This window comes from Euphorbia lathyris, chromosome 3 (genome assembly GCF_963576675.1).
Source record: "Euphorbia lathyris chromosome 3, ddEupLath1.1, whole genome shotgun sequence".
Taxonomy (NCBI): Eukaryota; Viridiplantae; Streptophyta; class Magnoliopsida; order Malpighiales; family Euphorbiaceae; genus Euphorbia; species Euphorbia lathyris.
The window spans coordinates 83,320,351-83,392,439 of record NC_088912.1 but is presented as its reverse complement, the minus strand read 5'-3'; the positions used below and the strand labels follow the sequence as shown (position 1 = coordinate 83,392,439).

Sequence of the window (72,089 nt, the reverse complement as noted above, 5' to 3'; positions counted from 1 at the left end):
TGTTGACCTTAATTTTGTGACGTGACTTCCACAACTTCTACTACCTCCTTCCCTCAATTAACGAAATCTTTATGCATCGTTTCAGTCATAAAAATATTATTTTATTTTCTATGACCAACTTTGATGTAATAATTAATGGATATCAACATTTAGCTCACCTAATATATATAAGGGTAATTAATTTATTAGTCCTTATATTTTGACAAAACACACTGTTTAGTTCCTGTATTTTCATAAACACATGGTAAGGTCCTTAACCTTTTTTTCAATGAACTGTTTAGTCATTCCTTCTATTTGTTAGATTTTTTTTACCGTTTATGACTTCGGAAATGACTAAATTACCTTTTACTATTTACCTTCAAACTTTAGAAGAGAAAATCCAATTTAAAAGAAGAAGCTATTTGTATGGAGAACAAGAAAAAAAAAGACCCAATGCTTACGAATTTGAACGATTAAGAAGAAAATAAAAAAGAAGAACACTGAAAGTTGATTTCAGATGCATTAGAGTTTAAAGGAAAGGAAAAGAAGAAAGCAAATCCAAATTGACTAACAAAATCTTCATGAGAGTCTAACGACAGGGACTAAACAGTTCACCAAGAAAAACGTTAGGGACTAAACAGTTCATCGTGAAAAAGGTTAGGGACTTTATCATGTGTTTTTTAAAATACAGGGACTAAACAGTGTGTTTTGTCAAAATATAGGGACTAATAAATTAATTACCCTATATATAACGCTTGATTGTCATTAATTAATTATATATCTATTCAAATATAAATAAATAATTAAAGGGTTTATTCTGAAGTTGACTTTCTATGTTTACAACATTATCTTCACCTTATTTTATTTTATTTTATTTTATTTTTATTTCAAGGAAATTACAGCAACAGAAAAAACCAGAAAAAAGAGAAAAAAACCAAGAAAGGAAACACTTATCCGGGAATCTCCGAGATGAACCTATAGGTGCTAATTTCTACATAGTCTTCTCTAAATAACCCTCTGATATCCATAGGAGCGTCCAATAGAACTTTAACTACTCGGAAAGCAAACGCTCTTTTTACAAGCCAATCTGCGCACTTATTTGCCTGACGGTAGTTCTGTTGAAAGCATCCTCACCTTATTACTATAAGGTAAAAAACATCCTCACGCCTTAATGTTTTGTTTCTTGATCCATTATTCTTCAATCGTTTTTATCTCGATACATTAAGTTTTCATCATTTATTTTTTTGTTTTATTAAATTTTGCTTATTAAATTAGTTTATTGTGAATATCTAATTCATTTAAAAAAAAATTATATTTCATCTGTATTTAAAATTATATTTTTTTTTATAATTTGCATATAGCCGCGTTACGTGTATCAAAAACTGTTTTTAACAGTAAAAAATACAAATTTTGAACATATATGAAATAAATATCATTTTATTAATCAAATATCATTTTATTAATTGAATTTTATGTTTAAAACTGACGTTTTTAGATCATCAAGTGCTTAATCTTAAAAAAAAAAAAATCAAAAGCTTACTTATCTAAATAAAAAAAATTAAAAGCTTAATAAACCAAAGATAAAATCAAAAGTCTTGTAATACATTTTACCTTACTATAATCAACTCAAAATATTAAGGCTTAACATATTATCAGCTCTCTGAACTTGACTAAAATAGTAGATTGACTCCCTGAATTTTGCAAGTATCTCACCAGCTCCCTAAACTTGCTTATTTCGTATCACCAGCTCTCTAAACTTGTCCATAAAAGTAGATTAGCTCCCTGAACTTTGCAAGTGTCTCACCAACTCTCTAAACTTGCATATTCTGTAACAACTAAATACAAAAATTTATCAAACCAAAATTCTAAAAATACATCTTCATCTGTTTGAGAGGTAATTTTTTCGCTTCTCCTACCTTTCAACCTATTATAAGAGTTACTATTGCATGTTTCAGAGATTGAATGGATGAGGATCGAGAGTTAGTATTATGATTTTTGTATTTAATTGTTATAGAATAAGCAAGTTTGGGGAGTTGGTGAGACACTTGCAAAGTTCAGTGAGCTAATCTACTTTTATGGACAAGTTTAGGGAGCTGATGATACGAAATAAGCAAGTTTAGGGAGCTGGTGAGACACTTGCAAAATTCAGGAAGTCAATCTACTATTTTGAACAAGTTGAGGGAGCTAGTGATGTATTATGCCCAAAAATTAATTTGACCTATTTTCCTTAAATTTCATAATTGCAACTCTCAACTCAAATGCATTCTTCCAACTGAGAAATTACTATTGAAACTTTCTTATTTTGTTTAGCTACTCTATGTGTGACCTAACATAAGAAATGGTCCAAATTTAATCTTAATATTTCTAAGCAATATCAATTTTAGCCATATGTTACTAAAAATTGAAAAGATTAGCTTGACTGTTATTTAACTGTCACATCAGACCTTCCAAACATCAATTACATTTGAGATATTTAATATGTCTCTAACACGGTTATAAAAAGCTTGTTAAAATACTAACAACTAAGTCTGTTAGATACAAGTTAATCACACAAAAATTCGTCAATGTATCTAAAATGTTTACTGTGTTACTAATATTATTATAAATAACCAACAAAAAATGTACGGAACTGTTTTAGTTTATCGATAAACTTGTTCGCAATGTCTAATATGTCAGTTACGTGACAGTCAAACCAATTTTTCAAATTTTCGATAACATATGACTAAAATTGATCTTACTTGAAAACGTTAAGGTTAAATTTGTATCATTTCATATGTTAGGGCTAAATCTATACTTCTTTAAAAACGTTAGGGTCAAATTTGATCTCTATCCCTTATTTTTAATTGATATGATTAATTAGTTTGAGATTTGCAAGGAATATTTCTACTTCCTAATTCAAATTTGATAGGTATATTAATTATATTTGAATTCAAAATCTTTAATTTAAGTGATTTAAAATCCTTAATCACTGGCAATGAGAAAATTTTAAAAACACTAGAAAATATTAAAAAAAAATATTCACAAGAGTTGAGACCTAAATCTAGCCAGCGAGAAACTCTCGTCTTTCTCATTCAGGTTTTAGAGTCTTCTTTTGACTTTCAGCTGAAAGATACACTCATTCTTTATTTTGTTTTACTTTTTATTTATTGACTATTTTTTTACTATAAAATCTTTAAACCTTTGTGGCTTAGATGAACATATATACGGTGCCATAGTTGAATAATATTTTGTGCATTAGCATTGAAACATCACGCAATAAGAGTTTGATTATGGAAAACAACACAAATATTATGTTTGTTGTCACGTTGTTTGAATAGTCAAACCTCTATAAGGATGATATATTTGACACATCCCTGATTAAAAGATTGCATGATATATTCAGACATCATTTTTGCAGTTGGCCTAAACTTAAAAGATTGTTCTAAGTTCAGATACATACAATACTTCAGTGATCACATGAACTATTCCATTCACCATCAATTTTACAACCATTTTCCAAGCACGTTCATTTGAGAGTTATTTCCAAACTTTACCACATGTCTAAAAGAATCATCTATCTTGCTGAAAACGAATTTATTTCCACACATGTGATTCGAGCATCATGCATTTAAGAACCATGCATCTTCTCTATTGTATTGTACATTTCAACATACAACATCAACAAAAGCTTTTATTGCTCATCAAGTTATACATAATCGCCTTATTATCCTAGGAAGGACACTCATACTAAAATTCTCAAGATTATGGAATTTGTATTTTTAAAACTCAATCGTGGCATGATTGAAGTTATTTCTTCTATTTCATCCACCTCGTCCTTTGAAGTTGCTTATGCCTCTCCCTTGTGTGGCTAGTTTCGCATCTGAACTTACTTTCAATGCATGTTCTTCATCATTTTTCTTTTGAAACTTTCGTTCATGCATAATTAAGGAGATTTACAACTCATCAACTATGAGGGAATCAATATTATTTGACGCTTCAATAAAACAAACACTGTAGTTAAATTTTTCTGTTAAAGAGCGTAAAATATTTTCCATCACTTTAATGCTTGACATGTTTCCTCCATAATTTCACATATTATTAGCAACTATCATCACTCATGAAAAATAATCAGAAATTGACTCTCCAACCTTCCATGGCTGGCTCTAGGGGGAGTTCCCTAGGCCTGTGCCTAGGGCCTCACATTTGGTGATGCCTCATATTTCTGTTTTACATAGAACAGTACCTTTTATGTACATTTTGTGAGGCCTTGTATCTCTTTTTTTACTTTTTGTTTTCCTTCTACTTTTTCCAACACACGTGTACTAATACTAATATTTACATTTGTTCTATAAATTTTTCATGCATTTGTACTTAAAAAAAACTAACATTTTGGAAATAATTTCATATTCTAGAACCTATTATAATATTATTATAGTAATTTATAAATTTATAAATTTATAAATTACGAGAAATTTGTTTTATTAATAATCTATTATTTGATCATATTTGACATCTAAACTATCTCAATTGGTGAAATTTCATTCAATTTTGATGAATCATTGACAAAATCGTTATCCTTCTGATATGTGGTGATATTTTAACATATGGATTTGACATGCCATATGTTTTAAAGTTTATTTGCCACAGATTTTCTTATGCGAAAATAATTAATTAGATTAAAACAACAAAAACAAATCTTTAAACTAAAATTTATCTAATTTTCAAAATATCATGACATGTATAGTTTTATTAAGTTTCCATTCAAATTAGGTGAAATTTCACCAATTGAGATAATTCAGTGGCCAAATGATAAAATTTTGGATAGATCAATGGTCAAATGACAATATGTTGAATAAATAGAGGGTCAAACAATGGTTTAAGCATGTAACCAATCTCTAATCAACAAAATAAATTCTTCTTTTTTTCCCATAGAATATTGCAATTAGGTCTAAGTCCAACCATTTAAGATTAATTTCCAGAGATTAGTACTTTATCAACTGCTTGTTTCTCTCCTGACTGATGATTATTATATGATTTGAATTGTAGTTAATAATATATTAGTTTTACTATTTACTATTCATTATTTCTAAAATAACATTAAATTTAGATGTGAAAAATAGTATAACATTTGCCTTGGGCCTCCAAAATGCTGGAGACGCCCCTGCAACCTTCATTTATAAAACTTTGAAATCTCGATGAAGTGTGTGAAGTTGTGAAAAAAATTTCTTCATAGATTCTCATATTTGTTTGGATGTGTCCTTTTGAAGGCGGACTTCAAGATTTTTTTTGTCAGTGTTCAAGGCAGGAAAAGTAAGTGTTTCAATGGCCATGGCAAAGAGTAAGCTAAAGAGCCTAACAAAGCAGAAGGGAATAAAGAACAGAAAGAAGGCAAACATCCCATGTGTGAAATATTTTAACTGCCAAATGAAAGGGAACTATGTAAAACACTACACCGCCCCTAAGGTACATTCTATAAACTCAAATGTGAGTGAGATAAATGTATCTAGTACTGTTCTTATAACCGAATTTGATCCTATATGGGTTGTTGATTCATGTGCAACAGACCGCGTGATGAAGAATAAAATGCCTTTGTTGAGCTTCGACGAGTTCTTATTGGAATAAGGTGGATCTATATAGGAGACAACTAAAAGGCTGAAGTCCAAGAGATTGGTATGTGCACATTAAATGTGCGAGGCAATCAAACTCTACTCTTACATGACATCCTCTTTGCTTCCAAGATTCAATGAAATCTTATTTTTCTTACCTCGTTGTTGAGCATATGATTGACTTTTCGTTTTAGCTATAACATTTTAAAATTGTGTTTGAATAATCAATCTTATAGTTTTGGATACATTTTAAACGATTTAACATTTTTGGATGTTATTTTGGATAATTCCAATGAATGTTTTCCCCTTAATTCTTCTTCCTCTTCTATGAATGAGGAGTATGTTAGTTTATGGCATGCTAGGTTAAACCATATTGGCCAAGACCGAGTGAGTCGGTTAGCCAAAGAGAGTTCATTAGGTAGTTTATAATAAGGTTGAACTTCCACATTGTGAATCATTTCTTAAAGGAAAAATGCATAGAAAACCATTTGGAATAGGTACAAAAGCAGAATTTCCCTTGTAATTAACTCATTCAGACGTATGTGGTCCTATGAACACGAGGACTAGGCATGGTGCCTACTACATCATTTTAATGGATCACTATACCATGTATGGTCATGTCTACTTAATGTCTCACAAGTATGAAGCTTTAAGCTGTTTCAGAATGTTTACGAACCTTGTTGAGAATTAGTTAGATAAAAAGATGAGTTCAAAGCTTTATATGATGAAAAGGGAATAGAACACCAGTTATCTATTCTATACACTCTGCAATAAAACGGTCTTGCTCGAAAAAAAAAATCAAACTCTTCTCGACATGGTTAGGTCTATGATGGTTGAAGCAAATCTACCCATCACCTATTAGGGAGATGCTTTGTTAACATCTATATATGTCCTAAACAGATTTCCCCCTAAATCTGTCACCTTAACTCCATATGAGTTATGGGCAGATCACAAACCCGATTAAGCATGCTTAAACCATGGGGTTGCACCACTTTTACCAACTATACCTCAAGCAAGTTTGGTAAACTTTGACCAAGAGCTACGTAATTTATATTCATAAGATACCTAGACGTATCAAAAGGATATGTTCTAGTGGGAGAAAATGATGAAGGCTATATGATGGAAATAGATTCATGAGACATTATCTTTTTAAAGAACGAGTTCCCAAAAGTAGGACAAATAAACTATGATCTGACTTTATATGAGGAACTTGATTCAAACGAACCTCTCCATTTGAGTGGGAGGAATTTTGAGGAAAGACTTGACCTAGTGGTTCAAGACCATGATCAAGTATAAAAACTTGGTCATGAACCTCAAAATGTTTCGAATGAGATAGATCCTAATTTAAGTGGGAGCATGATTTCTGACTCAGATGAGAATATGGAATGAAGTCTAAGAGAAATGGTTTTGGGTTACAATGAATATATAAGATATATTTATCAGGACTCAGAACTGCATCGTACTAAGCCAAAAAGTCAAACGTCGATGATTTGGTATCGAAGGCACGACTCTTTTAGTAACTCCAAACAATGACGCAGAGCCTAGAAAATAAGAATGGATTACAACGATGCAAAAGTAAATTGACTCTATGAGATCCAACCAAGTTTAAGAACTGGTTGGTTTACTAGAGGGAAGAAAAGCTATTGGGAGCAAGTGGGTTCTCAAAGTGAAGTGAAAGGCTGGCAACAATATCAAAAGCTATAAAGCTCGCCTTGTTGCTAAAGGATATACACAACAGGAAGGGATATACTTTGAGGAGATATTGTCACCTGTAGTAAGGTTTACATCTATCAGGTTAATCTTAGCTATAGTAGCAAGTTTAGACCTAGAGCTACATCAAATGGATGTGAAGACTGTTTTTCTCAATGGAGAAATGTATGAAGAAATCTATATCGAACAACATGTGGGGTTCATTGTACCAGGTTGTGAACAAATTTTTTGCAAGTTGAATAAATCAATTTATGACCGTAAACAGTCTTCTGGTATATTCAATTTCATAATCAGATGATCTCGAATGACTTTAAGTTGATTGAAGAAGACTATTGAGTCTATATTAAACGCTCGGGTAGAAAATTTGTCATTCTATCATTATATGTTGATGACATCTTGATAGCAGGAAATGACATTGGTTTTGTAAATTAGATCAAATCTTGGCTAAGTATGAGTTTTGAGATGAAAAATATGGGCGAAGCCATATTCTTGGAGTTAAGATTTCGAGAGACCGTTTGAAGAAAATGTTAGGTCTGTCTCAAGTGACTTATGTCAACAAAGTCATCGATCGATTCGGTATGCACAGTTGTAAGCCTATAGATAGCTCGATGACTAAGGACATCACCCTCAGTACCAACATATGTCCACAAACACAAGAAGAAAAAGAACAAATGAAAAATGTTCCTTATACTAGTGTCGTTGGTAGTCTAATGTATGTTATATTGTGTACAAGATCCAATATTTGTCATGTCATTGGGATGGTAAGTAGATATCAATCCAATCTAGGACAAACACATAAGGCAGTTGTTAAAAGGATATTAAGGTATCTTAAAGCGACTGCAAACTATTCTCCAATACTCCAATCGTAGTTAACAATGATAGCCAATCTGCTATTGCTTTCACTAAGGATCAGAGATTCCATAACAAGTCAAAACATATATAGATTACGTATCACTTTATCATGGACTTAATTGCATGCAAAGAAGTTAGTATGGAATATGTATCCACTCATGACATGGTTACAGATCCCCTTACCAAACATGTCAAGAGAGATGTTTATACGAAACATGTTATATCCCAAGGATTGCGTAGCATCTAGGCATACTTTTTTTTTCATGTATTTTGTGAACATGATTTATTAATAAAGGTTCCATGAATTTTTTCAAATGCACGAGTGCGAATATTTTTTGTCAATATTTGCTGTTAAATGTTACAATGCATGTCAGATAAAAAAGCACTCACACAAGCGTTCTTTCTTGTTTTGTCACATGGTGACAAATAGAAGGATGTGACTGTTTTTGAACCATTCGAAAGCATGTTCAATAACATAAGCTGCCGTGTAGAAGGTATGAAAGAAGTTTCATCATGGTGCAAGATGATGATATACACTACATGTGTATGAAACATATTAAGTGTAATCTAAAAGGCAAGTTTAAGACAACTTAAAGCCTTCTGTCTAAATAGTCGGAAGTAATCACTATAAGTAGTGAACTAAAGTTAGATGTTTTGGCACATCTGAACCTATGCTTTTGTATGGTGTTAAGATAAGACACACGCTCCTCTTTCGAAGAAAGAATATAATATTATAACACATGTTTCATACCATGTGTGCTTTAGCGATCGCATTTTCCTAGTGTGAGACTTACATCGTGAAATTATAATTTCTTAAAATTTATTATCCTTAAGATCCTTAACTTATTCTAGAAGTATATTCTAATGTGACTACCTTGGAATGGTCATCTTTAAGTTGATGTGATAATTCCAACCAGCAAGAACCTGATTTGATAAGCGAGTTAGACTATGATGGAAGGAATCATGTAGGAGGGAAAGATATTCATTTAGTTCACATCTTGAGAGTTTCTGTATTTCACTGTCTGGATACTTATGCATATGTGCATATTTGTGAAAAACAAAGAAACTGTGGAGATTAATATTATTACAGTGGATGTGATGTGGAATCTAGGATAAAGCATACACCAGTGACGATCCATGTTCAAATATAAAGATTATATATCTCCAACGAGTATATAGTTCTAAGTTTAATACATGCACATCGAGCAGCTATATGCTCCAACGAGTATATAACACTAGAGCTCTCGATAGTATGTTGGTCGCACGAACTATTTGCAATAGTGTAGATGAGACTGAGCTGAGGATTGAAATATGTTCCATTACGTGCGAGTGAGAGATGTTAGGAATATTTGTGTTATGGGCCAAATATTTATCAACCCGCAAGTGAAACGGGCCAAGCCTATCCAAAAATATGGAGGATTAGAGTTAACGTTTTATAAGCTAAACCTATGCTATATATAGATAGCCACCTAACCCTAATTAAGAGTTGATCAAAAGAAGAATACACAGTTATCCTCTGCAACACCCTCCTTCTGCGCCACCCTCTCTCTTCGTCTCAAAAGTCCGCTTTAGTCCGTGGATCCACCGTTTTCACCACCATACTAATATTTAATGGATTTAATCAAGCTTTTCCATGCATTTATAAGAAAAGAAAGATATGACCCATAAAAGATGTAACATGGAACAACATCATTAACGGGGACTTAGTTCACTAATTCAATAATGTAAAGCCACGTCTTTATAGATTGACAAACAATTATTTGCATCACACACTTTTCTTTCTTTTCTATTCCTATTCCTAGTTATGAAAATATTGTATTATTGCATCAAATCTAAAATCCAAGCAACTTCTAGTTGTAAAGGTACCCTTTTTTTTTTGAAAAAATAAAAATAACTTATAGTTTATGTCGTTTTTCAATTTAATGGACTTGTGAATTGAATTGTCAATAAAAACTTAATTTCTTTTTTCATTTGATTGGCATTTTATTCAATTCAAAACTAAAATTGGATCTCAATCAAACACAATAATTTGATATTGATAGTTAATTTTGCTATATATAATTCAGCTTAATTGATTAAGATTTTAAAACAGTGAAAATATCTTAATTGAAAATTTATTATAAATATAATTTGTTGTTGAAATTGTTTTAATGGTTTTCTTTAGACTAAATTGATTAAAATGTCAATTAACAAACTAATTTGAGGTAGGAAGCCAATCTATAACTTTATTGTGTAAATTATATCCATGGTTGCTGAATTTTATCTATTTTAACATTATGGTCACTGAACTTTACACTTCTTAACAGCGGTGGCCACTCAAAACGATCATTGACGGCCTTAAAATAAAAAATTTGAAGAGTTAATGATATTCTAAGGAACTTTAATTTTTGAAAATTTTCGTTTTAAGATCATTTAGGTGGTGTTTGGTTAGAAGATGGTGGATTTTTAGAGAGAGAAAACTCAATTAGGGGAAGTATTTAAACCCCATTAATTTGTAAGGATGGTTAACTTTTTATCAATCAAACAATATTTCTATTTGAGAGCAAGGTTATATACCTCTATCTTGAGATTAACTCATAGTTTAGCTAGAGAAGAAACTCTTTGTTGATTTACGATTAAAATCATCAAATTCGTCTTAAATCTGTATCAGTAACATAAAAGTCACATAATTTTATTCTTCCTAACATTATGACCACTTTAGTCAATTAACATCTCAAAATGACCATTGTCGACCTTAAGATGGAAATGTTCAAAAATTAAAGTTGTTGAAAACCACATTTACCATTGAATCACGTTTTTATTTTCGAAAACCACGATTTCTAGAGCTTTTCTCTCTCCAAAAACTTACTTCATCTCTTCTAATCAGATAATGTCAAAATGACATCAGAATGATTTTTAAAAAAATTAAAATTTCTTAAAGTATTATTAATTCTCGAAATTTTTAACAGTCATTTTAAGATTTTAATTGAAATTTAATTATTATAAATTAAAAAATATAAAATTGAATAATTTTTATATTATTTTGTTAAATAACCAGATTGTGAAAACTAAAATTAATAAAATTGAGGCAGAAGAATGGGCAGGTTGCCTTGAAAATTGATATCAGTAAGGCCTATGATAGAGTCGATTGGGAGTTCCTTAAGGCAGTTATGGGCAGAATGGGATTTCATGAAACCTGGATTGGCTGGATGATGTTATGCATTACAACAGTAAAATACAAAGTGGCTTTAAATGGGGAGTGCTCTGACCAAGTCGTACCTGGGAGAGGATTGAGGCAAGGGGATCCCCTTTCTCCCTACCTTTTTATCCTGTGTGCTGAAGTCTTATCTAATCTTATCAGAAAGGCTGAAGAAGAAGGCCTTATATCAGGGTGTAAGGTCTGCAGAAGGGCACCGGCTGTAACACACCTCTTCTTTGCTGATGACAGCTTCCTATTCTTCGGGGCAACTATAGAGGAGACTAGAAAGGTCATGAACATCTTGTCTGAATACGAAGTGGCTTCGGGACAGGCAGTTAACTTGAGTAAATCAGGGGTTTTCTTCAGTCTAAATGTGTCTGAGCCGTTGCGGCTACAGATCAAAGCGTTATTGGGGGTGTGTACTCCTCTCGACACAGGCAGATACCTGGGTTTACCTTCTCTCATTGGAAGATCTAAACGCAGAATTTTCGCTTTCCTGATAGATAGGCTCCGTAAGAAATTTGGTGTGTGGGGTCTTAAATTCTTGTCCCAGGCTGGGAAAGAGGTGCTTCTTAAGTCAGTGGCTCAAGCCTTACCAACCTTTTGTATGAGTACGTTCCTCTTACCTTTATCTATCTGTGATGAACTCCAGAAATTAATGAATTCTTTTTGGTGGGGTATGAAACCTGAGGGCAGAAGAAACATTCATTGGTTTGATTGTGGTAAATTGTGTAGACCTAAAGATTCAGGTGGGATGGGCTTTAAGGATCTACATGTGTTTAATCTAGCAATGTTAGGTAAACAGGGATGGAAATTACTAAAATTCCCAAATACTTTAGTGAGTCAAATGTTCAAAGCTAAATATTACCCTAGAGAGGACTTACTTCTCTCCAAATTAGGCAATAATCCTAGTATGGTTTGGAGAAGCATTTGGGAAGGCATTAGTATATTGAAAACAGGGGTTAGATGGAGAGTGGAGAATGGTAGATCAATCAGAGTATGGGAGGATGAGTGGGTTCCTAACCTAGAGGGTTTTTGCATAAATTTCTTTTTGGTCCCTGGAATGGAGAATTTGATGGTTGCGGACTTGTTACTTGAAAATGGGAGAGGGTGGGACTTGCAGAGACTAAATGGTTGCTTTAGCGAAGTGGAAGTGCAGGCTATTAGTGATATTATCCTGCCATACAATGTAGGGGAAGACATGAGGATCTGGCATTGGTCAAGGGATGGACACTACAATGTTCATTCAGGATACTTGTCAGGTATGGGACTAGCTGAAACTAGCAGAGCCCAGGAGGGTTGGAAGAGGTTGTGGAAGCTGATGATTCCCCCTAAGCTGAAACAGTTTATTTGGCGGCTGTGTTCAAAGTGCTTACCCACTAGAGCTCGGCTGGCCCAGAGAAGAGTCCCCATTTCAACTGAATGCCCAGTTTGTGTGGAGCAAGAAGAGACGGATAACCATTTATTTGCTAATTGTTGTTTCGCAGGTGACATTTGGCGTGTAGCAGGTATTCCGGTGCCAAGAGTGGATAACAGATACCTTGATGAGTGGCTTCTCCAAGCCTTGAGCAACTCAAATCCGGAAGATATTGTCAGAATCTGTTGTGCACTCAAAGCAATTTGGGACCACAGAAACAGGGTCCTGTGGCACATGAGATGGTGGCCGGCAGACACGGCTTGGCGCATCAGTTTGGAGATGGTTCAGGATTGGAAAGCCTATCAACAGAAGGCGCCAGCTTTGGGCAATCAACACACGCAAGCACCTCACATATTGACGGCCCGGTCAATGGTCGATCCGCCATTCCCACATGCACAGGGCTCACAGATGAGAGGTAATCACGCTTTGCCCAATCCTCAATATAGATGGACCAAGCCTAGCCCGGGCTTTATCAAATGCAATATAGATGGGGCCATTTTCAAAGAATTAGAGAGTAGTGGATTGGGAGCAGTGATTAGGGATGAAAATGGAGCTTTTCTTTTTTGTAGCAGCAGTCTTATCCCAAACATTAAGGAACCACGTGTCATTGAAGCTCTTGCAATCCGCACGAGTTTGTTATAGATTGCTAATTTGGGTTATTCATCTGTTATTTTTGAGTCTGATGCTAATGCTGTGGTAGATGCTATTCACTCTGACAAGCATGACATTTCTGAATTTGGTATGATTGTGGAAGATTGTCGAATCCTGCTAAGATCCACCCCTTCATTTAAATTAGCTTTTATTTCTCGTTTAGCGAACAATGCGGCTCATTTGGTAGCTAGGCTTGCATGTTCCAATGCTAACGATTTTGTTTCAACTATTGTGCCAGACTGGCTTGTGAACACTATTCATATGGATGCAAATCCATCATCTATTTAAGCTTCACTTTCAGGTTCAAAAAAATAAAATTGAGTGCCATAAATGTAATTTACACTGTAAAAATTACAATTTTAAATTTTTTAGCGATCGTATAAACACATGGGACTGTTATATTATTCGTAAAGTTGCTTCTAAAATAAAGATCATATTATTTTATTGATTTTTTATATTTAAATTGATTAAAATAAAAAAAAATCCATAAGTTTATTAAAACAATTCAAATAAATCCCAAACTTAAAGGGTGAAACTTACCCATACGAAGCAAAACAAAATGGAATAAAAAAATAAAATTATTAGTCATTTTTTTGGTAATTAATTTATTAGTCCTTATATTTTGATAAAACTATTTAGTTCATATGTTTTCAAAAACATACGGTAAGGTTTCTAACCTTTGTTTCGGTGAACTGTTTAGTCCTTTCATCTGTTTGTTAAATTTTTTACAATTTATGAATTCGGAAATGACTAAATTACCCTTTATTATTTACCTTCAAATTTCAGAAGAGGAAATCCAATTTAGAAGAAGAAGCTATTTGTACGGAGAACAAGAAAAAGAACACAGACCCAATGCTTACGAATTTGAACGATTAAGAAGAAAATCAAGAAAAAGAACACTCAAAGTTGATTTCAGATGCAGTAGCGTCTACAGAAAAGGAAAATAAAGAAAAAAGAAGAACACAAAGATGAGAAACAATGAAGATAATGACCTTATATATTTGATTTTGTGGTAAAGGGTAGTTAAATTATATTTTTATTTTAAATAGATTTTGACTCAAATCCAAATTGACTAACAGAATCTTTATGAGAGTCTAACAGCAGAGACTAAACAGTTCACCGAGAAAAATATTAGGGACTAAATAGTTCATCGAGAAAAATGTTATGGATTTTACCATATGTTTTTGAAAATACGGTGTGTTTTGTCAAAATACAGGGACTAATAAATTATTATTTTTTTTTTTCTGAGAAGAAAATGATTAGTCATCTTTGTTCTCTTCCTCTTTCAAGTTTGAAGGACAAAACACACATTATTCCTTTTCCTTCTTCTACCTATCTTAATCATGATACTTTGTTAAATTAACTACCTTTCTCTTCCTCCCTAATCTCCTCTTTCTCTCTCTACTTCTACCCCTTGATTTCTCTCTCTATCAAGTAATCCCCATTGGACCCGGTCTACTCTATCCATCCATTTCTCTTTTTTTCCATTTTCAGCTTTTTATTATCCCCCTTTTGTTGCTTTCTTCTCTATTTCTCTCTCTAGGGTTTTGATTCCTCTATACACCCTTTATCCCTTTTCCCCTCAATCATATTTCTTGAATATATTTCCCCTATTACAATGACTTCTGTCAGAAACAATTTCTTGCCTCCTGGCTTGGTTTCTAATCTTCAGGAAGTTTTGTCAAGCAGAAAGGGAGAAGAAAGGAACCAATCAAATGATAATAATGATAAATCAACCGAGCCTTCTACTTCTACTTCGGCGGAAAATGCTGCTGAGACTGAAGATGATTCAAAACCTATTGTTTTGATTACCAATGGTGATGGGATTGACTCGCCCGGCCTTGTTTATCTTGTTCAAGCTTTGGTCCGTGAAAATTTATACAATGTCCATGTCTGCGCGCCGGAATCGTGGGTTTCCTTGCCTTTCTTGTTTTATTTTGAATTGTCTAGAATTAATTATTTGGGCGTGTGGGTTCTTATTGATTTCTAGTTTTGAATCATTGTTGAATTCAAATTGCAAATTCGTGTTCTCTTCTGTTAGTAATTATATTTTCTTATAGTTTGGAATAAATTCAATATGAGGATATTTAGGTTCTCTGTAGCTCCATATATATCTTGCATTTTATCTTCCATGTAAAATTAAATTGGTCTTCTTTGATCATTTTTGGCATTTTTGTCCTGGTTTTTCATTGGATTTTATATAGGCAATTCTTCTGTTTTCTCTCTTTTCTAGTACCTCTACTGAAGTTGGCAACATCTTGTGATTCTTTAGCTTTTGAATCTGTTGGTTTAGGGACAAATCAGTATCTGGTCATTCAGTTACTCTACGAGAAACTGTTGCTGTGACTTCTACTGAAATTAAGGGGGCCACAGCTTTTGAAGTTACAGGTACAATTGAATTTTAAGTTATCCTTTTATGCTTGATATTCTTGAAGAAGGATACTTTATCTATTTCTTTAATTTTGTCGAAGTTGAGTGACTTGTAGGTATTTTGAGATGTATTAGTATATATGAAAATCTTGTTATTTTGAGAGACTTGTGCGGTTTTCTTAATGATATGATGATAAAATATTTAGATCATAACATTGAAATTGTTGGCTTCTTATGCATGCTTTAATTTCTACCGTTTAGTTTCAAATGCTTATAATTTGGTAATGTTATTTCTGACTCAGGGACTCCAGTGGATTGTGTCTCATTAGCATTGTCCGGAGCACTGTTTGCTTGGACAAAGCCTTTGCTGGTTAGCTTTAAAATGCTGTTATGCTTTAGATCACTAATAGCTTTTGGTATTAGTTTCTTATTGAGAAATTATTTCTGATTTGGTTTGCAGGTGATTAGTGGAATCAACAAAGGATCAAGCTGTGGTAATCACATGTAAGGACTTTGCTGAGCATTATTCACCAGCTTTTATCAGTTTGTTTACCCCAGTATTATGTTACTGAACTGAAGGACTTTCGCCAAATCATATTGTAACTATGAGATCTCATCACAAGCTCTGTATCTGAGTTAGGAACATTAACAGTAGAATCAGTACATATTCCATATGAGTTTTTATCTTTGCTCCCCAACAAAATCATTATATTCTACCCCCCCTATTGAAGGGTTGATTTATGTCTTGAAATTCCTCCAGGTTTTACTCAGGAGTTGTTGCTGGTGCTCGAGAGGCATTAATTTCCGGTGTCCCATCTTTATCAATATCTCTCAACTGGTTAGTTGATAATGTGGACTTTGTACCTCTTTTCTGTTTTTGTTTATAAGCAATACTTTTAGAGTTCAAAACCATTACAGGAAGAAGGATGAAAGCCAAGAAAGTGACTTTAAGGATGCGGTTGCTGTATGTCTACCTCTGATAAATGCTGCTATCAAAGATATCGAGACGGGGACTTTCCCAAAGAGTTGCTCTCTACATGTAGAGATTCCCACATCTCCATCTGCACACAAGGTGAGCAATTTTTTTTTGCTGAGAATTCAAAAGAGGGTCACAATACATGGATGATCATTTCCTAACTCTAAATCATTATTGAGGAAAGTTGCATAGAAAATTTTGTGCAGCTTTAACAGTCCAAATAATGAATGTTAGAAGTGCTTCTGCCACATGCCCATCGCCATTCAGCAAAGTTTGAGATGGAAGCTTTTTGTGAAATACTGAAATTTAATCTTCTAGTAAGAACAGAAAAAGAAACTTTGCTTCCTCTCCCCCCCTCTCCATGTGTCACACATAGATAACTGAGTGCGTGGCCACAAGATCATGTTTTTAGGAGAGACATATATGCTCTTGGAAGTTGGAAGTTTACATTGAGAACTTTCGTAGAGCAAATCTATGTTTTTTTTTTCGTTAGAAGATTAAGAGATTTTTATTCAATAGCTATATTTAAAAGATGCTCCTTTTTCTTTGACTATAATTGAACTTTTGAAGCATGTACTCGGAATAAATATATGGAAGTTTTGATTTAGAGACGCACTTTAATTGTTCTAAAAGTCCAAGTTATTATTCATAAATGTTTATTAGATTGCACTGTTGAATGCAATATCCAACTGGATCAATGGGCTTCACTAGCATTTCTGTTATAGTCATCCTTCTAATTCTTGTGTTAATTTTATACTTCTAAAATTTAGTTTTGGTAGCCATTTATTTACAATTATCAACTACATACTCCTGGCAATAATAGTGTTTGCATACTGGCTTTTTGACGGTTTATAGGTTGGATATGAAAATTGCTTTTTGCATTGTTGCATCATCATTATAAGGCTGTTGTTGAGGAAATAATGTCTCACCAGAATCAAAACAAAGAATTCAATAAATTAATTTAACTAGGACAAGGATCACTCTAAACATTGTCAAGGTTCTTGTAATGGCCTGATCAGTTTTTATTTTATTTTTCGGACAGTTTCTTTAGCTTATGCCTTGTAGCATAATTTGCCTCAGGTAATAGAGAGGTATAAATTTTATCCTGCTTATCATAAGATTTTTCCTCGAAACTGCAGACACCTTATCGTTAACTAAAATGCCTTAGACAGTGGTCAGTAAATCAAAGTAGATAAACTATTTACAACTTGGGTGGCCTGCTGACATTTGTATTCATATTTCATATTATTTCATTTTTAATGCCCTGTTTTTCCAAAGTCCATATGGACATCATCTCTTCTAGTTATTCCTGTGATCAGGACTAGGACTATCTGGCATAGATGAGGGTTTGTTAGTTGAAGATGTTTCATAAAAACTTAAGACATTCTGAATACGAGGCAGCAACTTTGACAAATTGGCCTTTAAGGTTTATCTGTTGAGGTCAGCAAACAGAAAGAAGATGATATTTCACTTTGTTGGAAGCACTTTTGGGCTTAAGGATAGATGAAAATGAAAATAATGGAGCTCAGAAATGCAATAGCTATTCTGAAGTTCTATATATTTATTTATAAATGTCCACACACAAAAAAAAAAGGGTAATTAATTTATTAGTCCCTATATTTTCAAAAACACACGGTAAAGTCCCTAACATTTTTCTCGGTGAACTGTTTAGTCCCTAACTTTTTTTCCGGTGAACTGTTTAGTCCCTGCCGTTAGACTCTCATGATGATTCTGTTAGTCAGTTTGGATTTGCGTTCTTCTTTTTCTTTATTTTCCTTTTCTTTAAACTTTAATGCATCTGAAATCAACTTTAAGTGTTCTTCTTCTTGATTTTCTTCTTAATCGTTCAAATTCGTAAGCATTGAGTCTGTTCTTTTTCTTGTTCTCCATACAAATAGCTTCTTCTGCTAAATTGGATTTCCTCTTATGAAGTTTGAAGGTAAATAGCAGAGGGTAATTTAGTCATTTCCGAAGTCATAAACAGTAAAAAATCTAACAAACAGACGAAAGGACTAAACAGTTCACTGAGAAAAAGGTTAGGGACCTTACCATGTGTTTTTGAAAATACAGGGACTAAACAGTGTGTTTTGTCAAAATATAGGGACTAATAAATTAATTACCCAAAAAAAATGGTATTCTGTTTGTGTCAAGTAAACTGTCTCCTCCATGGTGTTATCACAAGCAGCTCTTATTGTGTACTATAAAAGGGTTGTGTGCTGTTTCCTGACTTCCCATAGGGTATATCGTTTGTGTAATATGTTAACTTATCTTGTAAGAGTGATGATTTTGTTTGTCTTGCAATAGATGGAAATAAACAAAATCTGTTTCTTTTTTCCATAAAACAAAACAATTATTTGTGCTCAATTAGGTATGTTGCTGGAGCAGCAGAACTTTGTGCAATGCCTTTTACTCTGGATAAGTGGATGTTGCTATTCCTTCGTACTTTCCGGAAGTATCATATATCTATGTCTTCTTAAGGCATGTGTGGCTTTTTACTTGGCAGGGTTTCAAGCAGACTAAACAAAGTATGTGGAGATCCTCACCCTGCTGGTTAGCTGTTTCAGCCAACCGGAATCCTTCTGCTGGACCTGGAAACTTCATGTCTAATCAACAGAGCCTTGGCCTTCAGCTTGCGCAGCTCAGTCGAGATGCCTCTGCTGCTGTGAGTAGTATTGCTGAAAATCATATCATATATCATTATATTTTATCCTTTAGTATCTATTTCAGAAAGAATACTCATTCTCGTCTCTCTGAATTAGTGGTATTATTTCTTTTCCTTTTCATAGGGTGCAGCTCGTCGTATTACCACACAAAAGAAGAATGTGGAGATTGAGACAGTTGGGGCTGCTGGGAAGTCGGACAAAGTTCGAGTGAAAAAGTACTTCCGTTTTGAGGTAATGAACATCCCTTTACTAAATGTTTGTATATGAACAGCTCTAGATGGCCTTTCAAGTGATGTCCAGTGGCTTGTTATGTTAGAATTGTGAAATCCTGAGTTTCCTGTCTGTTCCAACATGCGGTTGAGATGTTTTTTTTGCTTCTGGTAATTGTTACTTAAGAAACAAATACTTGTAAATCAAGATCTGTGATGATATATAGCTACTATAGATTTTCGTTCAACACATCTCTAAGGTTTCCCAAGACATCTCTAAGGTTTCCTTTGCAGAATCGAGGGTTGGAGATGCTGTAATACACATGTTCTTAATCTCAATTGCATCTTGCATATGAGTTTGATTGTCCTTGTTTTTGTTTTCTTTACTGGTTTGTGTCCTGAAGTTCTGTGGTTGTATGACATTGATGAACTAAGTTAGCATTGTTATGAATATGATTGCAGTTCACGGACAAGGAGAAGGAAGATGCAGACGAGGATTTGGATTTTAGAGCAGTTGAAAACGGATTTGTAAGTTGAAACACAACAATGGCTCTTGTTTTCATGTCTGAATAGGTAGCCTGTTGGCTTGTTCTGGTATAGACTAGAAGCCAGCAGCATAGCTACATCTGCAATTTGGACACTTTCACTATTCGGTTTTTCCTTAACAGTTAGTAAAATACTCATGTCTTAAGAACTATGAAGCACCGATACTTCCCGGAGGTCACCGTACGCGTATCCGATACTCCGGGTGCGGGGATTCGCCGGGATACGTACGGGATTCGCCTGGGAAGTATCCCCTTTTTTCTTTTTCTTTTTAAATGAGGGGATACGCGGGGACACGCCGGGGACACTTCGGGGACACGTCAGGGATACTTTGGGGATACTTTAGGGGTTTTTTTTTAAAAAACTTTGAAAGTATAAGGGTTTTTTAAAAAAAAACCCCAGTAAATAGAAGGATTAAAATGAAATAATCCAAGATTACTGGTATTTGTGGTTTTATAATGACTTGAGAGTATTATTTGTTTTTTTATAATGACTTTATGAATATGATTTGTGATTTATATATTTATGTATCTTTTGAATTTTCATTATAAATGATATATATATTATTAATTATATATAAAATTTGCCGTATCCCCGCCGTACCCGTATCTCATATTTTTTAGAAATGCCGTTTGCCATACCCGTACGCGTACCCGCACCCGTATGCGTACCCGTATCGGTGCTTCATAGCTTAAGAACTACTTAAATGCCATGTTAGTCATAAGGTATTGAATCAAAATAGGTAACTTCTACAATGAACTATACAACTAAAATTGGAGATTACTCTGCTTAAATCTATATAGAAATGCCTAATTCATTTAATGATGTGTATTTTTCATGTGAAAACTAGGTTGCGGTAACTCCTCTATGGCTTTCTAATCATATTGAGGCAGACACACATGCTGCAGCCTCAGATTGGATTTCCGCGCTTCAGAAGGACGAATAGGACCTGCATAGACTGAAATTTTAACCGGTGATTTTGTATACACTTGCAGTTGTGTTGATTAGTTATCAGTTGATATATATATATATAACTTTTTCTTTCTTTTTCTTAAATTTTCCATTCTTAATTGATTTATCCTAAATATTTGGTGGTTTATACTTTTAAGGGAAATGTAATTTTAAAGTGGCAAGTAAGTTCCTAATTGGTGAACTTGGGTTGCTATGTAATTTGTTGGTTGGATTTGTATCTTCTCCTTATTTGTTAACACATGTATCAATCAATTTTATGGTAGTACTAATTCAGGTAATATTGCAAGTGCCTCCTTAATTGACTGCCTGCTATTTCTTACAATCTGTTTTATGGAATGTGCCCCCTACAGTGTTGGAGATAGATCTATTCAAATTCTCGTTACCAAATCTTTTTTTGAACCAACGCAAAGATTATTTGAGTCTATATCTAATAGTCACATTTTCTGATTTTAGGATAGGATGCGGACTTATGATTTTGCTTAGTTCAAAGACATGATCAATGATTTTGATAGTTTAAGGTCAAGGTAAATGGATGTAATGCCTAAATACTACACGGAATAAGCATCAAAAAATTCAGGGTAAATTACATATGTGGTGTACAACCTTTACCCGTAATCACACTTTGGTGTACAACCAAAATTTTGTCACACTAAACTGTACAATCTCTAAAGTGTACAGCAGGTAAAAATGACCGGTCAATGCTCAGTTAACGCGCCACCTCAGTTTTGACCGGTCAAAAAGTCAAAAAAATTCAACCATTTAATATAAAATTACTTCTATACCCATATCTCTCCATATCTTCATCTTCTTCCTTCTATTTCTCTCTCTTCAAATTTGTTTCTCTCTCTAACCTCTTTCTTTGAATTTCTTTATCTCTCTAACCTCTCTCACTAAAATCAATACCATCAAATCTTTGTAGGAAACTTCAAATTTCTTTCTCTCTCTAATCTCTCTCTTCAAATTTCTCTCTCTAACCTCTCTCTCTCTCCATAATAGCAGGTTCAGAACTGAACCAAAAACATAACTATCATACTATCGACATTTGGTACGGTCACTTCTTTCTCTTCTATATTATTTTTTTCTGCACAGAAAAACGGACTTGAATCTCTTACAAATGGTGAAAAAAAAAGAAAAAATGAAAAAAAAGAAAAAAAGAGAGAATATGGATTTGAAAATTTACTAGTGGTCTTAGTTAAGTTTAGCAATTTAGGCATTCTTTTAAAGCTCACGCTTATTTTGGATAAAGTTAATATACTGTATGCTCAATTTATTTTAGAATATTGTGTCACTGCAAGAAATTTTGGAAATATTTGTTGAATGAACTTGGAACTAATTTGCCTCCTATAAAGGCGAGACTAAAGATTTTTAAAGACGACAAAAACATTGAATAGAGGAAACAAAATTTACTCTCCAATTCGGTTTCGCATTCCTGATCTGTACAATTCAAAAGTGGATAGGAAAATAATGTGATAGTTATGTTTTTGGTTCAGTTCTGAACCTGCTATTATGGAGAGAGAGATTAGAGAGAGAAAGAAATTTGAAGTTTCCTACAAAAATTTGATAGTATTGATTTTAGTGAGAGAGGTTAGAGAGATAAAGAAATTCAAAGAGAGAGGTTAGAGAAAGAAACAAATTTGAAGAGAGAGAAAGAAATAGAAGGAAGAAGATATAAAGAGATAGGAGTATAAAAGTAATTTTATATTAAGTGGTTGAATTTTTGTGACTTTTTGACCGGTCAAAGCTGAGGTGACGCGTTGACTGAGCATTGACCGGTCATTTTTACCTGCTGTACACTTTAGTGGGAGGTCACTAAAAGATTGTACAGTTTAGTGTAACAAAATTTTGGTTGTATACCAAAGTGTGATTATGGGTAAAGGTTGTACACCACGTATGTAATTTACCCAAAAATTCATACAGATTATAAATTACACAGAAAAAATCTTATTAGGAAATTATTAGGTTTAGATTGTTTTGAGAACATAAGTAGTTCATCAAACACTATTTGAAAAAGAAAATGATTCTTTTGCTCATAAACGAAATGTTGTAAATGTTTATGAATTTTTTTTTGGCTCTCATTGGACTATTTTTTTTATCTCAACGGTGTTCAACTGCCCAATAATTGTCCTCGTAAATTTATGTTAAAAAAATTCAGTCTGGAACATAAAATTTAAATCTAAGCCTTAATATATCATTTGTCTTCCGAATTTGTCAATTTATCCCATAAGTTTGATTAACTTCTAAACATTCAAAGTGTCCTGATAGCTTATCAACTTATTTAAAATGTACCGATAGTCTTCTGAACTTTCTTAAAATATAATCAATTAATTACCCGGTTACAAAAAAAGAAAAAGAAGAAGTTGCATGCAGATTATGTGTTGCACGCACCTTAGAATGTTATAATACAATTCACATAATAGATTAATGGGATAATTACAAAACTAGGTCAAATGGAAAGCTCATTTACATATTTAACTCATTTACTCAATCTACTACATATCTAGACTGTTTTGTGTAACTTTCCCATAATACCCCCAATCTTTCATCTTCCTCTTCCTCTTCCTTACGGTTTCCTCTTCACCCAAAATGACTCCTCCTCCTTCCACAGAGATCTAACCTGCAAAATCCGTTGTTGTTTGACGGCGTTCTCCAGCAACTCCTACTCCGGTGAGAGAAAAGGGAAGCGAACGGCGATAGAGGAAAAACGAGAGGGCGATTTTAGGGCGAACGACGGTGAGAGAAGGTGAACGACGGTAGAAGAAGGTGAACAATGAGAGCAAAGAAGGGGAAAAATGCGAACAGACGGTAGAAGAAGGTGAACAGTGAGAGAAAAGATGAGAAAGAAGGCGAACAACAGAGAAAATGGAAGAAAGAGGGTGATTTTAGAGCGAACGACAACCTCGTTCCGTGAGGCCGAAGATTGGAAAACGCAGAGAAAAAGCCTAATTCTATAAATCTCACTGAATTATTGTTGGTGTATTCATCTATGTTCTGATTTTTTTGTTAAATAATGTTTGAATCTGTTGTTGTTTGCCATTTTTTGTTATATACCACTTAGCGAATTTTGTTAAAAACACATCCAGACTTCGCATATGCTAACTAAAATCATCAACTAAACCAAACATTCACTTCGCAGGCTTCGCATATGCTAACTAAAATCATCAACTAAACCAAACATTCGCTTCGCAGGCTTCGCATATGCTAACTAAAATCATCAACTAAACCAAACATTAGCTTCGCAGGCTTCGCATATTTAGCTTCGCAGGCTTCGCATATGCTAACTAAAATCATCAACTAAACCAAACATTAGCTTCGCAAGGTTCGCAGGCTTCGCATATTTAGCTTCGCAAGGTTCGCATATGCTAACCTCTGCGAAGTCAGACGGGAGGAAGACAGCCGCGCGTAAATATTGAGGGTATTATGGGAAAATCACACAAAATCAGTCTAGATATGTAGTAAGTTGAGTAAATGGGTTAAATATGTAAATGGGCTTTCCATTTGACCTATTTTGGTAATTTTTCCTAGATTAATACACATTTAAAATGAAGTTCTTACTTGCTCAACTGTTATTTAAAATTTGACTTCTCTAATATTAGAACCTCATACTCTGACCTTTGTCATTTTACTTTTCCACAAGATGCGTGGAACATAACTTTCACATGTAATTTACTTTTTTTGTAACCTAGTGGTTAATTGATTACATTTTACGCAAATTGAGAGATTATCTGGACATTTTATGTAAGTTGAGGAGGCTATCAAGATCTTCTAAAGTTCAAGGTAAAATCAAGTTTTTTTTGGATAAGATCCGCGCGGCAAATGATATATTAAACCTAAATCAAATAAAATTATATCTAACCAAATGATTTGATAAATTTACCAGATGAACAAGGTGCAACCGAGTCGAACCGAGCCGAACCCTAGGTAGGCTCGACATTGGCTCGTTAGTATCTCGAGCCGAGCCCTCTCGAATCGAGCTAGCCGAGCTTTGACCGAATCTGGCCGATCTTTGACCGAATCTGGTCGAGCTTTGACCGAACCGAGCTTCTAACGAGCTTTAACCAAATTCATCATACATGCATAGAATAAGTATCATAAAAATAGAAAAGCCTTATAACATACTCCATATGAGTTTAAAATATTTATAAAGAAAAACAATCATGTTATTGTCGAGATTTCAGAACAGTAAGCTTGGAGAAAAATTTCAAACAATGATATATATATTAAACTTTGTAATATATTTTATTCCTTATCAAAACCTAATTGTATCGCTAAAGATTCAAATGTCTAAGTTTTTTTTTGTGTTATTTTTTTTATGGGTTAAATCTTATTTGAGTTGTGAATTGTGATGAAAACTAATAATAGCTAATGATATATATATATATATATATATATATATATATATATATAAATAATGAAATATATATATTAATTAAAAATAATCGAGTCTGCTCGCGAGCTTTCGAGCCGAACCTGAGGAAGCTCGGACTCAGCTCGTTAGTGCTCGAGCCGATCCCGAACTCGAGTCGAGTCCTATCGAACCGAGCTTTGATCGAACTTTCACCGAGCCGAGCTCGAATAGTTTGCAAACTACCAAGGCTCGTTTGCACCCCTAGCCACCCCTATAACAATTTGTATCTTTATGGATTAGGATGCGAAATCACGGATCTCCAATCCATTTACAATCTTAACTATAAGGATCGAGAGAAAAATAGTAATTTGGGCTTTTTAGAGGCCAATGATGGGCTCTGAGAGGCCCAATTAACCTTTCCTCTTCTCTCCCAGTATCTCTGTTGTTTCCGACTTTCCGTTGAGTCTCTCAAATCTCCATTACCAGCCCCCTCAGTAGGGTTTTTCTAGTTCGAGAAGTGGCAAGTAACTGTCTCTTTTTGGTCTCAAGAAGAAATGGCCACCAAATCCCTAATTCGAACAGGAGCTTCATTGATGAATCGCATGGTATTGTCGAATCCGATTCTCCAGCGTAACACGAATTCTCAGATTTCATCTCATGGCCTCCAAATTACCCCTCAGATGTTCCCTTCTCTTTCGAAATTTCAGAATTCGATCTACTTACCCCAAAATGACGACCATTCTGTTAATAGACTTATAAATGAAGGGTTTTTGCATCCATGTGGTCTCCCTTCTCTCCGCTTCTTCTTGCCTGATGGTTCTCTCTCTCTCTCTCTCTCTCACCTATTAAAATTTTTGTTCTTGATAAACATCCTTGGAAATCGATATCAGAACACGAATCTCTTGTTAATTACTTTTAACATCTAGTGCTTTAGTATGAGAATATGATTGATTTTGCATTCTTTTTTTAGCAACTCCTGTTTGTCAATGTTACTGCTTATATCAGTTGCATTTTTCATTTTTCTTTCTGTTACTTTTGAGGTTTTTCAATCTATAGCTTCTTAATTTGGTTTATGCTTTTTATTAATAACAAATAGTATGTTGTCATGTACAACCGCAGTATAATTAGTCTTTTGGTTAACTCTCTTCTCTATTCAATTATATCCACACCACTTATGTTGGTATTTTTGTTTCTTTGCTACTTATACTTTGTAATTTCAAATGCACCCTTTATTTGGAGGCTTGGCACGCATGGGAATTTTATATATATATAGATATATTCAAATTTCAAAGCTGTCCATGTTGAGGCATCGCCTTCTGCTATGATATTTAGAGAGTATTGAAGCAGGAACATCTAGATGCACATTTCTTTTAATTTTTGAGTGGGACTCGTGAATTACCTTGACTGTATTAGATCCTATTCATAGCATACTAGGAGATACTGATGCAATGCCTTGAATACGTATGTGAGTCTTTGACATATGACGACTTGCGCACACGTGAGAGTATATATATGGTAATGTTATGATTTTGGATAGTGACTATAAGGAAAATTTGTCTTCTCCTGACATTATGACCAAATATAATCCACCTTTTTCTTAGTTGCTTCTGCAAAGTTGATGTAATTTCAATTTCAGCTTATCTCTCCTGTCATATATATGTTCCCTGTGGTGGATTTTTTTAATCCATCTGTTGCATGGTTCTTAATGGGTTTTAAATATTTCTTTGAATTTAATATTCTTCTAGCACAAGAAATGAATTTACTTTAGACTGTATCTGAAAACAAGTTGTGTAGATCGGATAGCCTTTGACATGCCTAACTTGTCTCGTAACAAGTATTTGTTCCTAAGTAAAACCATGAAATTTTGTTTGTCATTTCATTGATAGTGGAAATAAGGGGTGGACCTAGCTAGTGATGGAGTATTCTTACTGATTACTTTCTGATTTATGTAGTATAACTAGTCTGGTTGTGTTATTCAGGTGATTCATCAGATGAACCAATGATCTTGTTCCCTAAGAGGACATTCCAACCTAGTACCCTAAGGCGTAAAAGAAATCATGGGTACTTTGCACGGTATTTATCTCTCCCGCCCTTTTGCAGCTTCATCCTTATTTTCTGTGAGAAACAGAGAATTTACAATTGCTAATTTTTGAAACAGTTGGCAAAAGAATCAGTACTTCTGTTTGCTAGGGCTGTCATGAATGGTGCTCCTTGTTGTGCATCTCTAGTTATTGTTATCTTCCTAAAACTGATGCATAAAGAAGGGCTTACTTTTTCAATAGAAAAATGGCTAATGATAATGCTTTGCCATTGGCAAGGCTGTGTTTCATGGCCTCCCTGCCTTGGATCTGAATCTGATACATTGCCCGTTTCATCTATTCTTGAATCTGTGGTGTTGCCGTTTCTTTTGAAATGCATTTACAAACACACATGATCAAGATGATGCATATTTGTTTATTTATGCGTGTGTTAAATTAATTGCTGAACTCTGTATGTTATATGAGCAGGAAGGCAACAAAGGGTGGTAGGAAAGTCATTGCACGAAGAATAGCAAAAGGTCGGTCAAGGGTCACTGCATAAATTCTCTGCTGACACATTTCTGGAATAAATTTTTTGCATTTACAATGCCTTAGTAGACTGTAGTATAAATAGAATTTGGCCTTTGCTTCTTTTTGACGGTTCAGCCTATATCCCAAGTACCATGTAGGAAATTGCAGTGCAGTTTAGAATCAGCCTTAGTATGTTTACTTCATTATTTTACATTTCTACATGAAATCTGCTTGAATTTGATGAAGCTTGGAAGCTATTAAGATGTGCATGTGTATCTTGATGTTGTAAGCAAAAACAAACTTCATCTTTCCCTTTCCTTTTCCTGGTATTGTAGCAGTTTTATAGGTTGATATGATGTCTTGCAAGTTTGCACCTAGTGGTGTCTTTTAGGAGAATTCTTTATTATTGAGTGGCATTAGACTTTTCGGGTTTGATATAACATTCCATTATTTGTGGATTTGCTAAGGATAAAGTGATGTCCTTTTCTCTCTCTCTCTCTCTCTTTTCTTTCCTGGTTTCAGGATTAGTGCAGGATACAGCTACTTGTGATGTCAAAACTGTCACAAGACGGCCTGTATCATGTTATATGATCTATCTATTCAACATGATTATCTATGATATAAATGACAAAAAAATAATAATCGTGTCAAACGGGGTGTATCATCATCCTGTGGCCTTTACCCTTGACCATTACATCTTTATACATGGCCTAAATAGGTCACCTTTGGTTGTTTTTAGCCCTAGGGCATTAATCTATAATGACTTATGCTCATTGGGTTGTCTGTCCTTCCCTTTACCATAGTAAATATCCTGTCCATGCCTTAACAGGACATATATGCCTACTCGTTCTCTTAATATTAGGGTGTCAAAGCGGGTCATGACCGGATAACACGATTCACATTGAAGATAAGAACTTGTAGCTGTGATGCATTTTAATCTTGTTAATCCGTCATTGACGGTATTAACTCGGATCAAAGTTGTTGTGATTGTCTCCTATTTGATATGTTATCAAGATTATGAACATCTTTATAATTGGTTTAGTTGAGTAAATAATTCAGAATAAACTCATGGTTACAGTGTTGTATGAAAAGTAAGAATAGGCTGTTATATCATCAATCAGTGAAAGCAGAGTTGAAGTTTTGACATTAATTGAATACTTTGCTAACAAGCTATCTATCCTCTGTAAAGGAATAAAGGTTGACAAATCTCAAAAGTTGAAAAGTCTAATGTTAAAGAAAACATAAGCTAGCAATTGTGAATATTGGATGGACATTGCTAATCAATGCCTTAAAGAATAGGCAGTTGTCTTTTTTACATTTGTATAAGCTGTCTTATCCAGTGTCCAACTAGATAAATTATAGATCTTCTCTTTGTTCTGTAGAGCAAGAAATATTTTTATGCAAATGCTACTATTCAGTGCTATTGGAGTGGAGGGAGAGAATTTATGTCGCTGACACGATTTGATTTTACGGTTTCGTATGACAGTTCATGTTAGCCGACCTCCAATTTTTTCGAGATTAAGGTTTTGTTGTTGTTGTTTGCTACTATCCAGTGGTATATTCAAATTGTTTAATAAAGCTCTCTTTGTGCATTTAAGGGATTAGAAAATAGTTCTTGGCGATCGCCACAAAAGCACTCTACTTGTAGAGAGATTAGAAAGCACTCTACTTGTAGAGAGATTAGAAAGTAGAAGGCAAAAGTTTATAGACTTGTATGTACGGTTTTGAAATTCGGGGACCATAAAAAAAAGAAAAAACTAAAACCAAACTTGAGAGGTTTGAATGCAATTTATACTTAAGATTATTACAACTTAACAAATTTAATCTGTATGATCTCTAGCTACAACCCCCTAAAATACTTGAAAACTTCAAAATAAAATGAACAAAATTGTAGTAACCAGAAAAAATTGCATGCTTCATTTATATAAGTAATGTGTCTGGCTTATAAGTCACACTTGCGACTTATATTCAGTGTGCAGTAGATCTATCTATGCGCCCGGGTATCCGTTTCGGCCTGTGTCTCTTGGATCGGGTTTGGACAATGAAAATTGATCATAAGCCCAGTCCGATTCAGGTCTGTTAAAGCCCATCGTTTGTTTTTTAAACGGGTTTGGAATTGATAAAAAATAGCACGGGCCGGTCCAATCCGGCTGCCTATTAATTATTAATTTATATATTAAATATTTTTTTTTGGTAGAAAAAGGAAAGGAAAAACAAACAAAAACTATTAAATATTTAATTTTAAGTATAAATTTTATTTTTTATAATTAAAAATTATGTATATATTTTTAAGTGGGTTTCTATGGGTTGGGCTTAGATTTGATTTTTAAGTCCGAACCCGCTTAAATTAATAGTGGACTGGACTGAACTTGGATTGAGCATTTTTACATAAAAACCCGGTAGGTCCGGACCGAACCCGATCCATGGATAGGTCTAGTGTTAGGACGTCCCCTTTCAAAGGATCCTAAACATTTTTAACACACAACAAATACTCATTCAAATCAATTATAAAACACATTGCATCAATGGAATAAAAACAAAAACATTGCCTTACTACACCATTTGCTTCCTAAACTTTTTCAAAAAGGTTGATTCGTTCTCTAAATGATGATGACGTTAAGTCGACCAAATGTGTTAAAACGAGTAGTTGGGAGAAGTTAGGTCAAAGGAGTGACACGCCAAGTGAAAAAGATGACAAACCGTATGGAAGAGAAACAGAGTTCACACGACGTGTCAGGAATCAACACGTCATGTGACTGTGAGCGAAGGCTTTCTGATCCTAAAAATTAAATTCATACGGTGTGTGCATATTCTGACACGTCGTGTGAATTTCTAAATCAGCAAGACTCCTTTATTTTCAGCTGCCTCCTAATTACAATTGTACCACTGATTATTCACATTTATACTACCAGCTTAATTACAGTTCTACCATATAGTAAAGAAATAAAAACCAGATTGAAAAGTGAGACTTTTGACCCACTCTTCCATCTTCTTTCTTATTTTTCACCTAACTCTCTCTCCTCTTCATCTTCTTCTTATTTTTACTCTCTCTCTCTAAAAGCCCTAACCCCAAACCTTCAAACCTTTCAAGTTTTAAGATATCGATTCTTACTATTTTTTTTATGCACGATTCTAACATTTATTTTTCTATTTATGCTCTATGATTTTGATTTTGTACAAACCCTAACTTTTTCTTTCAATTTGTGTTCCTCTTTTTATTTTTGATGTACTAATTTTTATTGTTATGCATGATTCTAACCTTTAATTTTTAATTTGTGCTTGTTAATTTAGTTTTTGGTAACTCTAACTCTATTTTCAACTCTTGGTTTTTAATTTATGTTTTTTAGTTTAATTTCTTTGTAACCTGATCTCTATTTTTCAATTTATGCTATTTAAGTTTGGTTTTAGCATAACCCTAACCATCTTGTGTAGAATTAATAACTGCCCAATTCCTCTACTATTTCCACTCTTCTTTTCTCCTTTTCTGTCCAAATTTCATCACCTATCAAGCTTCAAAATTTATCTCGTTTGATGATCTACTTTGAGTAGGAAGAAGGAAGTTTGTCTTCCTTTCCTACTCCACCGGGTTAGATTTTATGTGTTTTATTTTATTATTTTATCTTTTTAGTCAGTTTCCATATATTTTGTCGGATTTCATCATCCGTCTGAATTGTATCTATTCTCTAATATTATTTCATTTATACATTTTTCAAATTTAGCAAGAGCGGAAACGGTTTATCTTATCCGTGGATTAATAAATCTACGTGGTTGCATCAAAAGAAATGACTCAAATCCGAACATTCGAAATGACCTAAATGCTGAAAATTGGATTGCATCTACTTTTCTGCAGATTTCGATTTACGATAAATATATGTTTCATTGTTGTTTTGTGTTTTTTTATATCTTTATGACATTTTTGCTCCTTGTAGTCGTTTTAGTCTCTTTGTAGATCTTGTAAGGTTTGATTCCTTACCATTGTTTTCTTGTTGTACTTATTGTGTTAATCTAATGAAGTTATAAGCATTTTCATAAAAAAAGCTTCAATGGGTAGAAAATCAGAAGCCTCTAAGGGAAAGGGTAAGTAAGTTGTTGAGGAAGAAGGTAATGTGGAACAAGAGGTAGATTTTATCCCTTCCTTAAGAACTAGATTTAGAACTCCCGTTGATTTGACTTGTGAAGATGAAGGGGCACATGTTTAAATATTTTTCTACTTTACCCCCTGCCCAGATGTATGTGTTTGATTTGGCTCTTTTAGGCACCTTAGGAGTAGACAAGGCTGTTCGAAGTATCCTTAGATTTCAAGGGTGGTTCGAATTGACCACCAAGAAAGATACTACTATGATAACATTACTCTAGAATTTCTGACACTCTAAAGTGGGATAAATCAATTAAAGGCTCAACTTATTCATTTAGATTAAAGGATCGTTCTTTCAATCACATGAGTGAAAAATGGATAACTGCTCATATGGGGGTAGTAAATGACAGTATGGCTAGAAATATACATACAAGTGGATAAGTATATATACAAAAGATTAGTTACAGCATGAGATTTCAACCAGAGTTGTTTGAATACAATTTTCTGTCTAATATAGCCGAAGGTAGTCTTACAATGAGAGAGACTAAGGTTAGATGGTATGCCACATCAAAACTAAAACCTTCGTATGGTGTTGTTTTGAGCATAGACATGTGCTTCCTTCAGATGGAAGGATTTGAACACCATAACACTTGTTTTTCATACCATGTGTGCTTTATGACCTAGAGATGGAAAATGACAATTTCACTTTTTTTTTTCTAGTGTGAGACTCTCTACGTGAAAACATGTTTTCTCTCGAAAAGTTATCCTCGATACCCTTAACTAGTTCAAAAAGTGCAATTCATTTTGGCTACTTTGGAAGGATGCTCTCAAGAGCTAGGTACTAATTCAGCTCGGACAGGGACCAACTAGGCAAGTAAAATGAATTATTGTGGAAAGAACGTAGTAAGAGGGATAGTCTTTATCAAGTTCACATCTTGTAGTCCTATATTTCACGAATTTGGATGGTTGTTCATATATGCATGTTTGTGAATATAGATGAACTGTTGAGATAATAATTATTACAGTGGATGTGATATTAAGTCTAGAATAAGGCATACTATTTCTTAATTACACACATAATTCGAGAGGTTGTATATCTCCAACGTGTGTACAACATTTGAGTTCTCGATTATATGTCGGTTGCACGAACTATTTGCGAGTATGAACAAGACAAAGTGATGGAATATGTTTTTGTTACGTTCGAGTGAGAGATGTAGGAATAAATGGATTAAATGGGCTCTGGCTCATTTACCGATCCATTTATGGTCCACCCGTAACTTGATATGTTAGGGTTAGAGTTTAGGTTTAGGCTAGCTATAAATAGATAGTTATAGAGGCTAAACCTAACACATGAGACAGAATATATTTCCTACACTAGTTTACCCTAAACTAAATATCAGAGACTGCAAAAAGACAATCCTTTTATTCCCCCCTCCCTTAGCAGCCGCCTCATTTTGTTCTCGGATAGCGCTCTTAGTTCGTGGAATAATGGAGATTGCTCATTCGGTGTAGTAACCTCTTAGATCGGTGATACAGAGCCAAAGTTGAGTACTTTCGCTGCTGTTCAACGAATCTGCACTATAAGAGGTAAGCCTAAATCTGTTGATTTATTTATATAGATCCTGGTTCATTACCCGTCCCTTAGGAGTTAGAAAAATCCATTATGGCTATCAGAGCCTTCAATAATTTAAATATTTTAGTTAAGTTATAGAATCACTTATTCCGGTATGTCAAAAGATTTAACTTAAAACTTTAAGTTGAACTTTATCAACTAATATTTTTAAATTCAATACTTATTTTAGTATTTATCAAATATTTATATCATTTAATACTTTCAGCATTTATAATATTCAAACACTTCAAATTCAGTACCTATTTTTTCAGCACTTAATTTTAAGTTTTATCAAACACTAACTAAGGCCCTGTTTGATAACAATAAAAATCACTTAAATTAATAGATTAAGTACTTATTTAGTTTAAGTGTGTTTGATAATAGTTTTTATTAACCACTTAAATTATTCAATTAAGCTACATATCAAACACTAACTAAGGCCCTGTTTGATAACAATAAAAATCACTTAAATTAATAGATTAAGTACTTATTTAGTTTAAGTGTGTTTGATAATAGTTTTTATTAACCACTTAAATTATTCAATTAAGATACATATCACTTATTTTGTTAAGTTAATTTAACTTAAAATTTTAAGTTAAACATTATCAACTAATATTTTAATATTCAACACTTATTTTTAATATTTATCAAACACTTATATAATTTAATAATTTCAGCACTTATAATATTCAACACTTAAAATTCAGTACTTATTTTTTCAGCACTTAATTTTCAGTTTTATCAAACGACACCCCCTTAGAATAAAAAGTAAGGGAGTCCCTCTTTATATATATATACTCAAATCCAAAGGATAGTTGACCATTACTTACCTTAATAAAAGAAAGATGAAAGAACATAATAAAAACACGCAATTTCTCCAAGAACTCTGCCTAGGTCGAACTACTGATAGAAGTATCCAAATCTGATCTCCTCAGGTCAGAAGTTGAGACTATGTGTTTGGAACCTACAGTTTGAATTCTGAAATGATTAGACGGTTAGATTTCCGGCAAAGCGAAAAACGGTGGAGCTTTTTTTAGGGAAGAGAAACATAAGAAAATATGAGGAAGAAGAAGAAGTTGTAGATGGGAAGATAAAATGATTCTAAATTTTGGAAAAAACTATATATATAATAAGACCTCTATAAATGAATATCCTTGGGACCTAGAAAATTATTATCTTACAGGATTATTAATTTATCGAAAATGAAGCTTTAATGGAATCGCATAAGGACGAAGAAATTATTCAAGGATTAATGATTATGGAAGATGATGACACTCAAGATCTAGATGATAGTAACGCTATACCACATGTTTCTCTAAAAGAAGCTTTTACTGCCGTACAAACTTTAAAAATTTACTTGCTTCAAAATGAGAAGAATGTGCCGAATGTAGTTTATGCCCTCTAAAAAGTTAAAGATGAAATTGAGTTCAGTTCGCATGAAAAAAAAAGAAACAATCGACTTATAGATACATATTTTACAAAAGCATTAAATTTGAAATAAAAATTGTTTAAGCTTTATTTTATGAATTATATACGTAATTTTCATACATATTTAATGAATTATTATTTTATATTTCAGTGGGCTTCAAGGATTTTTTTTTTAAAAATTATTATCTTATGCATTTTGCAAGGTTGTTTTTTTTTATAGAAATTGGGACGAGACAGACCTTGAGCGGGGAGAGCACCCATGGCTCAAGAACTGTCAAAAGGTCTCATTCCAAATGGATGAATAAACAAACTTGCAGGAAGACCAAATCGAGGAAGGAGCAATGGTAGCTTTAGGCAAACCAAAGACATCCATAAATCTAGACTTCATCAGAGAAATAGCAAGACTGTTGCCTTGCATTTAGCAAGGTTGTTATTTTATCCTATTGCAAATCGAGATCGTAGATATTAATTTATCGAAGTTTTACTATATATATATATATATATATATGGGAGGGATCAAGTGAGAACCCTCCCCTAGGTGAGAACCACCCAAAACTACGTAGTTTTGGGTGTCAAATTTAATAAAAAAAATGCTGGTGCTGCTAGGGTTCGAACCTTGGCCTTCTCACTTACACTCCACACTGCTTACCACTGAGCCATTTGCTTTCCATGTGTATTTTGCCGCGCGCTGATTAATATACCAATGCCTTTGTAGCTTCTATTGTTTAATATTTGATGCATGCACTTATTAATATTGATTAAATTCGCATAATAATTATTAATAGAAAAAAACAAATGTGTATAATAATTAATTATTAATAGAAAAAAAACCAAGAACATGCTCTAATTTCTTATTTATTTAATTCCTCTATATTTTTGTAATTTATGTTTTAAATTGTTAAGGACGATGTTCTAAATATTGTTACATATGTTCTAAACTTTATAATTTGTGTTCTAAAAATTAAGATAATGTTTTAAAAAAATAGTAAATATATGGGCTATTTTTTTGTTAAAAAAAAAAACTTACATTCTAAATAACATAACGTATGTTCTAAAAAACATAACATATGTTCTAAAGTTTATAGTTTGTGTTCTAAAAATTAAGTATAATTTTCTAAAAAAAGCAGTAGATATCTGTATCGTTTTTTCACTTGTTCTATAATATAATTTATAACTTATGTTCAAAAAAACATAACACGTGTTCTAAAAAACATAACGTATGTTCTAAAAAATATGTCGTACGTTCTAACTTCATAGTTCGTGTTTTAAAAGTTAAAATATATGTTATAACGTATGTTTTAAAAAATATATAGTTTGTGTTCTAAAAATTAAGTATAATGTTCTAAAAAATCAGTAGATATCTGGATCGTTTTTTCATTTGTTCTATAATATAATTTATAACTCATGTTCGAAAAAACATAACATGTGTTCTAAAAAACATAACGTATGTTCTAAAAAATATGTCGTACGTTCTAAACTTCATAGTTCGTGTTTTAAAAGTTAAAATATATATTCTAACGTATATTTAAAAAAATATATTTTCTTATATAACATAAATTACAAAAATATAAAGGAATTAAATAAATAAGAAATTGGAGCATGTTTTTGGATTTTTTTCTATTAATAATTCATTATTATGGACATTTTCTTTCTATTAATAATTCATTATTATGCAAATTTATTTTTTTTTCTATTAATAATTTATTACTATGCACATTTAATCAATATTAATAAGAGCATGCATCAAAATTAAACAATAGAAGCTACAAGGGCAATAATATATTTATCAGCACGCGACATAAATTATAAGGAAAACAATTGGTTTAGTGGTAAGTTGTGTGGAGTGTAAACATAGGGTCTCAGGTTTGACCCTCCTAAGCAGCAGCGTTTTTTTTTTAATTTTTTCTACCCAAAACTACGTAGTTTTGGGTGGTTCTCACCTAAGGTGAGTTCTCACCTAGGAAAGGGTTCTCACAAGAGCCCTCTCCTCTATATATATATATATATATATATATATATATATATATAATGTTATTTATTTATTATAATATGTAAAATATCATTTTTGCTCATCCAAAAACCTAATTATTTTAGAACTTATCTTAAACTTTTAACTACTCATAAAATCATGAATTTATCTTCCAAACTATCTCCATAATTTCCACTTAGTTCACCAATCATCAAACAACTATATTACATAATATTGTGGTATGACTAAAAATTAAGTACATGGACGTGACATTTTTTACCTCCAAATATACTTTTTTTTTTTTTTTTTTTTTATGTTTTATGGGCATAAAAAGGAGTTAATTCGGTCCTAAATTTATTTTAATGTTATCTTGAGCCTAAAAGAGATGGAATTAATGAATCTTTTTTATTTATTGCTTGAGAAATTCAACCTCCTCTATATATTCATTTTTCTATTTTTTTTTCTTTTACGTATGTAATTAGTTTTTCAAATAATTACATGTGGGGGAAATTTTGTTTCTACGATATTTTTATTGCAGTATTTAGATTGGGTTATTCGGGGGCAAGTCCGGAGCACGGGTAATTAATAACATTTTTGTTCAAGAGTATTTTTTATATTTTTATATTTTTATCTTTTTCATAATTTTCATATTGGAAATTTCTTTCATTTATTTAAATTTAAAAAGAAAAAAGAAATAGGAGAAGGACCCGAAACAAGAGATGGATGGAAGTTGAAGAAAAAGCGAAGAAGTGGGTAGAAGTTACAATAGGTGGGAATTGATTTGAACTTTTATTTAGCCAAATTGATCTCACATCGAATTAAACTTTACTTCAATGCCCATTTACATATTCTCGTAAGTTTTTTACTTTTCAAACTCAATCGAAACTTTATGCATCTTTTCAATACAATCTCTGTCAATTTACATTTATTTGCTTTCGTTTAATTAATTCTCATCCCTTTCGAGATTAATTACAAACTTAGTTGTTTTCGTCCTTCCAACATTCACAATCATGTGATTGAAAGTTAATACATGCAATTTATATTTTCAAACTTACACATTTCGAAATCTCGATACAAAAATCTCTAACATGCTCAGAAATTTCTTTTATTTCAAAAAGCAAAAACAATATGCCATCACAAATTCTTACTAGTTGGCTAGTAATTTTAATTTGCTCCAACACTTTGGAATATAACATTTTCATAAAGTGAGAACATAAACTAACTTAAAACTTGTTGGCCTTTCTAAGTTGGACCCAAAGGGTGACAAAAAGATTAGCATGGTGGGGATGGTCAACAATCAACATGTTGAAATGAACAACAACCTTCTAGTAATAGAACAAATTGCAAAAACCAATTGTACCATTACAAATTTAATGGCAATTAATGTGACATGTGTATTTTGGTAGAAGACAAAAAAAATTCTACACTATGGTCTAGAATCAGTTGAATCTAGACCGCTCATGAGCGTAACACCCTGGTCCAATATTATGTACATATTGTCCGCTTTGACCCAAATCCAACACTTTGCACCTCATGACTTTAAAATGCGTCTGCATGTATTGGATTATCATCTTACTATAATAAGACCCAGTCTCTCTTTCTCTCCCTTTCCGATGTGGGATTCAGTTCATTTCTGTCCCATTGCCATCCCTTAGAGCCGTTGCTCAAGCCTTCTACTCCAGCGCCACCCACTTTGGACCGAGTCGTTACAATAACACATTAACAGTAGTATTTACATGTCATCCTTTCAATAGTCTTTAAAGACGGAATGAAATACACGTAGAACCAACTATATATCGTGGTTGAGCTTCCCTAGTAGCGATTATGATATAATAAGGTGAAAAAAATCTCTTCTGATCCTCTGATACCATGAAAATGTTTTTGAGCTCCAATTTGTAATTACATTATGCATTTCAACATATATATGTATACAATAGAAATGTTATCATAACAACTTATCAAGGGAAGAATCATTTAGCTATCAGAAATAGTGTCAATCCCCTAAACAAAGGAGGAGGAGATCAGAAAACATGCATATTGAGGAAGAAGCCAAAGAAAGATGTGACAAATTAAAAAAAAAAAGAGAAAGAATAATTAATATTGGAGAATTGTATAGAGGAAAAAGTGTTTGCATATGTGATGTAATAACCAACCTACGCCAATAAGTAGTTAGCACAAACCTTTCTTGTATCAAGAAATGGAAAGTGTTATGACTTTCTTGTTTGTGCAGTTTTTGAACATCTTTCATTTTACTTAACTTGTATTGTAATATATTTTCTCTTTTCTTAATTCATCTCTTCAATCCTAACAAATTTATAATTTAACCATAAAAAGTCACACATGATTTGACCCTTCCTAACTATCTTTTGCCTCAGTTCAAAACCAATCAATAACCATCATCCATCTTTCGGTTCAACTACTTTCTCTCTATTTTTCTTTCCATACTTAGAGGACCAAACTCGTGATGGAATACTCAGATGATAACACGTCAGCACAATTAAGAACGAGTTGGTCTCAGACCATAGTAGAATTTCTCCTCGTAGCCTCCACATTCTATGCAATGTTGCTGAGAACTCTAGTGCATAATTTATAGGAATAGAAGAACAATTTGACTCTTCAACTTAGCCCGAAAGTAATACGTGTCAACACCTGTGTCAATTTGGACTTGATTTAACTAAAAATGCCAATTTAGAAGGCCAAATTGACTCATTATCTATAAGTGTAAGAGAATTTTTTCAACTATTTCATGTCAAACATTTAACTGTTGTAAGGAGAGGGTGAGTGCAGTAAATAAGTACAATTGGCTTGAGAAATGAGTGCTATATATGCACATATGTATATATGTAGGGTACTTGAATATTATATATAGAAAGGGGAATTTACTGACATGAAAATATTTAAGGTGAGAAACATGTCAAAAGAGCCTACACATATATTTATGAAACCTCAGTAAGCATTACTTACTGAAGGACCTGAACTAGTAACATTTAGGTTTTCCCATTAGACATTGCACTCACCTATCTTATGCCATATTTCAGGAAAAATAAATGCACTGTATCAAATGAATTAATACACCAACACCAAACCTAAAAAAAAAAAATAAAAAAAAAAAAATCCACCCACCCAATCAGAGACGTTGGCAGATCGTGTTTGGGGTGCTTTCTGGTGATCTACGAGTGCACATGTGCTCATTTTTATATGTTTTCGGTAACCAGTGGGTGCTCAAGCCCGCCGTTGACCCTCTCAGGATCTGTCACTGCATCTAATCATCTCTCTCTATGCATCCCAGGTGCAGTTTGAAGGGAAATTACTAGGGTTTGCTCCAAATTGACCATTTGAGAATGCTGACATTGATGAAGAAGATGATGATGACATTATAGCATCAATGTACTCCATTTGATTTGTTGGCATTTGTGCTGCATAAGACCCTGCTGCTGCTGCTGCTGATGGTGGAAAACATGGAATTCTAGTACCAATTGGGTCAACTACCATTTCTTGTTGTGAACCAGATGATGATGATGTTGGGATACAACAAACACTACTAGTACTTCCTCCTTCAATTATCTCACACAGTTTTGGCATCATTGGCACCATTATTCCTTGATTCTGATCATAACCCATGATTCCAATACTTTGATGATCATGATCAAGTTTATTATCATCATGGTCATGGTCATGGTCATGATCATGATCATCCCCAATGTTATACCCATTGCACAAAATTTGATCTTGTTGATGATGGTTTGAATCAAGATGTTGAGGAAAATAGGGCAAAGCCCAAATTGGATCATAGGAAGTAGATGAATTAGTACCATTGTTTGGTGGAAATGGATTTGGGACTAATTGAGGTGAAAAATCACCTAAATCAACATTGAAATTGTTGTTATTATTAGTAAATTTGAAATCTGGAGGTTGACCAAAGCTTTGAAGCATTGAATTTGGGGATTGAAGGTATAAATGGTCATGTTGATGAAGGATGAGATTAGGGTTTCCTGTAAGAGAGAAGAAAGCTTCACGATCAGATGCAGTTGTAGGGTTATGAAGATGAACATCTGTGAAGTTTGCTAAAGCTGGAATATGATCTTGAGAGATTAACTTCTTCTTAATGCTTGAATTCCAGAAATTTTTCACTTCATTATCTGTTCTTCCTGGTAGATGTTTTGCTATCTGTGCCCATCTAAAACAACCATTTTGCAAGAACAGTTTAACTTGATTATTAATTAAGGATTATGCTAAGATCATCTAAATATATCAATTTAAGCATACCTGTTGCCTAAAATGCTATGGAGTTCAACGATGAGAGCAGCTTCTTGAGGTGAAAAGCTTCCACGTTTCAGGTCTGGTCTCAGATAATTTATCCATCTTAATCTGCAGCTCTTTCCACATCTTTGTAATCCTGCACCAAAGAATTGTATAAGACCAATGAAAGAAGAAGAAGAAGAACAATATCAAGTACATCAAATTGGACCACGAGAAATCTGTATTGCACGGAAACTCCTCTTCATCAATAGCATTTTCGCATTTCGTGTCCATTCCTAAGCCAAAATAATCTTTTTCTATGTTTTCCGTTTCCATTTCAGTCAAGAAAATGACTATTTGGCTTCAAGGGAACAAGAGAGAAAAGATCTCCATATCAAAGAATGGATGCACTCATTCATCAAGAAATGGTGTTAGATCAATCTATACATATATATTCAAGATTTTATTTTTCTTGACTGAGACAAGAAATTCATTCAAGATGATCACCCTACATGGTCAAGAATCAGAAGCTCTAGCCATCTATATTGCACGAACACAGGAAAACATTATTTCCCGAAAGGGATACAAACACAGCCAAAAAACTATGAATTTCAAACGAAAACAAAAACTGAAACAGAAACGGATACGAATACAGCCATAAAACCATGAGCTTCAAATAAAAACAGCAACAGAAACCGAAACGGATACAGACACAACCATGGAAAACTGAACTGAAACGGATACCAACGCGGTGATGAAACCCAGAAACGCTACTAAAGAGGAGTGTCTGTACAAGATAGGTAGCTTAATTTGAGGACACATGTACATATTCAAGAAAATCATGAAGAAATGATATGAACATAAACTGTATGTATAGGGCTGTCAGACATGTCTGTCTGTTTGTTTGTCTGTCTGTGTGTCAGAGAGATATATATACCAGCAAGTTTAGGAACAGAGCTCCAGCAGCCATGGCCATAGGTTGAAATGTAGTTGATGAGTTTTTCATCTTCCTCTGGAGACCACAAACCTCTTTTAACTTTCTGTTTGTTGCAGCAAGAATGATGTCCCATCTTTCTCTCTCTCTCAAACAACAACCAATGAAAGACCAAGATCAGTATTGGATATTGCACAACAGGACTATAAAAGTGCCAAAAAATAAAGGGCAGTACACAGAAATTAAAAAGAAAGGCTATAGAGTATGATGATCACATATACAAGATAACAGAAGAGAAGAGAAGAGAGAATAGTCCTGTTGAAGATTACATAATTAATAAAAAACAAGAGAGAGAGAAGAGAGGAGAAGAAGAGGAGGAAGAAATAAATGTGAAGAGATGTACAAAAGTGGCCCCAAATTAGGGTTTGTGGGCAAAAGGCTAAAAGCTGCAGAATCATACAGTGAGACCTGTATGCCTTATAATGGGATCCTCCCTTTGCTCTTTCTAGGATGGGATACCTTGCCTTATACACGTGTCCTTCATGCAAATGTTTTCTAGTTTCTTTTTTTATTTTTTTTATTTTTTTTATTTTTACCATTAGGTCCCACTTTAGACTTATCATCCCATAAGATCAAATCAACACTTGTATATCATCTTATTATGTCACCTATGCATTGCATTGCATGAACTCTTCTCTTCTGCTCTGAGCGTAGCTTTCACGTACAAAACAATATTCTTTTACGGAAAAAAGAGGTGATTTCAATATTTTAGAGACTCTAAACGGAGAACAAAATATTTAGTAAGTATATTATTGTAGAATAATGTATAAATTTAGCTTTATGGTTATTAGGGAAGAACATATTAGTCTCTACCTATAAAACATTACAACCTTAAATTTAATGTTTACGAGATGGTGTGATTTTAAACATTGTTAATGAAAAAAGTTTTTTCATATGCTATTTCATGTTCTCACTACTTTTCAACTTTTAGCATTCTAATCAGCCGATAAGGTTTGGAATTGCATGTCTTATATTATAATGTAAACAACTCGTTTTCCATTGATGAGACTTGAAATTGCATTGTCTGATAAAAGTTTGGTATAAGATTGTATTGTTTTCTACGTGGAGGTTAAACCACTCTTTTCGAATAACTATAGGGCTAAATTTAAAATTTATCCTAATTATTGTTAATAAAGAAGTTGTGAAATAAATTTTGGAGGTCTCCCTTTATGCTATTGTTGTCAACTTTCGAATTGTTTTTATCAAATTGTATGATTACTATTGAATTTAGATATAAGAGAATAATTATTTATATGTCAAATTTTTGATAAAAATAGATATCAATAATTTTATATTATAATTGAAATAAGTTTTATATTTTATTAAAGAAAAAATTTGAATTGGAGGGAAATGCTAATATGGTCATGGTCTAATGGAACTTACCAATAAAAAGATGATAATTATACAACTCTATTCTTTACATCAATCATTTTTCAATGAGGTGGTATAAATCTCGTTTTTTTTATTGGTTGGGTCTATTTTACAAAGTCCATCATAGAACTTCTCGGATTAGAACCCTCCTAGATAGGAGACCCTAGGCGGGTGTCTAGACCGACTCCCCCTAGAGCCGCCCATGATAGAAGATTAATTTTCTTTTATATGCAATTTAATCTTTTGACCATTTTCAACCTACAACATTTTGACAGCTCACTAAGACCTAAAATTGCACATTTTGTGCTAGTGAAAAAACTCATCGTTCGTTAATAAGGTTTAAAATTGCATCGCTTGGTTAAATGTTAGGTTTAAAATTGTATTATTTTATGCATCGAAGCCATATTAGCTTCCCCAATAATAATAGGGTTAAATTTATACATTATTCTTCTTTCTAACAAAAGATTTCTACTTATTAATTATTCAATCTAAAAGTTTGAACTTTAAACTTAAGTAAATTTCAAAAATAAAAATTGTACTATATCTAGTTTGAAAACTATTGAATAGCTTGAAAACCTTGACAGAGCGAGTAGTGACAAATCCATAATTCAATGAGAATCGATGTTTTGGGTGGTCCTTAATGATATATGGGTACTAAATTGATACATTTTTTAATGTATATATATATATATATAAAACATCGTACACAATTACCATGGAATATTGTAGCATTTTTCGTGACCAATGGATACTCAAGCTCCCATGCACCCCTCTTAGATCTGTTACTAGGAAAGGGTGTTTGGAATCGGTCGACTTCTCAACCTACAAGTTTCACTAGAGGCGAAGGCAATGATCTATGGAGAGTTGTTGCATCTTTGAGCGCCGTACACAATTGAGAGGGATGTGGTTATAGCTAGATTGCCCCCTTACATAATTTCCATCGATTCTTCTTTTTTTCTCCTTAGATTCGGGTCAACGGATCCTTTATGGTTCCTTATCCATTCACCCATGAATTTAGTAACTCCAATCACAATTACTTCAATTTTAGAGCCATTTTGACATTGCTACGATCAAAAGTTCAGCTTTCTTTATAAGATGTGAAAGTTGCTTTCCCCAAAAGATACAAGTTGTAGCTTCTCTAAAAGCAATTTTTATAGCTTTCTTGGTGATAATAGTGTATTTGAACCTTGACTAATTGTCCGAATGTCTTGTTGTGTATTGATCTGTAAAACAAACTAAGGTTATAGAGGGACCGAAGTCCGCAAACCTGTTCCAATGTCTAAGTCAGTCAAATGCTTGGGAAGGGTTGAAGAGTATGGACGAGTTGTGAGATAATAGTTAACTTACCGTAGGGGGTCGCTATACCTTAGGCCGAATCTTTTGTCTACTAGGAGTCCTTTATGTATTATGATTCTTTCTCCTTTAAGAGTCTAATATTAGAAGAAGTTCTTTTGTGATGTGGAACTCTTGATCTAGTTGTATGATATTTTCCTTCGTAGGGAAAATGTTCCATTGAATTCTCCTACTGATCCGAAGGTCTTTATTCGTTACACGTGGCGTCTATCATGAGGGCTATGATTCTGCCACATGTATATAGTGTTTTTATACGATATCACTTGGCTATTAAGGAACACGATTTTCCATTTACCAAACATCTTTTAACTTATTCAACTTTCAAAGCTTTTAAGAAAAGAAATCTTATATTTACTAAATGATGCTTTTAGCTAGGAAAACAATATCAAACTGGTCTTTAAATGTTTTGTTCTTAATCCACTTGTTCTATGAAATGTTTCACTATGGTTTTAGCGCATGATAAAGAGAACTTTTACTATATTTTTGTGGAGTAATACACCTCACCAATCAAAACAGAACGGAGATAATTTCATTAGAAATGATTAGTTTTAGAAAATAAATATGTACAAATCATATAGATTATTATGAGTATGATATGGGTATATTGTAGAATTTCTCCATTATAAAGGGGCAGGTAGTTAAAAAAACATGACAATTACATTCATATATATAATATTATTAATTAATTCCTTTATGAACCCTAGATTTGTAATCTGCTTGATTTTTCATACAAAGTGATCCATATTTAGGGGTGACCCTCATGATCAACAAAAGTTTTTGTAGAATTTCTCTTAATAATTCAAATGATAGGACGGTGATTACCCCACTATGTAGGCCTATTTTATTTATTTTTTTCCCTTATAGATATACATATGAATTATTAATTCTATCATTGTTTATTGAAATAAAAAGAAATCCATCTTTAAATTCAAAAGAAAAAAAAAAGAAAGACACTTAATTAAGGACTTTCTTTATTGCTTCTTTTATGCATGAGTAAATAATGATTTTTAAATTTATTAACATATGTTTTATTGGGTATTTTAAAAGGAGCAACTTGAACCATTCAAAAGAAAAATTAAAAAGAAAAGGAGCAACTTGAGAAAACTATAACAAAATTGTCATCAATTAATTGAATGCAAAAAAGATTCAATTTTCTGATTTTTATAATTTTTTATTTTTTACTCATGGCCCAACTTACAACTGGAGTTCATAAATAAATATATAACTAGACTTGAGATTTTTCCTTTACAGTCTGTGGCGGAACTAGGGCTAGTCGGGCTTTCTGAGCCCCCATAAAAGAGGCCGGAAGAGAGGTTACTGCCGGTAAAAGTAGTAGAAGAATAAGTAGAATTAGGGTTTTGAGACTCGACTGATAATTTAGGATTCTGATTCCGCCACTGTGGTTATTTTGTAAAGGTTATAGTGAAGTAGGTCATATAGTAGAGAAAAGTAATAATGGGAACATGCTTTTCTACAAGAAATTTCATGATTTAGGGATGAGAAATATCATCATAATTAAAATTATGATGACATGAAATTGGATCATTTGTAGAAGGATTTAGCACCAAGAATCTTATATATAAATAAATGACGACAATGCAATCAATAATTATTGTTATTTGTTTTAACTTGAAAGTCAAAAGATTATTATATAAATAGGTCTTGTTATGATTAAATTGAATTCATATTACCTTTACTGGGAAATAATGAACAATGCAAGTGGTCCATATTATATACTTCACTGTTACTCTTTTGACAAATTTATATTTTTCTAACTTAGGCATGGTGAAGAAAATTCATAAACATTTCAGATTATTAAAAATACTAATTTGCTAAAAATACTAGCTTATATAATATACAAAGTTTTGAAATATTAAGGGTCCGTTTGGTTTACCTGTTGTTTGCTGTTGTTGTTTACTGTTTGTTATTGAAAAAACTGATTTTCCAAAAAATAAGGATTCTTTTCAGCTATAAAAGGCAAAAAAGAGGTCTCTAACCAAACACCTAAAAAACTCTTCATTTTAAAGTGAAAAGACAAATAGGAGGAGAAAAAGTAGCAGCCAAATACCCTCTAAATGGCTAAATATATTTTTACTTCATTTTTAATTTTTCAATGTATGGACACAAAATTTCATTTTTTTAAATATATATATTCATTTTTATTTATAAATTTTGAAAGTCATATTAAAAATTAAAACCATAGAAAAATGAATTAGCTCATGTTGAACTAGATTTTTTTTTTGTTGAGAAAATGGCCATTAAAATAATAAAATTTTTTTGACCACTTAACTAAACCTGTCACATTTCCAATAATTATGTATGTACGGTACAAGAAAATCTAAAATCTAAAGTAAAATAAGATTGGAATAGATATAAGCATAATAATTTCAATTACTACACATGGTATATTTAAATAGATTTGAAAATATTAACCATACAAAATATAAATATGAAACACATTTTCATATTTTATTTAGGTCGGATTTTCTCGGGTCAAGTTCGGGGTACGGTTATCTGGAAGGATATTTATGTACTTTCCATTTTTATGTAAAGAACATTTTTATTCGGGGAGTGTTTTTGTAATTTTCTTTAACCATAATTTCTATCTTAGAAATTTGTAACTAAAGAAAAGTGGGAAAATAGAAAATAAAAAAGTGGGAAAGGTACAAGACAAGTTATCTAGCAAGTGGAAAGAGAAGTTATAAGTTATGGGAAGGAGTTACAACTTACTTCAAGTGATCGAGAAAATACACGTACATAATCCAACAACTTCGAGGAACAGTTAATTCTCAAAACTATAAATAGAGGGTCATGCCATTTACTTACAACCCCAACGAATCAATCAATGAACACAACATTCAAATTGTAGACTCAACGTCTATCGATCAACGATAGATCCTCAGATCTTTAATATCAAAATTAGCTCAAACAACTATAATTTATTGTGTTTTAGCATCGATTCTACATTGAGTTAAACACTATTTTATATCTACTTTGTTTTTTATTCGGAAGGTACTCCTCGAGTCATTTTCAATCACTTGATTGTAAGTTTCTATAACTTTATCAGTACAATATCATTACTTTGACGCCTATGTCCATTTTTAATTAAATATCATGCCGAGATGAGATTAATTATGAATCTTATATCGTTTTTGTCCTTTCGACATTCACAATCCTTTGATTGAAAGTCAAGACGGTGCATTGAAAAGATATTCCGAGAATCAAATTTCCAAATTTTTATTATTTACATCAATTTTAAATTGTAAGGCATTCCCTGATTCAAGTTTACAATTTGCTTTACATTTAGATTTGAAAAGCATTCATTGAATCAAATTTTCAATTTTCTTTACATTTACATGGGAAAGGTATTCTCCGAATCAAATTTCTGTTGGTTTTTACATTTACATCAGAAAAACATTTTTAGAATCAAATTTGCAATTGTCGCTAGTATTTACTTTTACAGCAAAACAAATCTATAAAGACATTCTTGATAACATCCATATATTATTCACGGGACCAAAAAAGTAATTAATCAAACGACTGCGGATAAGGAGGACCGCCAAAGAGATGGCGTATGAAGCAAGACATAGAGGCGGTGGATCTATAGATTCCTCAACACGCCTCAGATGGTCAAATACCTTGGGAGTTCCGCCATCAAGCTTCGGTACGCCCACAGAGTGACAGAGCCGACTCCCAATGAGGAAACTGACGTTAATAAAGGCAAATAATAATCCATTAATGAGCTAACAGTCATACTTGAATAAGATCAGTAACCGCCATTAATGAGGTATTAATGGAGACTTTCTAGTTACAACTACATGAGTATAAATAGCTTGCACCCCAAGCTATTGAGGTACACACTTTCCAAAAACCCTACTTTCGTGCTTATAGTTTACTCTCAGACAAATTACTGACTTTGGCATCGGAGTGTCCCCCCGCCGATCCCAATGGTGCCTCACAGGGCAGTGCTCCGATTAAGGATTTCTTCACCAGTTATCAATTGGTGCGGTGATCGTGGAAGTTCTGATCATAAAAGGACTTAGTTCACAATCACGAAATGGCAAATGAAGGGCAGAACCCTTCAACTGGAACAACAACACCTTTGCATACAATACCGACTTCAGTCAATAATCCCCAGATAAACACCAACAACCCGAACCCTGATGCCCCCCTTGTCCAAGATGCTAGGGAGATGTTGCCAGAATATTTCGTCGATATCATCACAGAATTGATAGAAAACAATTATGGGTTGGCAATGGCGGATCGATTAAAAGCATACCTTGATAATCCCCCTGTGGGGGGACCCACAACGGAGGTCATTCCCCCTATTCGTCGTCCCCCACCAAGGTCGAGGATATCAGCTTGGCAAGACGCGATTATTAGACCGAGTGCAAATAATGATTCAGCATTCTTACTTTCCAACCCCGTGGACGCGGTCGTCACCAACCCAGAGCTGGGGAGTGCCCTACCAATAGGAAGAAGATTATTCAGAGATGTACCGAAGGGAAGTCGGAGGAACCATCAGGTACCTCCTAGAAATATGACAAATACGGGAATCACTATTGGCGGATAGTATGTACCTCCCTTACCGATAGGGACGCAGGCTGGACATGGACAAATCAATGAAACAGCCAATCCTGGTCGCCAGCAGGACGAGCGGACTGAACCAAGGCATAGAAGGCGGATCGGATCTCGAGGACGAAGGCGATCTAGATCTCATTCCCGGAGCAGAAGGCGGCCCAAATCACATCGCCAGGTAACACCACCTCCTCCACCAACAAGACAGGGAGGTGGCGGTGGACATCCACCACCCGGAGGATAAGGAGGAAATGGCGGACGATCCCCATCAGATCCTGCCTCGTCGTCCAGTTCCTCCTCATCTCAACGGAGTAGATCCGGCAACAGGAGACGTCCGAGGATTGATCGCAACTATATAGATAGAGAGATTCAGGCGGCCATGCTAAGGCAGAATGAGGAAAATGTGAGGCTCAATCCTTTCGCTAACATAGAATCGCCATTCACAAGACAAATTGAGGAGGTAGCAACAGATAGGCAGTTCAAAATTCCAAATATACCTAGCTACACGGGAGAGGATAACCCTGAAGCACACGCAAGGAAATATAGCATGTTGCTCGCAATCAATGGCACCAGTAAAGCAGTTTTGTGCCGAATGTTCATAACTACATTAAAGGGGCCGGCATATGACTGGTTCCAGTCTCTTCTGCCAGGATCGATAGGCAGTTGGGATCAACTGAGCAGGGAGTTTTGCTCAAAATTTGCAGGCAGTATTCCGCCGGCTGTCTCATCACGAAAGCTTTTCGAGCTGAATCAAAAGGAGGACGAACCTCTTAGGGACTACATCAACAAGTTTAACAAATTATGCATTCAAGTGGTGGATGTAGACGTCCCTAGTGCCATCGAAGCAGTGACAAAAATACAACATGTAAAAGCTTGCAAGAAAAGTTGATCAGGCACAAACCCAAAAGCATTGCAGAGTTAATGAAAAGATGCAAGGACTTCATGGAAGTCGATGACATTCGAAGAGAATCTACATCCCCTCCCAAACGGGGAAGAAACGAATCCAGAAGGAGAGATAAGGAGAAGAAGAAAGTTCCTAACTCATCCGCCAGAGGTAGACGCATGAATTCCAGAAATAAACCAGCGTGCACACCATTGAACGCCTCCAAAAGTGAAGTGCTGATGTGGCTGGAAAATAGTCAACATAAACGGAGCATTTCATACCCCGAACCAAAAGGCGAAGAACACACCAATATGGGGAGAAACGCCAAAAATTATTGAAGATATCATAGAAGGAACGGACATGACATGGATGCATGTTGGGAACTAGATAAGGAGATCGAGAGGCTTATCGAGAAAGGGAAGCTAGACAGATTCGTCCAAAATGATAAAAAGAAGGACGAAGATAAGCCAAAGAATGATCCGAGAAAGAAAGCTAAAGGTGTTATCAATGTCATTGCCGGCGGACCGGGATATCAGCCCTCGGCTAAAAAATCCCCAACGACCGCAACATTACTTAATCGCCCGTTCGCAGATATTGGTCCAACAATTCCCCCACACGCAGATGCTCTTGTCATCACCATGATGGTAGAAGGATGGGAGATGAAGCGAGTAATGGTAGATATGGGCAGTTCGTGCAACGTTATCACTAGAGGAGCGTTCGCCAAGCTTAAAGTTGACCCGATCCAGATAGAGATGACAATTATTGATATTTTAGGGGTAACATGTCATACGATCCAAACAAAGGGCCAGGTGACTTTGGAATGCGAATTGGTGGACGAGGACCAGGCATGGATTGGTGATCTTGAATTTTCTATTATGGATGGACAGCTGGCATATAACATCATCCTGGGACGCCCTTTTTTCAGAAGTCGCGGCTTTGATCTCGATATGCCACTTGGCGATGTATATCCCCACAAGAAAAGGAGGAGTGATGATTAGCGGAAATCAGAAGGTAGCTCAAGAAACTTATTCCGCATCCTTGTCAATCCGCCCTCAATCCAAAGATGAAGGAGAGGAGGATGAGCTTGTCACCGCCGCCCTAGGAGACACCGAGATGTTCCTATATCGCAGATGGCAAGCAGGTACAGATTGCTAAAGGATTAAAGGCAGAGGTTAAAGAGGACGTCACAAAGGTCCTCATTGAATCAAAAGATGTGTTTGCATGGGAAGATGAGATCCTCACAGGAGTCAGCCCAGACATAATCACTCACAAACTGATCATCGCTGAGGACGCGGTCCTAGTAGCTCAGAAAAGAAGAAACCACGGTCCGAAAAGACAAAAGGTGATTGAGGAGGAGATATCCAAATTAAAAAAGGCAGACGCCATTGAAGAAGTTATCTACACTCAATGGCTAGCAAATGTTGTGCTGGTTAAAAAGGCTGGCGGGTCATACCGGATGTGTATTGACTTTACGAATCTGAATAAGGCGTGTCCCAAGGACAACTATCCCTTACTTTGTATCGATATTCTGGTTGATGGGGCGGCGGGGCATGCCATATATTAATTCACAGACGTAAAGTCAAGCTACCATCAGATCTCTATGGAACCTTCAGATCGAATCAAAACCTCCTTTGTGACACATCAGACAACCTACTGCTTTAAGGTCATGCCTTTCGGACTTAAGAATGCAGGAGCGACTTACTAGCTCATGATGAATAAGATATTTGAAGGTAAAGATGGCGGTAACTTCTCAGTATATGTTGATGACATGATCATCAAAAGCACCACGATGGAAAAACATGCTGAAGATATAAAAGAAGTTTTGGGAGTCCTTTGCCAACACAACATCAAACTGAACCCAGAAAAATGCACCTTTGGGGGCAACATATGGGAAGTTCTTGGGATACATGATCAGCCAGAAAGGAGTGGGCCCTAATCCAGACAAAATTAATGTCGTGTTAAACATGAAAGCTTTGTAGAACATCAAAGAAGTACAACACCTCAATAGACGGATCATAGCCATTGGGAGATTTATCTCATGTTCTGCTCGAAGATGCCAACCTTTTTATGAAGTGATCAAGAAGCAAAAAGCATTTGAATGGAATGAAGATTGTAAGCTGGCCTTCGTAGGCATCAATTGTTTTCTCACAAAACCACATTTGATGAGTAGGCCCCTTAAAGGTGAAGATTTGTACATGTATGTTTCTGTCACTGACAAAGCGGTCTGCACTGTGATGATCAGAGAAGAAGGAGGTCAATAGTATCCAATCTACTATGTTAGCAAAGTTCTTAAGGAAGCTGAAACTCGGTACTCAAGATTGGATAAAATGGCATTAGCGGTGGTCACCACCTTCATTCGCCTCAGACCTTATTTCCAAGCTCATACAGTCATTGTCCGAACCAACATACTGATGAGAAAGGTATTGTAGAAGCCTGAAACATCTGGAAGGTTGATGGAATGGGCCATTCGCCTTGGCGAGTTCGATGTCCGCTATGAAGGTAGATCCGCCCTAAAAAGACAAGTCTTGGCGGATTTCATGAATGAATTCACTGAAGAGGACATCAATCCCCCCAAATCAAAAGTGGAGGAGTGGACAATGTACACTGATGGGGCGTCGTCACCAGAAGGCGCCAGAATTGGTGTTGTGATCAAAGGCCCCCAGTATATTAAGATACACTACGCGGCCAAGTTAGGGTTCTCTGCAACAAACAACACCGCAGAATATGAAGCTTTGATACTTGGGCTATGCTTACTAAAAAAAATTGTACCAGAGTGGGTTGTAATTTACAGTGACTCAAAGTTGATGGTCAACCAGATGATCAAAAACTTTAGTGTTAAAGATGAAACCCTAGTCAAATATATAGAAGAGGCAAAGAGGTTACTGCCCTACCTGGAGGGTAAGGAAACAAAGTAGGAAATGATCCATGTGCTTCGAGGATCGAATACGGAAGCAGACCATCTGGCTAAATTGTCTTCCAGCAAAGATCAATGGGTGGATCTTGAATGCCCATTCGAAGTAAAAACTAGACCAGCATTCACCCCGGAAGTCATAACTCTTATGACATCCGCCACTAGCGACTGGCGGTTACCGATTCAACAATATCTTACAGATGGATCCTTGCCTAAAGACAAAGAAGAAGCTAGGCGGATGGTGAGAAAAGCAGCATATTTCTCCATAGTAAATGATCACTTATACCGTAAATCTTTTAGCCAGCCTTGGCTAAAGTGTGTCACAACAGAAGAAGGACAAGAGATTATGAGAGAATTGCATGAAGGCACGTATGGAGTCCATGAAGCATCTGCAACTATTTTCAAAAAATCTAGGTTATCCGGATTCTATTGGCCTATCGCGGAACTAGACACACAAAAACTTGTAGAATCCTGCCATAACTGTCAAGTTCATGCGAATGAAACTCATACAGCTAAGAACCTACAAAAACCCATCATTGAAGGTCGGCCATTCACTACGTGGGGTATCGACATTGTCAGTCCCTTTCCATCCACAAGAAAGCAGAGAAAGTACGTAGTGGTAGCTGTCGATCATTTTACAAAATGGGTAGAGGCAGAGGCTGTTTCCACAATAGGCGCAGAACGAATGGTGGAGTTCATAAGGGATAACATTGTTGGGAGATTCGGAATCCCTCACACAATCATCACGGATAATGGAACACAGTTTAACTGTGAGGAATTCAGATCATTTTGTGAGAACCAAGGCATCCAAAATAGATTCGCCTCGGGGTAATACCCACAGTCAAATGGAATGACCGAAGTCACCAACAAAACAATTGTGAAAGGCATAAAGAAGAGGTTAGGTGAACATAATAAGAAGTGGGCGGATCAGCTAATGAATGTCTTATGGGCGTACAGAACCACTCCCCGAACCGCCATCGGCGAAACGCCATTCGCCCTCACCTATGGAGTAGAAGCTGTCATTCCCGTAGAAATTCAAATTCTAAGTGACAGGATCCTGTTCTACTGCGAAGACTAGAATGAGAAGAGATTAAGGTAGAGTCTTGATCATCTGGAGGAAAGAAGAGAAAAGGCGTATGTCCGGATCGCAGCCTACAAATAAAGGATTGCATCCTATCACGACAGGAATGCCAAACTCGTAGACCTGAATCAAGGAGACTTGGTGATAAGAAAAGCCGATAAAATTCAATATGCGGAAGGCAAAGGAAAGCTGGGAATCACGTGGACGGACCATACAAAATAGCCGCCAAAATTGGACCCGCCACCTTCAAAATTCAAGATATGGAAGGGAACACTCTGCCGCGGACATGGAATATCCAGAACCTCCTCAAATACTTTCTCAAAGAGTAGGATGTAATCAAAGGTCTTGAGTACTCTTTTTCCTTTATTAAGTTTTTTCCCATGAGGTTTTCCTTGCTAAAGGTTTTAATGAGGCTCACATAAAAGACCAATATCTTGTAATAAGGCGAATCGCCATTTAATGAAAAGTTATGTTTACTTGGAACTCCCTTTTTAAGTATCTTTTGCAGAAATATAAATATCCCCAATTCAAAGATGGGAGGCAACAAAAGCATCTCCCACTCGCAGAACGCTGCTACGACGTATCTACTTTCTCCTCAAAGATAGGAGAACGCAAAAGTCCCATTGGCGGACCAATCTACCTCAAAGATAGGAAAAATATTGGTTACCATTAGGGCGGGTTAAAATTATCTCAAACATGAGATAATTACACCTTAAACTCTCTCCTCAAAGATAGGAGAATGAAAAGACCCACCGGCGGATCAATTTACCTCAAAGATAGGAAAAAAATGATCGCCACCAAGGGCAGTTTAATTTCCCCAGAGAAATAAAACTCAGAACCTTTGAAAGGTTCACACATTGGGGTACGGCTGGCCACCTACCCTAAACAATCGAATAAATCCTAAGTAAACCAGATTCTAGAAAATTACTTGCTAAAAGATATATGCTAAGTAAAAATAGTTTTGGAAAGAAAAGGGTTCATACAAAAATCATAAAAATTGTACTTAATTACAATCACATAAAAAATAGACCGTCTATACTACGGCGTCCTCCCCTGCAACTTTTTCAGAAGATGCATCCTTTGGAGGAGCTTCATTCTCCTTCTCAACAGTTTCCACGTGGGGAGCTCCACTATCAACCCCCGTCAGATCAACCTTACCACCAGGTTCTTTGGATGCTTCGCTAAGATCATCCGCCTCCTCATCCAGATTGACAAAAGGCTTCACGTCTTCTCCCTCAAGCCGCTTCAACTCAGTTCGAATCTGACCGCAGATGAAATCACGAGCATTAGCCATTTTGTCATATCTTTTAGCTTCCTTAGTGGTAGGAACGAGCAGCTCTGGATCTTCGAAGCCTATCTCCGGATAGTGGATCTTAAAAAAAGCCATGATCCGCTTGCCATAATAGAAGACACGGCTACCACATATGACATCCATATTCTTCAGCTCGGCTTTATGATCCTCGGCAGCTTCAACAAGTTTATTCTCGAGTTCTTGGATCTTGGCATCTTTGCTCTTATTAAGAGCCACAGCTGCAGCAATATTGGAGCTGGCAATAGACACTTCAGACTCCAGATTTTTTATGGTGGCCTTATCAGCAACACCTTGGATGACATCCGCCTCCATTGCACATATATGGGTATACGTCTGCCAGAGACAAAGAATAATTTTAGAGAGGATCCGCAAAGTTAGGAACACTCTTTCATCCAAAAATGTGGAAAGTTAGGAAACTTACTGCAAGAAGATCTCTCTTTCCTATCTTTGCATGAGCAGGCCCAGAATATTTAGCACGGTTCTCCCAGACCTTACCCAATTGTCCGATAGCCTCGTCCAGATCATTCATCACTGCCTCATTCTCGATTGCTCCTCTTTCTCCATGCTTGGCGAACCAATACTTCCCCAAGTCCGGCTTCACCAACTAAAAGAGGAGCGAAAATTAGAAACCACAATAAAGGAGGAAGCAGAGTAATAAGGGAAATATCTTACCTGTTCCTGAGTAGGAGGGAACCAATCCACTTTGGGCCTCCCCGTCTTTGCAGCGGCAACCATTAACTTCACTCCGCCAGTAGGAGCAGCCTTCACCTTCTTATCCACAGGAAGATTGGCACCTTCCAAAGGGCGCTTCCCATCCTTCTTAATGGGATTCACCACCTGCTCATTCTTCTTTTTAGCCTCTAGCTCATTCATCCTTTTTCGCCTCTCTGCAACGACACGATTGGTGTCAGACAACTCCTTGTCAAGTGGATAAAAAGAAAGTCAAAATTCTCAAAAAATAGAGGTGTCTTCATCAAGTTGGGAATATGTCAAATAGTGGATCAGAGTGCCCACTCGGCGGACCAGCGGAACCCCACTCATCATAAATTCGAGGGCCGCAGCATAGGTCCAAGTATCTGTCTTGACACTCGTCATAAGGTTCGCCACGTTCTTCTCGATTGGGGTCAATTGAATTGATTCGCCAGCCATATGCTGGGGTTTATGATTCCAATACGCCGGGAATCCAAGTGATTCGACCTCTTTCAATTTAACGAAGAAGAATTTTTCGTCCCCATTATGGACGTTGGACATCTTATCACTAAAAGGGGAATAACCTCTAAACTTGGCAAAAGTTATGAAAGACTCACTCTTTCGTTTAGAGGGCTTATGAAGAGATCTAAAGATTCGAGGGGAGAAGGTTACCCCCAGATTGGCTGCCAAATAAGCATCCAAAGCCAAATCTAACCAACCATTCAGATGTAATTGGCAAACAGTGATCCCGAAGTAATCCAGAACTTCTCCAATCACTTGGGGAAGGGGAAAATGAAAACCCCTCTCCACATGGCTTTTGTAAACCGAAATAAATCCCTTTAGGGGATAGGCAGGGCGATGATGGACATCCGCCAACATCAATTCAAAATCCTTCATCCAAGGATAGTGATCCGCCAAATAGGCAAGGTCCCCAGAATTCATATGGGAGGAAGTAACCTCCACGCGAGGACCCTTTTTCCTATAGGGAGTCGAGGGAGAAGCCTCCATTCCCGAAGCAACTCTAGAAGTCACCGCCGCTACAACAGGGGCAACAGCAGTGAAAGAATTCTGGGTTTCTATAAACCTAGATTGACAGTTCCTACGTTTCTCTAGAGCGCTGCACAAGCTAGAAAGATCGCAACTTGGAGTGCTCTCAGAAGACTCTGTGCTCTCAAAAGACTCTGTGTTAAATGAATAATCGTTAGAAGAAGACAAGCCAAAAGCTCAAAAACGGAACTCATAAAAACAAGAACTGATAAAAAGAAAGAAGACGAAACCAACTTACATGGAATTCTAAGACGAAGAGGGGGAATCCGAACAAGCAGGTTCTGGGTACGAAAGCAGTTTCAGAGAAAACTCAGGCGAAAGCTTGGACCGTGAAGAAATGGAATCGGAAGAAAGAGAAAGAAAGGTTTAAAAGACCCATGACGTCACTACCTTGACAAGCGCGCCCCATACACCTGGCAACCAGAGTATGGCCTGGGACAGAGCAGCTATCAATAGGCCGCCTATCGACAGCACTCTCAGAAGATCAAAAGCCCTAAAGGGCTATAGTGGCATTTTAGGGGGGGGCTTCTGATAATATCCATATATTATTCACGGGACCAAAAGAGTAATTAACCAAACGACTACAGATAAGGAGGACCGCCAAAGAGATGGCGTATGAAGCAAGACATAGAGACGGCGAATCTATAGATTCCTCAACACGCCTCAGATGGTCAAATACCTTGGGAGATCCGCCATCAAGTCTCGGTATGACCACAGTGTGACAGAGCCGACTCCCAATGAGGAAACTGACGTTAATAAAGGCAAATAATAACCCATTAATGAGCTAACGGTCATACTTGAATAAGATCAATAACTGCCATTAATGAGGTATTAATGGAGACTTTCTAGTTACCGAGAGTTACAACTACATGAGTATAAATAGCTTGCACCCCAAACTATTGTGATACACACTTTCCAAAAACCCTACTTTCGTGCTTATAGTTTACTCTTAGACAAATTACTGACTTTGACATAGGACTGTCTCCCGCCGATCCCAACGGCGCCTCACAGGGCAGTATTCCGATCAAGGATTTCTTCACCAGTTATCAATTCTCAAAATCAATTTACACAAATATAGATATTTCAATATAAAAATATCTGGTATGCTATTTATCTGGACAAAAAAAACAGAAACACACGTGTTAAAGAAAGTTTGAAATATCTCAATAAAAAAACAAAGAGCTTAAAACACACAAAAGAAAAAATCCCAAAAATTATACTCAACCATTAAAATTATAAATTATAGATACTTATTTATTCACTTAAAAAACTAATCTAGAATATATTTATCTTAGCCTTATTTATATGTATATAAAATAAAATAAAAGCATATAAAGCAACATACTTTTTGTTGATAGAAAATCAACATACTTTTCAAATTGCGATATTTTCATAGAATAAAGAAAATAATAGAAAATAGAAAACAACAAGTAAAAGAAAATACCTTAAGGAAGAATACAAGAAATCCAAACTGAGATGCAGATTGCAATATTTGCAATATGCACCGTTTCCCTCCCTTAAGAGAAATTATTAGAAATATTCGGTTCTTCATGTCAAATGAAGAACTTTCCATATATATTTTACTATATGTAATATGGATCCTCTCATATTATAAGCGGTCTCACTATTTTAATTATTAAGTGAAGACGTAATACACGTGTCCAAATATGAATTGAGAATCCTCCAAGTGACATAGAAGACTGAATGTTTAATATAATAACTTCCGCTTTCAGTAGCGTTCACCTGAACCCTGAGTGACCAAATGAATTTGGTCATTCACCGTTAGATATATGTTTATTACACATTGGGATGTTTTGGATATCCACCGTAGGATTATAATGAGCCTATATCTAACGGTGAATGACCAAATTCATTTAGTCACTCAGGATCCGGGTGAACGCTACGGATAATTTATTAAATACCTTATTAGATTTGGAAAAAATATTAAGATAAGTGATAGAGGTCATGAGTTCGAATCATATATTGGAGTGGGGTGAGTTGACGGTTTTCCTTTATCTTTAATGTAATTTTCCTTATTTAATATAAGTGCATTGCACACAACTTAAAAGAAAAGATAAATAAATATAAAGTTATTTAAAAAATTATTATCGTATCTTTAAAATATGAAAATAATGATGAATGTAATTTTGGAAAATAAAATTACCTTACCATCAAAACTCCATGTTGAAAAACTTAACCAATTTAACTAATTAATTATTCACACCTCAAATTAATATACTTATTTTTTTTTGATAAAATTAATATACTTATCTTACCTTATATTAAAAAACCTTAAAACAAACATAGCCTAAAGATTTATGATCTGTTCCTTCTTACTGTGTGTGAAAAGGAAATGCTACATAATAAGTAGATAGTTTTAATGAGATAAAATTCAAATTCGCTCCTGTCGATTTTATGGGGAAATAAAGATTTATCCTGATATAAATTTATTTCTAATTTTTCCAATAAAAATTAATTTTAACTCTATCTAACAGATTGATCTGACAGTAATATAACTGTCATATCAGACATTCCAAACATGTTTATGTAAAAAAATAAAGAAGTTTTATATAATTTTTGATTTGTTATTTGTAATTACTCCATCGTTTTAAAATAATTGTCATATTTAACAAAATTTTCTTATTTCATACTATTTATCAGGTTTAGTTTTTAAATCAATTTTTTTCCTATTTTATGCTTATTAATGTGTTTGATTGTAATTACTCCATCACTATCTTAATTAATGAGTTAGTCAATTTTCTGTAAATTTAATACAAATCAATTATTTATTTAGTACGTGTAATTAGTTATATGTGACAATTTTGAAATGGAGGGAACATATTAGTAATGATGTAAACATTTTAGAGACTCTGACAGTTTTTGTGTGTAAATAACTTTTATGTGGCTTGATAACTAGTTTCAACACTTAAATGCTTGATAGTTTTTAGCTTGTTTTGATGATATCACTTAAATTTTTTAGTTAGGAATTAAAAAAAAAGTTAGTTAGGTAAAAAAAAAAATCATTTATTTTCATAACTAAAAATATTTAACTTAAAATTAAAATTAATAAGTTAAACATTATCAACTACTAATATTTTTAAATTTATAACTTAATTTTAGTAGTTTATCAAACAATTGTATTATTTAATACTTTCATCTCTTATAATATTCAACATATAAATTTTAGTACTCAATATTTATTTTCCAGTTTTATCAAACACTACTTTAGTTGTTAACATTTTAACTGATTTTTTTATAACTGTGTGAGTTACACAATAAATATCTTAGACGTAATTGATTGTTTGAAAGATTTTCGATTTGACAAGTAAATAACGGTAAAATCAGTATTTTCAAAATTTCGATAATATAAAAATAAATTGATTTTGACAGGAAACGTTAAAAGTAAATTTATATTATTTCACATGTAAAGAATCAATCTACTCTTTCTACTGATGGGACAAATTTAAATCTTATTCATTAGCTCCTACGCTAGCTTCACTGTGGGACTGGTATAACAGGATGAAATTAGATCTGTTCACAGGTCCGGGTACCCATCCGGTCCATCTAGACCCGTGTCTCTTGAATCGAATTTGGACATGAAAATTTATCTTTAGGTCCAGTCTGTCCAGGCCTACTAAAGTCCGCCTCTTTTTTGGGCGGGCTTGGAATTTATAAAATCAGCTCGGCCCGATCTAAACCTGCTAAAGCCCGCCTCATCATGAAATTAGTATTCTCGTCTTCACATCCTTTGGTGTTCACTGTAATAGAGATTTTTTAACCACATGGTTAGAAACCTCTTATTCTCGAGAAGTAACTTTTTTTTATCCCATTTTTCTTCCCCAATCAAGTTATTTATGGAGTTAAACAAATAAGGACATAATTCATATATCTTCTGCAACATAATCAATTATCATTCACATATATGCATCACTTTTACTAGTAGTTATGTTGATTAATATATTGGGAAAAGTTAAAAAGAATCATTGTGTTTCATGGATTTGTAAGTAAGTAGAGAAATTTAGTATTACTTTAAATAATTTATTAATTTCTATATTTTTATCCAATATATTGTTAATATTCCTATTTTTAATAATATATTATAAAATCATTAAATTTTATTCTATTTAACATAATTCTTATTTATTTAAATTACTGATTTTATCTTTACTTATTAGAAGTAAATTACATTTACAGATATAAACTTTAGTATGGTTACATTTTAATATCGATTTTCCGTTTTAAAATTATTATTATCTAAATATTAAAAAATTACTTTTATATTTTTCTTTTTTTAAAAAGTATTTTCTTGGCGCCTCTTTCTTTTTCTATTTCTCTCCCTCATTTCCTACCCTTTCTTATCTCCTATCTAATTATTATAAAAATATAATTCAAATATTTTAATATAAAAATAAAAAAGATTTTTTTTGAAGAAATATAAGAATAAAAATATTAATTATATAAAATTGTATTTTTAGATTTTAGATATTAAAACCGTATAAAATTATATTGTATTGACTATTCTGTTTTGTAAATGACCCAAACTTACATGTCACCTTTCAAAAGGTACTTGTTTGTCCATAAAACACTTGTTTTATGGTGGTCAAAAGCATATACAAGCCATCCTTACTGGATCCGCATAACAGGATTGCCCTGAAAAGTGTAGATCCAGTAAACTCATGTGATACAAATCACACAAAGTTCGATGAAATTATTGAGAACTATAGGTCGCTACTTCATCAACATGACTTTTACTCAGTCAGTTTTGCTAGGCGATAAGCTAACGAGTTGGCACATGTGTTGCAAAGTCTTTTCGTTTTTCCACTTGTCCTGTTGTTTATAAATATTTACCAATTCTACCTGTAATGTTATTCGTTTGTCCGTTTGAGGCTCATTAATCCAATTATTTAAAAAAAACATCATTAAATCAAATATTAGAATGTGAAATGTATTAATTATGAATCTCCATGCATGTTTAAGAGGTGAGTATCATGTATCTAGGCTGCTATATATATATATATATTAGAAAAAGAAAAAAAGAAAAAAACAGAAACACAATCATATACATTTGCTTATGTAGCAAATAGAAGAGAAAAAGAAGGAAAAAGACATAATGATTAACTGAATTCATGAATAAGATGAATAGAATTAGAATCACAAAGAAGCTCAATTATGAAATTTAAAATGACAGTAGCTCTTTATTCAAATATAATTATATCATAGAAAAACATGGTAAATTATTAAATAATTAAATTTAATTATTTATATATTTTGAAATCATATTAAAATTATTGAACTGATTTCATTAAGAAATGTGATTTTTGTTTTATAAAAAGTACATATTTATTTCATAAAAAGAACAATAGCACATGTACAAAAATAATAAATAATATATGTACTCCATCAATTTCAATTTTTATTTTTCTTTATAAAATTTGTGCAATTGCACGTAATAACAAAGAAAAAACCTCTATCTATTTGACCCGAGTTCTTATATTAAGCACCGGGTCTTTCATGTCACTCGAAGGACCCTCAATTCACATTTGCATACATGTATTGTAACCAGGACCCCCGATGACCCGGGGCTCAAACATATTAGTAAAAAAAACTTCAAAACGTCAAAAAAAATTGAAATTAACTGCGTGATTGGCGGTAGATTTTCAAAGTCCAGCCCGTTAGGGCTGAGCAAAATTTTTTTAGCCTCCAACGCATTAAAACTATAAAGATGTTATCATTTTTTTTTAGAAACTAGCATTGAACTAATAGAAAATTAAACATGTTTAATTTTTTAATGGTAATGACATAATAAAAATGAATATTAAATATGTCTACTTTTTTTTAATGGTAAAGACATATTAAAAATGAATTCAAAAGTGTTATCAAAATAAAAATAAAGAGTCCATTTAAATTAATTAATAATAGTAACATGTTTTTATAATTATTGAAAAATAAAATAAAAAAAATAAAAACTTAAAAAAAAAAGAGGTTGAAGGGAGTTGAACGTAGGACCTCTCAAATAGAAGTAAACATCTTTAACCATCTCATCTACCTTTAAATATTGAAATAATATTACATAAAGTCAATATAATTCTTTCCAAAATATTACCAGACACCATTACTAAATTTTTTTTTTCTCAATTCTCCAGCCGCCTGCCGGGGCTCGAGCCCCCCCTAACCCCCCCTTGGTTCCGCCCTTGATTGTAACCCACGTAATAATTAAAATAATGATGCCTCTTATAATATGTGTGGGTCCATATTACACGTGTCAAAATATGTATGGAAGGTCTTCTGAATGACATGGAGAATCAAATGCTTCTAATAATTTACCCTATTTGACCCTATGACTTCATCAGTCATTGATAGATTCTAACCACTAAGCTAAAATCTTCCTAATCTGAATTTTTTTTCTTAAATAAAGTAAAAGAATGTAAAATATAAAAAAACCCACAAAACTTTAAATAAAATTTCACTATACTCGAAAGATTAATATCATTGCATAAATAAATTTTAACATAATTTTCATCTTTACAATTACTTTAGCAAATAAAATTACAGAAATAAAGTAATGATTATATAATTAAAAGTTGTCTACAAAAGTGATTATGTCTATTGTGCTTGGCTTTTAAAAGGGTGTAATAAAAAAAAAACGAGATGCACATATATAATTGGGTAATTAATTTTTTAGTCCCTATATTTTGACAAAACACACTGTTTAGTCCCTGTATTTTCAAAAACACATGGTAAGGTCCCTAACCTTTCTCTCAATGAACTGTTTAGTCCTTCCGTCTGTTTGTTTGATTTTTTACTGTTTATGACTTCAGAAATGACTAAATTACCCTTTACTATTTACCTTCAAACTTTAAAAAGGAAATCCAATTTAAAAGAAGAAGCTATTTGTATGGAAAACAAGAAAAAGAAAAGACCCAACACTTACGAATTTGAACGATTAAGAAGAAAATCAAGAAGAAGAACACTCAAAGTTGATTTCAAATGCATTAGAGTTTAACGGAAAGGAAAAGAAGAACGCAAATTCAAATTGACTAACAAAATCTTCATGAGAGTCTAACGGCAGGGACTAAACAGTTCATTGAGAAAAACGTTAGGGACTAAACAGTTCATCGAGAAAAAGGTTAAGGACATTATCATGTGTTTTTTAAAATACAGGGACTAAACAGTGTGTTTTGTCAAAATATAGGGACTAATAAATTAATTACCCTATATAATTTAATACTATATAATTAGGGAATGTCCTACAGTGATTCGGGCTGCCTTCGAGGATCCTCGCGGTTCTTGGTTCTCGTCTCTGTGCGGGGAGCGGTCCATGTGAACACTCCGACGATCAAAACAATTAAACGTTCGAGGAGACTATTAAAGGAAATATTCGAAGAGCTTAGGGGGTACCCGATTTAGTAGTGAGTGAGAGAATGCCCCTTCCTTCCCTCTGTTGGGGGTATTTATAGTGAGCTGAGATGGCTTAATGTGCCTTTCTTCTTGGGCCTTGAGATATTCCGAATCACTATATAAATCAATTTGATGACTTGTGGAGAATTTTCGATTAGCTTCTGTCCCTGTGGGGGGCGTCGTTGGGCTCGACGGGGGGAAGCTCCGATGCCAAAATCAGTATAAAGTATGAAAGAGTAAACTGAATTGACCAAGTAGGGTTTCTAGGATTGTGTGTATGTGTACCTTGATAGCTTGAGATGCAAGCTATATATAGTCGTGAAGTTGTAACCTTTAGTAACTAGAAAGTCTCCATTAATGCTTCATTAATGGTGGTTACTGGTTTCCTTTAAGTATGCCCGTTAGCTTATTAATAGCTCATTAATGGTCTTTATTACGGGATCGACTCAACTGTTCCGCTGGCGGATTGAGAGGTTATGGCGGATCGCCACATAGACATGACTGCTGATCTCTTGTGGCGAGGTCTTGGTGATCCGCCTGTTAGATCTCCTTGCCTGATACGCCATCACATCTCGGTATCAGGTGATCAATACGTGGCCGTTCTAGGCGAATATCTCTTTTGATCCTTTGGATAATATCCCAATGTTATCAGAAGCCCCCCTAAAGTTAATTTAAAGTCCTTTAGGGTTTTTGAGCTTCTTCGCGCGCCGTTATGATGACTTGCGTTAATGGTCACTCTGTTCGATGCCAATCGATGGGTGACACGTGTCGTAAGCGCATCGCTCGAGGAGAGAGAAAACGTCTTCTTCCTTCCTCTCTTTCTCTTTCCACTCCATTTGCATTCCTCTTCCATTTTCCTTCGAGTTTTTGCCCAGAGTCTCTCGGAGTTCAGAATCTTTCAAAGCATTTAACTCTCATGTAAGTGAATTTTTGCTTTGATTGCTGAATGTTTATGAGTTCTTCTTCATCTTCTGGGTCTACTTTTGAACTTTTTAATTTGACCACTTCTTCCGAAACCGTAGTTAGCTGGACTTCTTCCTCTTTGGAGAATTCTGATTCTTCCGAAGGTACTGTTAGTTGCGATTTAGCTGAGTTGCGTAACTCGACGTGTAATAGCGGTCGAACTCGTTCAGGTAGGATTCAGAACCTTCCCGTCGCCGTTGCTCGTCTTGCTCCGGCAATAGATTCTAGGTGGTTTACGGGGATGGAGGCATCTTCTTCAGCCCCGTTTAGGAAAAAGGCGCCCCGTGCGGAGTCCACTTCCTCTCGTATGAGCGCCGTGGATCTAGCGAATCTGGCGGACCGCTTCCCTTGGATAAAAGAATATGAGACTATGTTGGCGGAAGCTCATCAGAGACCCGCTTGTCCGCCAAGGGGGTATCTATCTGTATACAGTTGTCACGTAGAAAGAGGGTTCCGGCTTCCTCTTCCTAAGATGATGGCGGACATCTTAGCTTACTTTGACATCACTGTCAGCCAGCTGCATCCAAATGGCTGGTTAGATGTAGCTCTGGATTGTTATTTAGCTTCAAATTTAGGGGTAGTTTGTAACCCTCGAGTCTTCCGAACTCTTCACAAACCGACGAAACGAAAGGCCGAGTCCTTTTACACCTTTGCTAAGTTTGGAACCTACTCGTCGTTTAGCGGCAAGATGTCTAATGTCCACCTCTGGGATGAAAAGCTCTTCTATGTAAAGATAAAGGAGGGCGAGTCTCTAGGCTTTCCGTCGGTTTGGAGTGCCAAACCCTTATATATGGCTGGAGACATGCGTATATTGACAGACAGTGACGAAGAAGTGGCGAATATCATGAAAAGTGTCAAGGCGGAGGCTTGGACATATGCCGACGCCTTGGACGTTATGATGAATGATATCCCCTTGATTCGCCAGGAAGGGGACAAGACCACTTATGTGAAGTTTACAGAACTCGATGAAGGTAACTTTGTTTTTCCTTGAACCTTGATTATTTTATGGTTCTTTTTATCAGGGGTTTGTCTAAGGCCAGTCACGCTCTTGTAGAGATACGTAAGAAACTGAAGGAGGATGAGGCTCGAAAGAAGAGGCAGGCAGCAGATCCCCAGAAGGGTATAGAGAAGCGTCCCGCTGATACAATGGCTGATCGTCCTCTGCAGAAGAAGATGAAGCCTACAACTTCCGGCGGACGAAAGTTTATGGCGGATGCCATGAGAGCCGCGATGCCCACTGTGGAGAAAGAACAGGTAAGTTGTTTTAATGTTTCTTTTCTCCATATTGTGAATCTAAGTTTTGACCTTCCAATCCTTGTGCAGATGGTGAAGTCCGATCTAGGCGGTTACTGGTCCGCTAAATATGGTGACAAGGGATCTTTGAGGAATGAATCCGTCATTAATGACCTGGACGAAGCTCTTGGTCAATTAGGCGAGGTGCGAAAGAGTCAAAACGAGATCCCAGGATCAACCCATGTTCAGATAGGAAAAACGGAGCTTCTTACGGTAAGTTCCTTTTATCTTTTTCCGCATTTTTGGATGAAAGAGTGATCTCCTCTGGGGAGATTTTTGTTGTTTGTTCTTTCGCTTGAATTGGGTTTTTGCATTGATAGGTATACACCCGTATGCGTGCCATGGAAGCGGATCTCCTTCAAGGAGTGGCGGATAAGGCAACCATAGAAAGGTTGGAGAAGGAGATCGTCGTTGCCAATGCGAACGCTGCGTCCGCCATTACTCTAAAGGATGCTGAGATCCTTAAATTGAAGGAACAAATGGAGGCGGATGCTAAAGAACATGAAGCTGCCTTAGAGGACACGGAGATCTTGGCAGGGGAGCGAGCTTACTACTACGGTGAATGGATCATGGCGTATGTTAAACTGGCGCATCCCGAGATTGATTTTACAGATCCGGAGTTCGTGGTTCCTGACGTGGATGTGGTCCTTAAGTATCGCAAAATTCCAGAAGTCAAGGACTACATCCGCGATCACATTCGCAAGGTGATGAGCGGATCCGCCGAGGAAAGCAAACCCCTTGTCGACCTTGAGCCAGAGGACCCCAAGAAAGCGCCTCCAAAGGCGGGTGACTAGAGTAAGGAGCTGATAACCGATGGTACCATCCCTCAAGGAGAAATTATTTCAGTAGAGAAGGAAGCCCCACTGGAGGGCGCATCTAATGTAAAAGATGCTAAGGAGGATGCTCCTGTAAATGTTTAGTTTTGTAAAACTAAGTACAATTTTTAATCCTTGCTATAACTATTTATGTTTACTTTATGCTTTGTGCAAGTAAATTTATAGGCTTTAGGATTGATGTGAAGTAGGTGGCCAGCCATACCCCATGGTGTGAACCTTTGTGAAGGTTTGAAGCTGTTTTATTCCTTTAGAGGAAGTTAAGCTGCCTTAGGGGATCGATTTGCTTCCTATCTTTGAGGTGAATCGATCCGCCCTTAGGACTTAGGATCCCTTCTTTGAGAAGGATGTAAGAGAGTGTAAAGATCTCGCGTCCGAGAAATGTTTTAACTCTATCTCTAATGGTGATCATTTAAGGATTGATCCGCCCATGAGATTATTCTCCTATTTTCAAGGAGAAAAAGTAGCTATGTCGTGATAGCATTACTTTTTTGTGTAGGAAGCGTTGGTGCCCCCCTTCTTTTTTAAGCAGGAATATTTATATTGCTACAAGAAAATACTTTAAAAAAGAATTTTGACAAGACAAGAATTGCTTTTTATTGAATGGCGATACGCTTTATTACAGTAAGTGGGTCTTATGTGTGAGCCTCATTAAAACCTTTAATAAGAAAAACCTCATGGGAAAAAGGCTTACTAAAGGAAAAAGAGTACTCAAGACTTTGATTACATTCTATTTTTTGGCGAAATATTTGCGGAGGTTTTGGAGATTCCATGTACGCGGCAGCATATTTCCCTCCATGTCTTGAATTTTAAATGTGGCGAATCCAATCTTGTTGATTATTTTGTATGGACCTGTCCAAGTGAGTCCCAGCTTTCCTTTCCCTTCCTTAGATTGGATCTTGTCTGCTTTGCGGAGTACTAGGTCTCCCACATTCAAGTTTACAAGCTTGGCATTTTTATCATGATAAGCTGCGATCCGCTGCTTGTAAGCTGCCATGCGTACATATGCCTTTTCTCGCTTTTCCTCCACTTGATCAAGACTTGCCTTCAATATTTGGCTGTTTTCCTCCTCGCAATAGAATGCAACTCTGTCACTTGGACCTTTATTTCAACTGGGATTACAGCTTCCACACCGTGAGAAAGTGCGAATGGCGTCTCGCCAGTGGCTGTTCTGGGAGTAGTGCGATACACCCATAGGACGCTCATTAACTGATCTGCCCACTTCTTGTCATGCTCTCCCAACCTTTTCTTTATTCCTTTAACGATTGTCCGATTTGTAACTTCGGTCATACCGTTAGATTGAGGATAATAAACTGAGGCGAATCTGTTCTGAATGCCTAATTTTTCACAGAAAGTTTTGAACTCTTCACAGTTGAATTGCATTCCATTGTCAGTGATAATCGTGTGGGGAACTCCATACCTTCCTACGATGTTATCCTTGACGAACTCCACCATTCGTTCAGCAGTGATAGAGGAGACAGCCTCAGCCTCTACCCATTTGGTAAAATGATCCACAGCCACTACCACATACTTCCTCTGTCTTCAGGTAGGAGGAAATGGTCCAACGATGTCAATTCCCCAGACTGCAAAGGGTCGACCTTCGATGATGGGCCTTTGAAGGTGTTTGGCTGTGTGTGATTCATTTGCATGAATCTGACAATTATGGCAAGACTCTACCAACTTTTGAGCATCAAGTTCCGCCGTTGGCCAATAAAATCCTGCTAACCTGGATTTCTTCAAAATGGAGGTAGATGCCTCATGGGCTCCACAAGTGCCTTCGTGCAACTCCTTGAGGATCTGTTGTCACTCTTTCGGCACGATGCATTTCAGCCAGGGGTGGCTAAAAGACTTTCTGTATAGGCAGTCATTTATCACGGAGAAATAGGCCGCCTTTCTTACGATCCGCCGAGCTTCTTCCTTGTCCAAAGGCAACGTTCCGTCTATCAGATACTGGTGGATTTGTGATCTCCAATCACTCTCCACAGACATGAGTAAGGATACCATCTCCAAGGCGAAGGCCGGCACTGTCTTGACTTCGAATGGACATTGCAGATCCATCCAATGCTCCTTGCTTGAAGCCATTTTGGCTAGGTGATCGGCCTCTGTGTTGGATCCTCGAGGCACATGGATTAATTCCCACTTGGTGTCTTTGGCTTCGAGGTGATTTAGCAGTTTCTTAACCTCGTCGACATATTTGGCAAGAATGTCCTCTTTTACCTCGAAATTTTTGATCACCTGGTTGACCATTAATTTGGAATCGCTGTAGATTACGATCCGCTCGGGAGTGATTTCCTTTAGCAGGCGTAGTCCCAATATTAAGGCCTCATACTCCACTGCATTGTTGGTTACGAGGAAATCCAATTTTGCCGCGTAGTGTAGCTTTATATATTGGGGACCTTTGATCACGATGCCAATACCTGCACCTTCTGTCGAAGAAGCCCCATCTGTGTACATCGTCCATTCCTCAACTTTAGATTTGGGGAGATTCATTCCCTCTTCAGTGAATTCATTCACAAAGTCTGCCAAGACTTGACTTTTCAGGGATGATCGGCTTTCATAACGAACATCGAATTCCCCTAGGCGGATGGCCCATTCCATCAATCTCCCCGAGGTTTCTGGCTTTTGTAACACTTTCCTCATGGGTATGCTTGTGCGAACTATGACTGTATGAGCCTGAAAGTAGGGCCTGAGGCGAATTGACGTGGTGACGACGGCCAGCGCCATCTTATCCAGCTTGGAATATCGGGTTTCAGCATCTTTTAATACTTTGCTCACGTAATAAATTGGATACTGCTGGCCATCTTCTTCCCTTATCATGACCGTGCAAACGGCTTTATCTGTACCCGAGACATACATGTATAGATTCTTAGTCCTCACTCCATTCGAACGCCTTTTGCTTCTTGATCACTTTATAAAAGGGTTGGCATCGTCGAGCCGAACACGAGATAAACCTGCCCAAGGCTACGATATGACCGTTAAGACGTTGCACTTCTCTAATATTCTGCGGCATTTTTATTTCCAAGACCGCTTTGATCTTGTCGGGGTTTGGGCTCACTCCCTTCTGGCTGATCATGAATCCTAAGAATTTTCCATATATCGCTCCAAAGGTACATTTCTCCGGATTCAATTTAATGTTGTGATGTTGGAGTACGCCCAGTACCTCCTTTATATCATCCGCATGCTTCTCTACAGTGGTACTTTTGATGATCATATCATCCACATAGACAGAAAAGTTATCACCTTTGCTTTCTCCGAATATTTTGTTCATCATCCGTTGATAAGTTGCCCCTGCATTTTTAAGCCCAAAGGGCATGACTTTGAAGCAATAGGTAGCTTGGTGTGTCACGAACGATGTTTTGATTCTATCCGAAGGCTCCATTGGAATCTGGTGATAACTTGACTTCACGTCAGTGAAGGAGTACATGGCGTGTCCCGCAGTCCCATCTACTAGGATATCAATACACGGCAGGGGATAATTGTCTTTAGGACAAGCTTTATTGAGATCTATGAAGTCAATACACACGCGGTATGATCCGCCTGCTTTTTTGACTAGAACCACATTTGCCAGCCACTGTGTATAAAGTACCTCTTCGATGGCATCCGCCCGTTTGAGCTTGGTGATCTCCTCTTCTATCACTTTTTGCCTCTCCGGGCCATGGTTTCTTCGTTTTTGTGCCACCGGGACTGCGTCCTTGTCAATGTTGAGTTTGTGAGTGATTACATCTGGACTAATCCCTGGAAGAACCTCATCTTTCCACGCAAAAACATCTTCTGATTCATGGAGAACCTTTGTAATAGCTTCCTTTATCTCTCCTTTTAACCCTTTAGCCATCCGCACCTGTTTTTCATCCGCCATAAGGTACATATCTGTCTCACCCAAGGCCATTGTGACAAGTTCTTCCTCGTTTTCATCTTTAGACTGCGGGCGAATCATCAAAGATGCCGAATACGTCTCCTGAGCCACTTTTTGGTTTCCTCGGATCATTACACCTCCCTTGGCCGTGGGGATGTAAATAGTTAAGTGGCGTATGGAGATGAGAGCTGCGGCTTCGGAGATAAA

At 35.2% G+C, this 72,089-nt stretch overlaps 3 protein-coding genes across 3 annotated transcripts; 2 read left to right on the top strand and 1 right to left on the bottom strand.

Annotated features, from left to right (window-relative positions):
* The first annotated feature begins 14,704 nt into the window (after window positions 1-14,704).
* Window positions 14,705-21,383, top strand: LOC136223323 (uncharacterized). Its single transcript, XM_066011252.1, has 10 exons — window positions 14,705-15,280; window positions 15,666-15,760; window positions 16,045-16,112; window positions 16,203-16,246; window positions 16,503-16,580; window positions 16,661-16,814; window positions 19,222-19,380; window positions 19,505-19,612; window positions 20,053-20,118; window positions 20,984-21,383. The coding sequence occupies exons 1-10, from the start codon at window positions 14,991-14,993 to the stop codon at window positions 21,077-21,079; spliced, it is 1,158 nt and encodes a 385-aa protein (XP_065867324.1). The 5' UTR covers window positions 14,705-14,990; the 3' UTR covers window positions 21,080-21,383.
* A 4,506-nt stretch (window positions 21,384-25,889) lies between these two features.
* LOC136221617 (uncharacterized) lies at window positions 25,890-28,316 on the top strand. The gene is made up of 3 exons (XM_066009007.1): window positions 25,890-26,266; window positions 27,430-27,523; window positions 27,958-28,316. The coding sequence occupies exons 1-3, from the start codon at window positions 26,005-26,007 to the stop codon at window positions 28,028-28,030; spliced, it is 429 nt and encodes a 142-aa protein (XP_065865079.1). The 5' UTR covers window positions 25,890-26,004; the 3' UTR covers window positions 28,031-28,316.
* An 11,663-nt stretch (window positions 28,317-39,979) lies between these two features.
* Window positions 39,980-42,717, bottom strand: LOC136223875 (transcription factor MYB26-like). Its single transcript, XM_066012042.1, has 3 exons — window positions 42,260-42,717; window positions 41,350-41,479; window positions 39,980-41,260 (listed from the first exon to the last, which is right to left on the bottom strand). Exons 1-3 carry the CDS (start codon window positions 42,390-42,392, stop codon window positions 40,360-40,362), a joined length of 1,164 nt encoding a protein of 387 aa, XP_065868114.1. The 5' UTR covers window positions 42,393-42,717; the 3' UTR covers window positions 39,980-40,359.
* Window positions 42,718-72,089: the final 29,372 nt, after the last annotated feature.

What these genes read in the sequence shown, in the direction of transcription:
- LOC136223875 (XM_066012042.1), bottom strand. Translation starts at nt 42,392, where the DNA reads ATGGGACATCATTCTTGCTGCAACAAACAGAAAGTTAAAAGAGGTTTG. An exon ending in CTCTGTTCCTAAACTTGCTG is followed by an intron (nt 41,480 to 42,259) that starts GTATATATATCT and finishes TCTTTGGTGCAG; the next exon opens with GATTACAAAGATGTGGAAAG. An exon ending in CATAGCATTTTAGGCAACAG is followed by an intron (nt 41,261 to 41,349) that starts GTATGCTTAAAT and finishes TGGTTGTTTTAG; the next exon opens with ATGGGCACAGATAGCAAAAC.
- LOC136221617 (XM_066009007.1), top strand. Translation starts at nt 26,005, where the DNA reads ATGGCCACCAAATCCCTAATTCGAACAGGAGCTTCATTGATGAATCGC. An exon ending in CCGCTTCTTCTTGCCTGATG is followed by an intron (nt 26,267 to 27,429) that starts GTTCTCTCTCTC and finishes TGTGTTATTCAG; the next exon opens with GTGATTCATCAGATGAACCA. An exon ending in AATCATGGGTACTTTGCACG is followed by an intron (nt 27,524 to 27,957) that starts GTATTTATCTCT and finishes TTATATGAGCAG; the next exon opens with GAAGGCAACAAAGGGTGGTA.
- LOC136223323 (XM_066011252.1), top strand. Translation starts at nt 14,991, where the DNA reads ATGACTTCTGTCAGAAACAATTTCTTGCCTCCTGGCTTGGTTTCTAAT. An exon ending in CATGTCTGCGCGCCGGAATC is followed by an intron (nt 15,281 to 15,665) that starts GTGGGTTTCCTT and finishes CTGTTGGTTTAG; the next exon opens with GGACAAATCAGTATCTGGTC. An exon ending in TTATCAATATCTCTCAACTG is followed by an intron (nt 16,581 to 16,660) that starts GTTAGTTGATAA and finishes AAACCATTACAG; the next exon opens with GAAGAAGGATGAAAGCCAAG.